Raw genomic sequence first — 72089 nt, 5'->3', positions numbered from 1 at the left:
CAGTAACACTCTTAATCTATCACTCGCAGTCCTAGGCTGGATGTTTCAAAACAACTAGTGTAGAAGTCACATTGGCCTCTGCGACTCCATCTTGAATTTAAGTAACATAGCTTAAATCCTATCAGTTTCACACAAGATGAGTAGGAATCACAACACAAAAGAAATCACATCATAACAAAGAAACTTGTCTCTGAAGAGCTCAAATACTTTATGCTCCATTAATCTTGCATAATGTCTCTAAAGCTGACAAAGGCAAGACCAAAATGTGGACAGTAATCCTCCTCTCAGTCCTAATGCCAACAGCCCATCCAGCCCTCAGCTCTCTGATTCCGTAGTCGCTCCATAGCTGGGCAACTTGGCCTGGGCTTTATTTGCCTTCAAGTCACAGAACAAAAAGTAAAAAGTTGAAAGCAACTTCCTTGTTTCCAAGGCTCTGGGGGAACTTGGCTATGTTTAGGAGTCACTTTAACGCTGCAAAAAGAGCAAAGTGGAGGCAAGATCACAGATGAGTAAGTGGATGAAGCGATCAATTGAGTTCTTCCCCTCACAAGTGGAGCAGCTCTGGGCAAATCTCTTGACCTCCTCTATGGCTCAGAGTCTTCATCTATTACAAAAGGGAGAAGGCGTCTAGGTCAGGTGTCCACAAACCAGTGCCTGAGAGTCAGATTCTTTCTAACGCCTGTTTTGTGGATCAGATTGATTGGAACACAGCCACATCCATCCATCACTTATCGTCTGTGGCTGCTTCTGTACTACAAAAGCAGAACGGAGTACTTGTGACAGATACCATCTGGTCTGCAAAGCCTCAAATACTTACTGCCTGGCCCTTTACAGCAGAAGTTTGGCAACCACTAAGCTAGTTCATGCTCCAGCCTTCTCCCTCCAATCCCAAATCTCTGGTAATGACACAATATGAAAAACATATTTGAATTCTGTAATAGTCCTGAAAAATGAGAAGGGGTATTCTTGGGCACATAAATTTCTGAGGACTCCCTGAAGGACAGAAGGCAAATGGGAGTAGAAGGAAATGGTACATACAAGAAAGAGACAGATGCAGAATGGCCAACATCAAAAAGTCTACAAATTATCAATGCTGGAGAAGGTGTGGAGATAAAAGAACACTCCAACACTGTTGGTGGGAATAAAGATTGGTGCAGCCACTATGGAGAACAGTATGGAGGTTCCTTAAAAAACTAAAAGTTGAGTTTACCATATAATCCAGCAATCCCACTCCTGGGCATATATCCAGGGAAAAGCATAATTCAAAAAGATACATGCACCCGTGTTCATAGCAGCACTATTTACAACAGCCAAGACATGGAAGCAACCTGAGGGTCCATCAACAGATGAATGTATAAAGAAGATGTGGTACATAGATAAAGTGGGATACTACTCAGCCATAAAAAAGAATAAAATAATGCAGCAGCATGGATGGACCTAGAGATAATCATACTAAGTGAAGTAAGCTAGAAAGAAAGACAAATATCCTATGATATGGCTTATAGGTAGAATCTAAAAAAATTGATACAAATGAACTTATTTACAAAACAGAAATAAACTCACAGACATAGAAAATAAACTTATGGTTACCAAAGGGGAGGGAGGGATAAATTAGGAGTTTGGGATTAAAATATAACTAACAAGTTCCTACTGTATAGCACAGGGAACTATACCCAATATCTTGTAATAACCTATAACAGAAGAGAATATAAAAAAAGAATATATATATTATATGTATAACTGAATCACTTTGCTATACACCTGAAACTAACACAACACTGTAAATCAACTGTATTTCAATCAAAATTTTAAAAAATAAACTAGAGAGACAGTAAAAATATCAGTGGTTGCTACAGGTTAGGGGAGGGAGAGTGAATAGAGAAGCACAGGGGATTTTTAGGGCAGTAAAACTATCCTGTATGACACTGTAATGGTGCATACATGACATTTTGCATTTGGAAAAACCAATAGAATATGTACAACACAAACAGTGAACCCTAATGTAAACTATGGGTTTTAGTTAATAACAATTATGTACCAATATTGGTTCATCAACTGTAACAAACGTACCACACTAATACAAGATGTAATAATAGAGGAAAATGTGTGGAGAGAGGAAGGGTGGGGGAGAGGTATATGGAAACTCTTTAATTTCTGCTCAGTTTTTCTGTAAACTAAAAACTATTCTAAAAAATAAAGTCTATTACTTAAAAATAAATAAATAAATAAATAAAAGAAGGGACAGCCGTGGGAGGCGGGAGTGACTCCAAGGAAGGCCCAGCTCACAGGAGCAGGACAGAGAGGACAGACAGAGGGCAGCCAGCAGTGTGGCTGGTTAGGAGCCTACCTCTCACAGACTCCACCATGCTGGGCTGAGGCAGCAAAGGCATCGGCCCCAGATGGAGCAGGAAGAGGGGTACATGAGTCAGGGCAGTAGAACAGCGTCCCAGAGAAAACAGGGGGATTGCGTTCCCAAGACAGTAGCTGCTGGCATAGTCTACCCACCAGTGTCACAAAGAGATGAAGCATTCACAGGGGAGTCAAGAGGGAATCTTACAAGATGAATTCAGCCAAACATTGACGAACTTTTGAGGAAAATCAGCACAATGACTAAGAGACCCCACGTATAAGCACCACCTAAGGCCTGACTAAACAGTGTTACTAAAGCAAACAGAACAAGACTTTAAAGTAAGAACAACTTAAAATAGATAAAGAACTCTTTGAAATAAATAAGACAATGACTCTATAAAAAATCAGCAAAGGATACAAACAAACAAGGTAATTCACAAAACGGGAAACACAAACAGCGATAAATACATCAAAAGGTTCTAATTCTTACCAGAGGTCAGCAAAATTCAAACTCAAACAACAATCACTGACTATGCCGGTCCCCAGCCTCCCTCTGCCCTGCATCAGATTGGTACACTTTGAGAGAATGACAATAACTATCACTGAGGGAAGAGGGGTAAGTACTCATACCCTATTTGTAGAAGTGTAATTTAGATCAGCCTATTTAACATTAAAAATGCCTATTTCCTTTAATCCAGCAATTCTACTTCTTAGTATCTACCAGAGAGAAGTATTATTACATGTAAAGAAAGATGCACAAACATCAATATTCATGAAGCACTGTTTAAATAAGGAAAAGTTAAAGTGGCATAAATTCCCATCAGTAACAAATCATTAACAAACTCACACATACAAGCTAAGAAATATTCTGCATTCTATGGAACACTGACTCCAATACTAATGGATGTGAGCTCCTGAAGGACAGTGGGCTTTTTTTTTTTTTACCTTATTCTCTTGCCCCTAGAACAACGTCTGTCATCTACAGGCACTGAAAATTTACAGAAGAGTTAAATCTGCATGAATGTGCCTGCTGTGCCTTGGGAAGCTGACATAGATGGGCTGCATCAACAACTCTCTAGCTCTCCAGATTCCCACTGGATTCAGCCAACAAGGACCTCTCTCCAAGATCAGAGGGGCTGCATAACAAAATGCCATGGATTGGGTGACTTAAACAACAGACATTTATTATCACACAGTTCTGGAAGCTGGAAAGTCCAAGATCAACGTCCAGCAGGGTTTGGTTTCTAGTGAGAGCTCTTTTCCTGGCTTGCAGATGGCCACCTTCTCACTGTGTGCTAGCATGGCCTTTTCGCAGTGCGTGTGTGTGGAGTGAGAATGAGCAAGCTCTTTCATCTTCTCTTATGAGGGCGCTAATCCCATCATGAGGACCTCACCCTTATGACTTCATCTAACACTGATTACCTCCCAAAGGCTCCATGTCGAAATACCGTCACATTGGGGGTTAGGGCTTCAACATATGAATTTGGGGATATACGATGTTTAATCCATAACAGAGAGGGAAGGATTCTTATTTCTCTGGCTCTCTTCCTATGGAATCCGTGCATAGTGACTGCCTCCCTCCACTGAAGATCTCTCGGTCCTGCCAAGCAGGCTATTCCATCTCTCTCTCTCTCCCTCTCTCTCTCCCTCTCTCTCTTCCTCCCTCCCTCTCTCTCTTCCTCCCTCCCTCTCCCTCTCCCTCTCCCTCTCTCCCACCATCCCCACACCCCATCTCAATCTCTGTCCCGGTCTACAGGTGACAACAATGCTCTCATTATTACTCATCTCAGGGTACTGCACTGTCCCCTATGGTCTCCCTATGAAGTTCAGGTTATCAAACTCTCCTGAAATTACTGAATTTTATTTGAGCCATTTATTTTCTGTCAGGATCCAGAGTGAAATGATAGATTGACATGGTTAGATGTCTAGAGCATATTACTAAGTGAAGAATGCAAGTTTCAGACCAATGCACAGATAATGACACAGTTAATGTAAATATATATGTAAGAAAAACTAAATATTTCTATATGTATATATAAATATAGGATACACATTAAATTGATAACAGCTATTATGTCTGAGGAGAAAACAGATTGGGGAGGTGAACAGGGAAAAGGAATCAAGGGGAAATTTCAATTTATCTACATTGTTAAAATTTTTAATGAGTATGCACTTATTTATTACATACTTAATTAAAATATCTTAAAAGAAAAACATACATGAAGGACATAAAATGTTCATACTTATATTTTTTAAAAGTATAACAATATTTATATTGTTATACTTAACAATAACAGGCATAACAATATTTCTTTTAAATGTGTACATCAAAATATCGGTAACAGCTATCATTGGACAGTAATATTACATGTGATCCTTGTTTTTGTTTTTTCCTTTCTGTCTTCAAAGTTTCCTGAACTGAAAATTATATGACTTTTGAAATTACAAAATGCTTTACATCATAAACTGGACAAATTAAATTGACAGGATTGGACTAGAGGACCTTGAATGTTGCTCCCAGTTCTAAGTTCTAAACTCAGATATTTCACTTAAAAAAACACAAAATTATCAAAATAGCATAAAGCTACAAGGAAATCCGAGGTTTGGCCGAGTCATGGAAGGTTTGAGGAGAATGAATAATAATGCATGAATATTCACAATAGGAAAACAGAGAGCAGGGCCACTGACAGGCATGGAAGACCCTCAGTCTAGTGTATGAGTGGGGCTGGGAGGAGTATTCCAGGTGGGGACCTGGATGAATAAAGACCATGGCCTCCTCTCTGTTGGTAAGGATTCAGGTACCAAGGCCTGGTGGACGTCATGTGGAAAGGGCACATGTATCAGCAGGGGCAGGAGGGAAAGAAGAATTTAAATAGTGTCCAAAGCCCATGTTTGGCTTGTGCATTGTTCAAAAGCAAATTGGTTTATCCTCCTAAGCCCAAAGTGTGTGCCAAAGCAAATGGGCAATGACAGCAATTGGCGAAAGAAGGACTTTCCTTCGCCTGATGGAGAGTCTATAAGACCATAATTTAAAATTTTTGATTTTATGGGAAAAGGAATTGGGGAATGACAGCTGTGTTCTGGAGATGCCCCAGCACACTGAAAAGATGACGTTGGCCCTCCCGTGCAAAAGGGAGTGAGCAGAGAGGGTGGCAGCAGTCCACTGAGAACTGATATAGGCCTTTGGCTGTAAGAATGGGGAAAAAAATGGATCAATGGCAATTAAACCAGCAAGACTGATGTGCTTGCATGAAGATGGCAGAAGCAGAATGATCATAATATGTAAGAGTACAGGTTTCCCTCAAACAACACAGGAGCTTAATTTCACTCACTTCTGTTCTGTTTGGGTTTAAATTCCTGTCTGGCTATTCACTAATCGTGTAACCTTGGGGCAAGTTCCTTAACCTGTCATTCTTCAGTTCACATATACAGTGTCTGGTACATGGAAGATTCTCAATAAATATTAGCAACCTTCCCCCACCTCTCATTTTTCTTTTTCCCTCTTCTATTTACAGATTTATGCACATACCAGATATATTTTTAGTGCTGCTTCCAACGCGCTATAATAAATTATGTTATAGGAAGTAATTTGTTTACAAAGCAGATTCATGGATATGAATGCTAAAGAGGAATTCCCTTCCCAAGTATAAAATTATATCACCTCTCTCATTTATTAGCAGGTAACCTACTAATACGCAAATTTGGAGATTTACTTAAATACAGTATGAATCTTTAACAATGCATACCTATCCTAAAACCCTACAGAAGACCAGTGGGCAATTTTTGTGGAAAAAGGAAGCAGGAATGGTGGTTAGAGGAAAGTCAGTAATGGAATGAATGGAAATAGAATGGAAACATTAAGAGTTATAATGCAACAATCCACCACTCTATGGCATTCCAATTCTAACTCCACACAGCAAGTGTCTGAGGTTGGGTTCCCTATAGGGAGACCCTGAGATGCAGATTCATGTGAAACTGATTTATTAGGAAGTATTCTGAAATAAGCAATAGGGATATGGGGAAAGGAGACAGGACAGGGAAGGGAGCTATCAAGGGTGAGATTTCAAGCCAAGTCTGAGAGGATGTAGCTTCCGTTCAATCCCACAGGGGAACTCTGGAGCTAGTGCAGCCTGCTGTCCCATCAAGGGCAAGGGAGATTGAGATTTATTACCTCACACCTGTCCATCACTGGTTAAGGGCTGGCTCTGGGGACTAAATTCCCAGGCACTCCCTGCTCTCTTTGCACAGAGGCAAAGCTATGTTCAGCAGCCTGAGGGCAGCCCTTGCAGAGAGAAATCACAAAGGAAACAGTACACAGGGAAATGGAATCTATTCTGAGGAGATGTGGGCAGAGCACTGACAGTACCCATGCAGGTGTTTGTACGTTTACTGATCTCTACCCTTACACCCGTCCTGGGATCTATCCCCAGGACCTTTCCAGCGAATTCATTTTAAGAGAAATAGAACATATACACTGGCATTTCTCAATAGCATAGATTTTGTTTCCATATGTAAACAGAAATTAATTAATATAATCAAATAAATAGATGCAGTTGCAAAATGGAAGCTAATCTTCAGCCTGGGTGTTAAAAAGAAATTCTACATTATTCTTTGTTACTGCCACATTTGCAAATCTTCAAAGGGGAACCTATTCAGAAGTTGTTTTAGAACAGTTCTTACTCTGTTCAGTAATATCAATCCCTTGAGAAGTAAGATTTATTAGGCTATTATGATGTTAGACCTCTTTTATAAAAGAAATATGTACTGAACATCTGATGCAGCATAATACTCAAATAGAAGGATCTCCACCAAATGGTGGTCACTGTGGGTGTCCAGTTGTCCATCTGCCTCCTAACCTCCTTGACTCCCGTTTCCACTAACCAACTTGGAAATTGTTATCTGCAGTAGCAAAGAAAAGATAATCAAATTTGGCGCTACTCAAAATCATCTACTGCTAATTATAGTACAGAATTAATAGGTTCTTGAGACAACATACGTCTCTGGAAGTTCAGGCTACTTCCCTGCATGATTCGCTTTCAACTCTTCAAGGAATTTGCAACTTTGGTGTCTTTCGACTGCTGTAGCACAGGAAGTGCAGAGAAGTTGTCCATCCAAAGATGGCTTCCCTATAATCCACAGCATTATACCCTTGCACTTTACCTATATTCTCCTACAGTAAAGCAAACAGAATCAGCTATTTAAATTACACAATCTGCTTTGTTACAACTCAGGAAACTCTCAGCTATAAACTACAGTTGGACAGATCTGTCATTCCTTATTGGTTCACTCTTTACTGCAAGGCAAGAATTGTATCTCTCTGCCCTTTGGATCCAGAGGAAGCTGAATCTTTTTCATACAGGTTTCCTACTAGGTTTTGGATGTTTTAGCTTTATCATTCCCTTTCTGTCCCCAGAGTGTCCTAAATGCCACATTTTTTCACAACTCAGTACCCCATTTCTCACTAGGGAGTCCTCTACCTCTACCAGTGCCTGGCTCTGCCTTTGTACTTTCCCATCTATAAAATATGCATAAGAATTCCTGGGACATAATGCCTTTGTCACTCTGTTGTGAGAATTTTAAGCATGGAAAGTGCTTTGAACTTGTTGAGGAAAATGTATAGACATACATCAGAGATATTTCGGGTTCCAGATCACTGCAATAAAGTGAGTACCGCAATAGAGCAAGCCATACAAATTTTTCGGTTTCCCAGTGCATACAGAAGTTATCTTTACCTTATACTATAGACTAAGTGTTCGATAGCACTATGTCTAAAAAGAACAATGTACATAGCTTAATTTTAAAAGTACGTTATTGCTAAAAAATGCTAACCATAATTCGAGCCTTCAGTGAGTTGAAATCTTTTTGTTAATGGAGCATCTTGCCTCGATGTTGCTGGCTGCTGACTGATCAGGGTGGTGGCGGCTGAAGGTTGGGGTGACTGGCAATTTCTTAGAATAAGACAACAATGAAGTTTGCTGCGTCAGTGGCCTCTTCCTTTCACAAGCAATTTCTCTGTAGCACGCAATGCTGTTTGAGAGCACTTTACCCACAGAACTTCTTTCAAAATTGGCGTCAATCCTCTCAAACCCTGCCATTGCTTTACCCACTAAGTTGATGTCATATTCTAAATCCTTTGTTGTCACTGCAACAATCTTCACAGCATCTTCACCAGGAGTAGATTCCATCTGGAGAAACCACTTTCTTTGCTCATCCAGAAGAAGTGACTCTTCATCCATTAAAATTTTATAATGAGACTGCAGCATTTCAGTCACATCTTCAGCCTCTGCTTCTAATTCTAGTTCTCCTGCTACTTCCACCTCATCGGCAGATATTTCCTCCACTGAAGTCTTGAACCCCTCAAAGTTGTCCATGAGGGTTAGAATCAACTTCTTCCAAACTTCTGTTAATGTTGATATTTGATCTCTTCTCGTGAATTAAAAATGATCCTAATGGCATCTAGAATGGTGAATCCTTTCCAGAAGCTTTTCAATTTACTTTGCCCAGATCCATTAGAGGAATCACTATTTATGACAGCTATAGCCTTAAAAAATGTACTTCTTAAAGACTTGAAAGTCCAAATGACTCCTTGATTTGTGAGCTAGAGAATGAATGAATGTTGTGCTAGCAAGCATGTAAACAACATTAATCTCACTGTACATCTCCATCACAGTTCTTGGGTGACCAGGTGCATTGTTAATGAGCAGTAATACTTTGAAAGGAATCTTTTTTTTTCTGAGCAGTAGATCTCAACAATGGGCTTAAAAGAGTCAGTAAACCATGTTGTAAACAGATGTGCTGTCATTCTGGCTTTGTTGTTCCATTTATAGAGCACAAGCAGAAAAGATCTGCATAATTCTTAAGGGCCCTAGGACTTCCAAAATGATCAGTGAGTACTGGCACTGACTTCAAGTCACCAGCTGCAAGGGAGTCAGACTGTCCTTTGAAGCACTGAAGTCAGGCATTGGGTTTCTTCTCTCTAGCTATCAAAGTCCTAGATAGCATCTTCTTCAAACAGAAAGCTGTTTCTTCTACATTGAAAATCTCTTGTTTAGTGTAGCCACCCTCATTACCTTAGCTAGCTTTTCTGGATAACTTGCTGCAACTTCTACATCAGCACTTGCTGCTTCACCTTGCATATTTATGTTATGGAGACAGCTTCTTTCCTTAAGCCTCATGGAACCAACCTCTGCTAGCTTCAAACCTTTCTTCTGCAGCTGCCTTACCTCTGTCAGCCTTCACAGAATTGAAGAGAGTTAACAGCCTTGCTCTGGATTAGGCTTTGGCTTGAGGGAATGTTATGGTTGGTTTGACCTTCTATGCAGACCACTAAAACTTTCACCATATGGGCAATAAGGCTGTTTTGCTTTCTTATCATTTGTGTGTTCACTGGAATAGCAATTTTCATTTCCTTTCAAGAACTAGTTTCCTTTGCATTCACAACTTGGTTAACTGTTTGGTGCAAGAGACCTAGCTTTGAGCCTGGATTTCAACATGCCTTCCTCATTAGACTTAATCATTTCTAGCTCTTGATTTAAATTGAGAGATGTGCAACTCTTCCTTTCACTTGAACACTTAGAGGCCATTGTAGTGTTATTAACTTGTCTAATTCCAATATTGTTGTGACTCAGGAATAGGGAGTCCCAAGGAGAAGGAGAGAGGTGGAGAATGGCTGGTTGGTGGAGCAGTCAGAACACACTCAACATTTATTGATTAAGTTCACCATCTTATATGGACATGGTTCGTGGTGCCCCAAAACAATTAGAGAGTAACATCAAAGATCACTGATCACAGATCACCATAACAAATATAATAATAATGAAAAAGTTTGAAATACTTTGAGAATTACCAAAATGTGACAGAGACACAAAGTGAGCAAACCAAACGTTGTTGGAAAAAAAGGCGCCAATAAATTTGTTTGATGCAGGGTTGCCACAAGACTTCAATTTGTAAAAAACACAATATGTGTGAAGTACAATTTTAAAAAATGAGGTGCAATAATACAAGGTATGCCTGTAATTTCAAAGCTACATCATTGTGTTGCCTGCAAGCAAGCAACTCATAAAACAAACGCTTTTAAGAATAAGTGTTTATATTGAACAACATATCTTTGTTGGAAAGGATTCCTTTTCCATTACTGTCATATAGTTGGATTGTATTATATTAACTAAATGTTATAGTATTACAATATATATGGCGATAACTAAATTAATTTTTAAAGAGGTCAAAGGTACACTGAAAGGATAAAATATAAGCTTAAGGTATATTTTACTCCTCAGCATTTATCAAATAATTCAACCCCATTCAACAAATATCTATTGACACTTACTATATTCCAAGGCACCATGGGGTTATGAAAATGAAAACCAGAGCTAAACATGGCTTGTGTTTTTTTTTTTTTGTTCAACTATTCAACTGTTGTTTCTTCAACTCCCCTAAGTGGCAGGCTCCATTCTAAGCATCTGGAAGATTTGTGAACAAAGTTCCTGGGCCCCTTGGCTCTGATATTCCAGTAGGAGACAATAAATACAACAAATAATTAAATTTAGAAGTTAGTAAGTAGTTTTTTCTTAAAAACCTATTTTCTTAGTTTCCTATGCACTATGCTTAACTTTTCTCTGTGCCCCATCGTATCTGCCAAATGCCTACAATTATTATTTTTCAAATGCTCAAACATTTCAGATAATTAGATTTTAAAAGAGATCTCTCCACCAGCAGAGAACTGGACATTTATTCAGGTGCTATCAAATATCAATATATCAAAACTTCCCATCTCCTCTCTGGCTACATCTGTCCTGAGAATCAGCCCATCCTGAGAAGGAAACTGGGAGCCCCATTCTCAGTACGCAGTCTTTTCTTTAAACCTATTGTATTCAACAATGAGCTTCACCTCTGCCTTCCACTGTGTATCGCGTGGGCTGGAATGCCAGCTCAGAGACAGTACTCTGTGACAATGGGTGTCATCCTTGAGGATGTAGACACACCAAATCAGAGACCTTTACTCCTCACTAAAAAGACTACATGGATCCAGGTCCAAAGCATAAAAGTAGTAATAGCCCCACTGGTCATCATTCCCAATGTCTCACTGGGACATTTTGTGCTTCCTGACCTCACAGCTCTGTGCAGGGTTAAAGTCCCAGTCCAAAAATGGGAGAGAGCACTCTTGTCAGGGAACACAATAAAGGGCTCATTGAACCACAAGCCAAGATTGTAACCTGGATACTTTGAAATCCTGTGTCCAGGGACCAAGAGACAAAAAGAATGGCCACCATCACAGCAGGGATAACTGACCCTGATTAGCAGGTGGAGGTGGAGACCAGGAGGAATTCAAGTGATCCACCTGGACATCTCTGGGCACTCCTTTGTCTAATTTTGACTTTAAACGGACAAGTGCAATAGCACTAACTGGAGAAGGGTAGAATTATCAGGGGCTCAAACCCCGCAGGAATGAGAGCTTGAGTCACACCACCAGGTAAGGCACCAAACCCAGCAGAAATGCTAACTGAAAGCAAAGGAATTTAGAATGGATAGTGTAGGAGGGAAACCACGAGAACCAGATGCAGCCCCAGAATCAACTGCAGCAGTGAGGGCTGTAGTTCATCCCTAACTTCCCTCTTTTAAGTTTCCCTTCATGAACAGAGGCCACTGAAACCTGGAAGAAGCTGCTCCCTGAACACGTGGATCAGAGGGCACAGGTGTGGACTGTGGCAGCAGTGGAAGTGTGCCACTCCAGTTTCCCTTCAAGAAAAACACTGGCTGTTCAGCTGCGAGGAGGGCATTCAGGTGACAGTGTCCACCTGTTAGTACCTTCAAGCTCTGCCTCAGCTTTTGAGTCAAGGCCACACTCTTCCCAGCTGCCCTCAGCCAATGACTAAGCATTTCTGCCCCAAGAGGGACTCTAGAGTGTTCCCCATTGAGTCTGTCAGATCTACATTGTGGTCTGTCTTGCTCTCCCCAAAGCTGCTTCCTCTCTTCCTTTTTCACAAATGTCAAATTGCATCACAGTCTGAAAGCTTTCCCTGCCCAGTTCTTGCCCCCTTAATCGTTTAAAGGTATTATAGCCACTTGCAGTACCCTCTTGCAGTCCTGCTGCAACTCGGCATCTGTTTCCTGGAGAACTCAAGTGGCCCTTTATTCCAGCAGCTTATGAATGATGTGGGATGAGGTATGATCAGTGGATTCCATGGCCGCATGCCTCCCACCCACAGTTTTTTCTGTAAAGTATGTCCCTGGTCCTATGTGATGTTATGCAGAATCCCATGTTGGTGAGTCAAACATTGGGGGTGAGCCCTTGGTTAGTGGTTCTGACTGGGCCTTGCGGTGGAAAGGACAAACACAGTCAGAATATGTATCTATCTCAGCCAAGATGAAGTATTGCTCTTTCCAGGGTAGAAGGGGTTCAATTTAGCCAATTTGCCACCAAGGGCCTGATTGTTCACCTTGAGGGATACTACCATAACAGGAGTTCAGCATCAGACTTGTTGACAGGTCAACCATTCAGCAGCAGCTAGATAAGCCCAAATGGAGAGACCCCATGCCAATGGGTCCATCATGGCCTTCATATCTCCCACCATAATTACTTCATTCAAAAGCCCATTGTAGGAGCACAGGGGTGGCCGAGAACAGAGGTTGGCTAACATCAACTGGCTGAGTCGTTCTGCCCATTTGGTTGGTTATTGACTCTTCCCCAGTAGACACTTTCTGTTTTCTATTATTATGTGATACAAAGATATTCACACTTCATCATTACTCCCATATGTCTATCTATATGCCTCTACACAAAATTTCTTGTCTCACACCTTTCGATCTTACTCATTCCAGACCCCTGACCAATCAACTAAGTCATCTGCCGCTGCTCATGAATCCATATATAGCCTTACCTTAGGCTACTTCTCCCTCCACACAGTGGGTGATCAAGTGCACTGCCCAACGCTCTGCCCGTAGGGAGTACTTCCCCACACCAGTCTTTCAAAACCACCCCTGAATGAGGATGAGGTACAGTATCAGTAAATTTTCACTCTCATCAGTATACCAGGTCTACCCATCCACGAACCAAGTTCAGGTTTTCCCACCTTGAGCAGCTCCCATGAAGTCACAGGTGTGAGCTAGGAAGGGGCATTACTGCAACTCCTCCATGGCTGGCCACGCCAGCACTGGCATTTCAACCCAATTTAATGGGGGCTATCATTTTTCCCAAGCTTCCAAGATACATCCCAGCAGAGTAATAGAACTAGCTTCAGGATCTTTGCCAGGGTGTTAAATCCTGCCTCAAAAGAAAGCATCTCATAGATTCAAAAACTCCCTTATTCAGCTTTAAATTCCATCACCTTCAATCCAGCACCTCAGCACACTCTCCTGGTTTCTGGCAGGTCCTACAGCTCCTTTTGCATATAGCACTTCTCCTTCATGACCTCCATGGGTCATGCTGACACTTGACCTTAGTTATGGGTCGGGTGGCTAGGAAGAGAGATGGGGGCAGATTCTGAGAAGGCCAGCATAGTCCTGTAGGCACTTCTATCATATAGGGCTCCTCTACAGTATTCCAGCAGGCAGGAGGAGAGTTCCAAGAGTTCAGAGGAATCTGGCAATTCCACATACTCAAGTATATCTACCCAGTTATCTCCAACCTAAATCTCAGAGTCCTACTCCCTGCCTAAGGGGAACTAACTTTGTCATAGAAGACTTGCCTGAGTTGAGAATTCAGCCTTCTCCAAAGTTCTGTCACTCTTACAATTAAGTCTGGTCTTTAACTCTGCCATACATTTAAGTGCTGCCAAGGTAGCCCTCTGTCACACTTTCTTTTGAGTTGGTGATTGATTGCCATGAGCATGAATGGCATTCAGCAACAGGCACCCAATTCAGTCCTTATTATACTTTTGCTTCTGAACCTCTCAAGTGCCAGAGACATTACACAAGCCAGTGCATCTCCTTCCTACCCCAGTTCACCATAAGTAAAAGGCTTAATAACTGCACTGCTGCTACATACCAGGAACCATCAGTACCTCACCTACCAGCAGTGATAGGGACTCATTGCCAGCCACCTGGGAACAGAATCCCTCAGAATCTCTTTCCCAGGACTCTTCTTCTGGTACCAACCATCATAGGTACCAACCATCATAGGTCAGTTTTTCTAGAAGCAGGTCTGAACCAGAGATTTAAATTCATGGAAAAAGGGGAGCTGAGCAGGGCATCAAAGGTGTCTACCAAATCCCCCATCCACTAAATGTTTCAAACATGAGCACTACTTTCCCATATTGATACTTACTGGATTTGAAATATCTTCTTCAAAATGAAGATACTGAAATGGGAGTTTTGCTCATTAGAATCAAAAAAAAATTATGGCCAACCATAAAAAGAAATATATCATTTTCACTCCATGGACTTAGAATGAGAAAACTGGACGGTGCTACAAACTCAAAAACAGTTAGCTCTCATAGATCATCAACATGGAATCAAGTCTAAAAACACAGGAATTGAAAATCAAGGAGAAGGTGTGGGAATACAGGTTTAAGAAGTCCCATTCCAATCAGTCTACCAATTCTGTAACAGAACGCAAATGATTAAAATAAATACATTTTAAAATAGGAATTCAAAATAAAGCACCCCTTCTATTAATTTGATATAAGGCTAAGCCTAAAACATCTCATAATTACTTATATCAGAAAATTAATGTACTCTGCAAATTCTAAAGAGAAAATGTGCAAAGGAGTGCTTTACAGACATTTTTAGCTCAAATTTCTCTGTTTGAATTCATAAAGCTCCCTTCTGGTTTCCAATCTGTCTCAAGAAAAAGTACCTAATTGACTGCAATTTCAGAACTGGTGGAAAACAGAAACAATCTGAAGGCCAATAATAGAGTTGAAATGCTTTTCTTCTTTACCCAAACCTAGGTTTGCATCCAAAGATACCGGCTTTGAGAAATGCATTATTTATTTAGCACTGAGAAGAAGGAAGCCAGGCTCTGTTCAGGAGTTTTCCTGCTTTCTGTTATCAAAATGACATTCTGCTCTACAACCACACTTCCCACATAATAGCCTTGCTATTTCCATTTTAAATGTTTTAGACCTTTTTCTTAGAGGGCAAAAGAGGAGTCACGTAGTAGAGCATTCTGAGCCTTTCAATATGGAAATTGTCCAAATAAGGTACAAATTCAGCACAGCTATTTGGGAAAAAAAGACCTTGAGCAAACACTGATATTTCCACATTTCAGTTTTCTTCTAAAGATCAGAAATTTCCTGCATTAATAAGAGTAAAAGAGTAAAGCTTGCACAACTCCAGCATATTCCCAGGGGCCCCACTATTATCAACATTTTGTCTGGTCATATATTAAAAAAGAAATGTAGCAGCTGAGCTAAAAAGAGAACAAAGATGGATGTGAGGGAAACTTTCGAGGCTCAAAACGCTAAAAACAAACACTAAGTCTTTAATGTTGACAAATGTTTTTCCAGAAAAAGAAATACCTAGAAACAGTTGAACTTAATCTCTAAAGCAAAAAATGTAGTATGGAAACGCAGAATATCTTAAATATCAGTATATGTGGGTAGAGTTCATTCAAAAATATATAAGAAAAGCTTTTAAAAAGCCCAAGCCTAGAATCATCAGATTTAGAGCTAAAGGGGCTAGAAAAATATTTTACAGATAAGGAGGTAGTTAACAGGTACTTAACTTGGACATTTCTTATAATGCTCACAAGACAGTGATAGTTGTTCACAAATAAATTCCTTTGGATAGTAGATGCCTGCATAAAATTAAAATTTCTTGGAGACAGAAGAATTTTCAACCAAATATAAACCTTGGCCACAATCCATAGGACTTGCTGGCCACCCTGTGAAATTTAGATCTGGGTTAAGTACACTCACCAATTCTTTCACAAGAAATGCCCGTACAAGCAGTCTAGGTGTCCACTACTGGCATTTCAAATTAGTGGAGAAAATAATTGCATATTAAATAAATGGTGCTAGAACAATTGGCTAAATTTTGGGGAGAAAATTAAGTTAAAACCTCTACTTCAGAACAGTTATAAAAACAAAATAGAGACCAATAAAAGAGCCAATCTTTTAATTAGGAATTCTGAATAAATATAGGTAATTCTGTTGATACTTATTACTATATTTGAGTGGATACTTGCATGATGAGACGGCAACACCCATGAAAAGATCTGAGGAAAGAACATCACTATAGAAGGAAAAACTAGTGCAAAGGCACCAGTACTGGAATGGGCTCAGCAATGCTCAAGGTCAAAGAAATCCAATGTGTCTATAGTGAAGAGACCAAGGAAGAAAGCAAAAGATGAGGTCCCAGAGCTAGAAGAGAACAAGATCATGAGAGACCTTCTAGGCCATGTCAAGGAGATTGGCTTTTATTCTAAGCATAATGGAAGTTTTAGAGTGCTTTCAGGAAGGGTGACATGATCTGATTTAATCTTTAGAAAGATTCGTCAGGAAGACTAAAGGAGGAATGAAAAGTAGAGCCAGGGACTGTAGAAATAATGCAAAGAGAGATTACGGGGACTTTCACTAATAGGGAATAAAAGTAAGAAAGCAATCCAGGATGAATCCTAGGCTGCAGCCTAGTATGGATGGTGTGCCATTTACTTAGGGTAGAATTGGAGGGGGGGACAACTTTGGAAAAGAGGAGTTAATGGTTCTATTTTGGGCATATTGCATCCCAGCTGCCTACTAGACATCCCTGTGGTAATGCCCACTAACCAGCTGAATATCTGAGTGAGGAGCCCAGGGAAGAGACGAGCTAGAAATATAAATTTGAGGATTCATCAACATATAGATATTATCTGAAGCTATGGGTCCAGGTCAGATCATGTCGGAAGAGAATATAGATAAAGAAAAGAATAGGACCAAAGACTGAGCCCTGGAGGACTCTTACTTTCAGGGATCTTGTAGAGGAAAGGACAGGAGAGGAGTGAGCAACAAGACTGAGAGAGGGGGCCCAAAAGGTGGGGGAAACCAGGCTTACCATGTCCCTGAAGCCTAAAGAAGAAACCTTTTCAAGGAGGGAGTTATCAACCATGTCAGCTGCTAGTGAGAGGTCGATTGGGACAAAGAGAGAGAACTGACAATTGACTCTGACATGGTATAAATCACTGGTGACCTTGATAAGTGTCATAAGATCTGCTTCACTGGCATGCGTTGGACAAAAACCCCATTCCAATGAGTTAAGAAGGAAAATGAGAGAAAGACAGCAAGCATAGGCAACTCTTTAGAGTAATTTAGAGTAATAAAAATGGGGAAGTAGCTGGAAGGTGACAAAAGCCCAAGGGATACTTGTTAATATATGATGATAAGGCATATTATATGTTGTTGCAAATAATTTTAAACAATCGGATAATTAACATTTGTTCAGCATTTACATCGTGCCAGGGACTGTTCCACATACTTTCTTGTATTGCTCTTTTAATTATCAAAGTATCACCGTTTTAGAGATAAAGTTACTGAGACACAGAGAAGTCAATTAATTTGCCCAAAAATACGCCGCTAGTAAGTTGCAAAGCTGATTTGAAAACTGGCAATATGAGCTCTTTACTGCTGCAGTAGAAGATGCAAGAAAGAAAGCAAATAATTATAGAAAAGTAGTCCCTGAAAAGGTGAGAGATGGTGGGCTCCAGAGGGATGGGTCTTAGCAGCGAAAGTAGATGGTACACAGAGTATATAACAAGTAGTTAGGATTTGTGGTAGGAATTGATAGTTCTCCTCGGATTGCATCTTTCATTCCTATAATTGAAAGCTAATAACTTAAAAGTATTATTAAGACATTCCCTGCCCATAAAGGGAGACAGATAAGTAATCAAGTAAGTGGTTTGTGTAAAGTGCTCAGAATGGAGCCCGGAACATAGTAGGGACCATGAAGAGCTAGAGTCTATTAAGCTCAATGGTGCTACCTAACATTCTTGAGAAGAATGTGCAGGGAAGAGTGGGGACTTAAAAGGGAGAGTGGTCAATTCTACTGCAGGGGAAGCAAAAGCAGGAAAGTCTTTAAGGCAAAAGATTATTGAGTTTACACTTAAGATGACTTCTGAAAACTGAGTAGGTGTATTTAAGGCATTACCACCAAGAGAGGGAAAGAGCATTGCCACCGAGAGAGGGAAAGCCTGAGCACCAGGGGCTCCAGAAAGATCAAATCAGCTATAAAACGAAAAGGATCCACAAATAATTCTTTGCGGCCGAATCAGAATTTTCAAAGAAGGTCAGTGCAAGAAAGAGGGTTGGAGAGAGAGAGACAGGAGGGTCTAGGGATAAAGGGCTTTGTATACTATACAGGGAGCCTCCTAATCAGATCTGCAATTCAGAAAGATTCCTTTTGCTATAAAATGTGGGGCGAGGGGGGTGCAAAACCCAAGCTAGGAAGACCAGTTATTAACAGCATAGGAAGAAGAGGATAAGAAGTTATGAGGTAGTCATAATGGAAAATAAAAGTAGAGGCAAATTAAACAAAATTATGGAGCATGCAGTATTTAACAAAGGAAAATAAGTGAGAAAATGGTGGACATTAAAGTAAAACATAAAAGAAAAACTAAACGTACCTCAGAAATGAGTAAATATAAACTCCCCTCAAAAGGGCCTCTGCCAAAAACATAAAACAAAAGCGTACGGAGTAGAAGGGAGGAGGGGAGGGGAAGGGGGATGGAGGATATAAGTGAGGAGGGGAGGGGGGAGGAGGAGGGGAGGTTGAAGAGGTAATAGTAGTACCGACAGAAGGAGGAGGGGAGGGGGGAGAGGAAGGGGCATGGAAGAGGGAGAGAAGGCAGGGAAGTGGGAAGAGGAAGAGAAAGAAGAAAAAGGAGAAGACAAAATGAAAAAAGACGGGTCAGTTGCAACCAACATTTGAGAAATATAATGAGAAGGAAGCATCCACTTCTTATACTTTTGGTCACAGCAGCAAACCATTTGGAAGGAAATCAGCTGGCCCTTTGGATTATCAGAGGTATGACCAAGGAATAGTTGGACAGGTGCTAAATGAAGATAAAGCCACACCCTCTGTGAAATACGAAACACAATTGCTGGAAGTAGAACCTCATACACAAGCAACTAACTCTGTTGGACCACCCAGTGGAAGGCCCCAGATGGGAACTGCCAACGTGTAAGACAAGTCTCAGGGCATTGGAGCTCTGTTCACTCTCCAAAGGATTCCAAGCCAGTCCACAGATAGTAAACCACATCCACAAGGCCAGGCTGTGTTTACCAGGTGCTTTCACTGCATGGAAGAAACCAAATAAGGGGCAAGAGGAATAGTCGTGCTCCTGAGGCCTTACTGGTTGGCCAGGTGTTGAAGCCGTCTAAGCAGCCTGGGTCAGAAGTAGAACAAAGGATTGGCAGTAGCGTCAGCAGAACTGAAGATGGGGGATAGGTCTAAAAGAGTTGTGGAGACAAAATCTACAGGATCTGGTGACTGAATGGGTTTGTTGGATGTGGGAGAGAGAAAAGTCAAAGTTGATACCCTTATTTCTACTGAAATGAGAGCAGATTTGAAGGTGGGGAGAATATGAATTCAATTTGGAAATACTGAGTCTGAGAGGCTAGGGAGGCATCAGTCATATTTGTGGATCAGGAGCTCAGGAGAAAGGTGTGGGCTGGGAAAGTGGTTTCTAGTCATCAGGACATAAGTGGTGTTAAACCATGCAGAGAGCGTGCAGGTCCAGCCATGCAGCAAGAACAGGCAGAGGAAGAAGATCCAGCAAAGGAGACACCACTCCAGGAAGTAGAAGGAGCACTGGACAGGTGTGAATATCAAGGAGACTAAGTAACCAGTAATGTAGGGTCAAAGCTGGTTTAGTGTTTCAGCTTATTTAGTCAATGAGCAGAAATTATTTTACTACATCACTGTTCACTTAACACAGCGGATACAAAGCAGGCATAAGGAGCATGGCTAACAAGAACACAGGCATATCTTGCTGTAACAATAGCACGACCTTCACGGGAGAACAACTTTTAGGGACAAATCTTTTCCCTGAACTCTCCCTTCTCTAGCAATTTTCTCCCCTGAACAATTTTAAGTCATTAAGAGATGCAGCTTCTAATTAACCTAGTAATACCTCCTAATTACTGCCTGCACTCAAGTCAAGACTTTGAAAACTCTCTAGATAGCACAGTCATGAGATTGCAAAACTCTGTGGTTAAATACAATATGATCTTTATTAAAAATTGACACCTTCCTTCTCTAAGCTTAAAATATAATAATAAAAAAAGATCCTCCTCATAATGTACTCCTCCAACACCTCATTTCATTGCTTTTGAAGGAAGTGGAGGAAGAAAGGTTAAGGATCCATGGGAAAAGCTAATTAACAAGTTAACCATTGACCACTTGCTCTTGCAAAAACAATTCTGTAGCTGAGTAACTACAAAGAGATGCACCGTATTTCTTTCCATTTTTAATAACCCGAAAAGCCTCATTTAGCTGCTGAAGACCCTAAAGTATGTGCTCTCGCTTCCTATAATTAAGCCAGATTTATAAGAAATGGGAAAATTTTTTACCCCAGTTGACATGATATTTAGACCACATATATTTGTTTCCACAGTTTCAAATGACCTCTAAACAGAGAAGCTCAAAATACTCTTCTCTACCTTATAAATAGTTTTCAAGGTGATCATTTCTGACACAAAAATTTTGTGATTTCTAAGAAATACTAGGCTCCCTAGAACATAGGTTCTCAAACTTCCCCAGTCCCCTCCTGACCATCCCTGAGGGATCTGAGCCACTTGCATCTGTGAAAAAGCACATGTGGAATCTATCCCCCAAGTGCTCCTTGTGTGCAGGTGAGGAGGGGACATCCACTCTTCATTTGCCTCACTGTTTTCTCCCTACTTCTAGGCACCTGTGGGACATAAATTTCTTAGGAAGGATAGAGAGTGTTTAAAAGGGTTCCTGAAAGATTTTGAGTTGAGCAATCTTTTTTCCATCAGGAAAGAGCTTTCTGAAATTCATCCAGTCACTAGCCCTCCCATTAGCATTTTTCTTCAGCATCCATCTCTATCCCATGCATACTTTGAACCAAGAGCTTGCTGAAGAAAGCAGACATGAAGGCGAACCAAACAAACATACAGTAAATACCTTTGCTTCTTCTTGGCTATGTGATTTTATTCCTAAACAAAAGTCTCACATGCCATCAAAACCAGAGACCGCTTTAAAAGCGGACAAGAAATTATAAATCACTACAGAGTAAATACCATTTTTGCAACTTAACAGCATAAACAATGCAATACATATAAATAAGACAAAAAACACTCCACGATATAAATCCTATTACTGCAGAACAGACAGACACAACCTTGAAAGCATCCTTGGGAGCCGCAGCATAGACGGATCTGACAGCCTGCACACAACATTTACATGCTGTGAAATTGTACATTCAGCTTCTGAGGAATTATGAATAAACTCTAAATAAAACCATTTCTCTGCTGATTTGAGCCCCAAAATGGGGAGGGGGTGCTTTGAATTGAACTGACAATGTACTCACCTTGGAATGAAAGTTATTCACCCTTTCTTTATTTTTTCTTTTATCTTTATTTTTTATTATTTTTGCTGATTAAAATATAATCTGTAATTGTAAAAATTACAAAGGAGACAGATGTGAAGATATATATTTTCCTAATAATAAATATTGAAAATTATCTATTTTATCTCTCAAACTCAGGCACAAATTATATTGACCTTTTTTCTTTCCATACCTTTGCACATTCTAGTTCCTTAGTGGGAATCCCCTCCCTCTCTTCTTTACCTGATGAACTTACTCTCATCCACTGACACTTCTAGACGATACTCAAAGCCTCCTTTTTTTTCCATTAGTGTACATTCCTTGGGGGGACTCTAGTTCCCTGGTTTCAATGGAATCCAGGCTCTGAAAGGGAATCAAGGAGAATGTAGGGGTGTCCATTCACGCTAAAAATGAGGTTTATACATGTGCTTACATATTCATATTTGTGCCCACAGACATATACACATACACACAAGTATATATAAACATACAGAAGTAACCGCAATTATCGCTCATCATCTCCTTTACCTGGAGGACTATGTGATATGGCCACCCCCACCTGAATACCATTTCAGAACATGTTTTACTTTTTGTGACATCTGTTTCCCATCTACATGACCCTTGATGCTCATCTTAGACAGATTTCATCTCTATAGAAATGCTGAGGAAGAAATAATATTTTGTAATATACTGTAATCTGTCCATATTAGAGCCATGAAATTGCAGTTCCCCACGAGTAATTTATAACTAATCCAAGAAGCAGCCCGAACACTAAAGGACCAAGGGCTAAAGGCATCTCAAAACACCCGGCCATTGGTGTTAGTTACTGTCTGTTAGCAGGCTTTGCTAATTCAACCAAGATTACTTGTACAGATGGTTATTAGAGACTTGGAGAATTCCACTGAACATTAAGCTACTGTGCCCTGCTCATTTCAGTCAACTCTTCTAAACGTCGGGGTTTTTCTGACAGAAAATGATCTCATTGATCCGTGAACAGTTAATTATCCAAAGTACTAAAGGCAGCTACTCAGAGCAAGGCTCATTTTGCTTTGGCCTTCATCCCATCAGAGCTTGGAAAAATGACTGAGCTTTTAAGGGACAAACTTCCCAGGCAGGCAGCATTAAAAGACAGTGGACTGAAGATCTCTTTCCAGCCCCACTCATTCTTAACAAGAAGAGCTGTAGAAACTTCTCTCTGTGACGTTCCCTAGAGTATTGTCTGCCCTATAGGAAAAATATTAGCATCACCTTCAACAGCTGGGCCTCATGCTGATCGCCATTCTAAAAGCAGAGTATTATCGTAAGCTTCCTGTCAGGTATCCTCAGAAAGGGATTATACAACTTACACACGATGGAACCACCACTGCACACCACACACACACACACACACACACACACACACACACACACACACACACACACACACACACACATCCAGCCACATACAACCCAAAGGCATAAACAGTATCCAAAGAGCTCATTTATAACCATACCTTGGGCTGCAGGCTTACTTAGCCTTTGCTCCATAAAATTTCAAAATCCATTCAGTTTGGCTGCTTTTCCGTCAAATGGGAAGAAAACCGCTTAACCTAAGACTTTAAGCTTTAAATCCCCATATTCCTTCTCTATAAGAGAGAAGTGAGAACTCTGTCCCTTTTGGTTTTACCACATTGCTAAATTGCCCATTAAAAAAGCTGATTTTTCTTTTGGAAAAGGACAGATTAAGAATAAATTTTTCAAAGAAAATAAAATCAAGCAGTTGGAGAGAATCTCCCTAACAAGTCTTGGGTGTTTTTGAGGGACAGGGAAATTCACAGCAAGGGGGCAGAAGAGCCCAAATCTTTGAAGCCGCGTGATTAATCCACTCGGGCTAGGATGGAGAAGCCCCTCCAGCCCCCAACTGGCAACCCAAACCCAGGGGCTGCCTCTGCTTGCATCCTAATGTCCTCCAGCCTGAAAGATGCAGTGGGAAGGGATTCCCTTTCTGTGCAGCCTCTTTATTCTCGTCCATTCATTCATCCTCACTTATTTGGTTTCCAAGTCAGTAACCCAGATGTCTACAGGCTGGAATACTTGTCTCTGCCGGGAAGGAAGCTTCCGCTAGGGAATTTACCAAAACACCTTTTAAAGTGAATAAATGTTTTGCAAACCCCTCTGGGAAAATTGTATTAAAAGGAAGAACAAGGAGGGGAGTTGGGGGGAGTATTGCAGTTCCTCCCCGTGGCTCTAGGAAATCTGCAGTGTCATGCCTATTTCATCCCAACCTCACTGCTTGAGGCTCCACTCAGGGAATTGGTTGATTCACCTATAATCAACTCAAATTGGCAACTGCCTGGAATAACAGTAAAAGATAAATACCTGCAGCCTTCCACACCTTTGCTTCAGCTTCTTTGAGGCTTCAGCTCCACGCCCACCCCAGGCCAAGCCCCTGTTACTTTTAGTTCCTTCTATTACCTGAACTACAAATAATATTCTAGGGTTGTTTCTGTTGTTGCTGCTTTGAGTTTGTGAGTTAAATAAATGATTTGGAGACTATCTAAGAACCACATGCTGAATTCTAAACTAGAAAAAAAATTGTAATAAACACTTCACTCTTGTCAGAAGAAAAAGGCTACATTATCTCCTTAGGTTTTTAGACTAAGTATCAGTGGTTTTTACAGTGATTCTGTTCACCCCCAACTAATCCAAATAGGTTTATTTGCTCATTATCTTTTAAAAATTTAATTATTCCAGAGCCTTACCCATTGTACTGTTCATTTGTATTTCAATCAGTGGCCTTAAAATTTCAATGAAAATCAAATCTTAATTTTTTTTTCTAATTTGTCAGGATCTTTGTTGAAAATTTTCACGAAGGATGGGGAAGTTATAGGTATTACAATATAGAAAGAAAAGTTAATTCCCTGTAAACTTTATTTGTTCAACAAAAAAAGACTGAGAAACTAGAATACATGACTATGCTAAAATGTGTGTGTGTGTGTGTGTGTGTGTGTGTGCGTGTCTGAGGTACAAAGATAAACACAACAACAAAGTTCTCAAAGAACTTAAATTCTAAAAAGAAAGATGTTATGTATACGTTTTACTGTTACACAAGAAAAATATGCTAAGGACCTAAAGAAACATAAGCAATGTGCTATGAGAGCCTTTTGAGTTAGTTATTTCCATCTGTGGTGACAGAAAAAGCCAAGAAGGCTTCAGGGAGAAAATGGCATTTGATGCAGGTCAACGGATGGGTAGAATTTTGATAGAGATGGAAAGGGAAATCAAGATGGAAGAAATGGAGTGACCAATGGCATAGGGGACAAGAAGGTTCTGGTAACATCCAGGAATTGGTCAATGGTCCAGTGTAGTCAATGCACAGGACACAGGGCTCTCAATTTTAAATGTGGAATACCAATTAATATATAATGATGCCTTCCACAATTCATTCCCTCATTCATTTCAGCAAATATTTACGAGGTGCCCACTCTTCTTGGCAGGGACTTGAAAGGATATTAAAAAACAATATTACACAAGTGATTCTGCTATAATTTTTGACAAGGCCCTTCCCCAGAGTTGTTGATCAAAAATCACCATTCCTGCCTTGAGATTACAATAATATCATAGTTGATGTTGCTAAAACATTCTATGTTTAATATAATGTTTGTGAAGACATTTCATCATTCCAAGGGAGCAACAGAACAGCCTGTTGTAAGAAACTGATTCAAAGCACAAATTATCACTGCATAAAGCATTCATACCATCACAACCATCCTGGCTACATGCAGTTGTACCTCCTAAAGTATCGTCTAAGGAGTTGGAAGTTTAAAGTGTGAAGCTTAGCCATTTAACTTTGAACTAGCCACCACATAGATTCACTTAAAAGCCAGAAATGCCCATTTCATCTGAAGGGAAAATAAATAATGTCCTCAAACAGTAGTGTTCAACTTTGTAGATAAAAGATAGATAAAAATACATGGGGTTAATGTAAGGATAAATGAGGCAATATATGAGAAGTAATCTGTAACCCACAAAGCATAAACAAATATTAGCTGATTTTTACCACAGAAGTCAGTCTTTGCTGCTGAGTCAGTGCCACTAGAACCCTTTTGTTGAAAAAGGCCCCAGCATGCACCATAGGGCATGCGTCATATTAAGCCAAGTTGGAAGCCTCTCAAAAGTTATTTCTTGGATTTCAGAAGATCATCACCAATAAGTCCAAGTAAGTAGTAGCAACTGCAGCAGCAGTGAAACTGAGACAATAGCTTTGAGAAGCTGCGAACATCTGCAGGTTGGTAGGGAGCTTCATCAAGATGCATCCTTGCCTCTAATATTGAGATCATGTCATGTGGCCTCCATTATGAACATTAACCCAAGTTAAGGTATAGCTGCAAATGGTCACTTCCATCCAAGCACCTTGACAACAGGCTTGTCATTTGAGGTATTATCTTTGGTTTAAAGCATTCTCACATTCATATTTTGGCTATATTATCTGAGCCACCAAATAAAGCAAGGACATTAGGTCAGCATAACTCATTACAACATCATAATGGCTGAAACTGAGTTACCTAATATTTTCCTAAACCATCTTTGCTGGTCGAAAGTTATTAAAAACCAACAGTTATTAACTGCTTGTTCTGTGCCAAGCACTCTAATTGGTATTTACACATTAATTATCTCATGTCACATCCAAAAGACAGATGTATACCAAGGGGTATATAATTAAATGTAATACTTTTATTTAAGTTGTTATAAATGTAAATGTCTGGCTGAGACTAGCCCAACATCTCTTGACCTCTTTCCCCAGCATTTTCCAGGACTTTTAGGGGTTATCTGTTGAGAGACCAGAGCAGAAGTGAGGCTGAAGCAGAGTTGCAGAGATTTCAGACTGCTCCTCTGGGAGACTCAAGAAGGAGGGTCAGCAAAAATGATTACCGAGGGCAAATAGAAAGGATTTATATGACCAACCTGACATCACGGCTTCTTCCAGGATGAGGATAATAAAGGACACAGCATCAGGATTCTCATGCCTTCCTCTCTGCAAGAAGAAAGAGAGAGCTGAAACAATCACAACGAACATATTACATAGCATTCAAATTCAAAGGGTGCAGCTCCCTATGGCACGTGGCACATTCTCCAAATCCACATGGATGTGGAAGGACACAGACGGACATGCGATGGACACAAAGTTTTAATTCACTTTATGAAAGAGCTTGATTTTCCTTGAAAAATCCACATCAATGGAATTCCATTGGTTGGCATTACTAGAATAAGGAGGGATATCTCCTGGTTTGTAGATATTGACAAATAGGTCTGAGGATTTTAAATTATTATTAACTAATTTCTCTTTTATTATTCCTCACAAAAGACTTTCTCTTTCATCTTCAAGCCAACACTAAAATTTCAACTCCCCTATGAAGACCTGCCTCAAAAGTCATAAAGCCAAAAACTATATGATAATACCCCAGAACCCAAAGTATGTAACGCTACTATCATAACAAGGGATTTCCTTATTATTTGAACATTTTAAGTATTTAGCCTAATTAGAGAATAGATTTGAACAAATGAGATCATGCATGTGAAAACATTCTGTAACTGCAGAACATAACGCAAACCTAAGAGATTAGCTCCCTTCCTATCCCCCACGTTCTTCAGATAAGACAGACTCACAGTAAACAGGGATAAAATCTGTCTGCCCCTCTTGTAAATAACATAATGTCCCAATTGCTGTCACAGTCACTACTACTCCATGCTAAAGCTTTATGGTCGCATTCAAACTAGGTATGCAGTCCACTAACATAATTAGACAGAATTACACAAAATCGTCAACATTCAATCATTTTTAACCTACAAGAACAGCCATTTCGTGGTTCAACCAAATACAAAGCATTAGTTTTACTTTTAAGATCCTGAAATTACAGACATCACAAATAATTTGTTAGTATTCTGATAAGATTTACATTTATAGAAGATCAATAAGAGCTGTACCAGGACTGAGGGTCCTCCATAAGAATTCAGAAGAATTCAGAAGGAGATAGGAAAGGGGCAGTTTTTCTGGTTGAGACGGACTGAAACCTACATACCAGGAGGGGACGAGCTGTGTTAAGGAAACCCCAGATATAATGCATCTTATACTGTGATTAGGAGACATGCTGCTATCATCCTGTAAAAGGGTAGTGCCTCTTCCTCTCTTGTCTCAGAATTTCAATGAAAGCCCAAAGCTGAGGATAATAGGTGCTAAGAACCCCGACATTCTGAAGTGAACTGCCAGGCATGTTTCTGCAGAACTTATCAGTCACGCAGCTATTACCTGCTACTCCCACCAGCCTGTGTAATAGGTTAGAAATTGTAGAATTCCTACGGGTTACTGAGCTGCTGGCCTAGCAATGGTTCTCCAACCAAGTGGAGGTTGGAAAGGTGAGGAGGCATTCTGGGGAGTGTTATTGGCATACAATAGGCAGGATCCAAGGATGTTAAAGATCCTGCAGTGTAAGGGAGAGCCCTGCACAGCACAGAATTTTCCCACCCAAAATAGCAATAGTGCTCCCATTAAGAAATATTGGCATCAGGAATTCCCTGGTGGTCCAGTGGTTAGGACTCCGAACTTCCAATACCCGGGTTCGATCAGGGAACTAAGATCCCACAAGCCGCATAGTGCAGCCTGAAAAAAAAAAAACAATATTGGTATAAATTTTAAAAGGTGAATCTTGCCATTTGTGACAATATGGATGGACTTTGAGGGTATTATGCTAAGTGAAATAAGCCAGACAGAGAAAGACAAATACCGTATGATTTCACTCGCTTGTGGAATAATAATTAATAAACAAAATGAACACACAGATACAGAGAACAGAGTAGTGGTTACCAGACAGGAAATGGGGTGGAGGGAGGGAGAGAGTAAAGGGGGTCGACTGTACGTTAATGGATGGAAACTAAACTTCTGGTCGTGAGCCCACTGTGGTGTATACAGAGGCCAAAATATAAGGTTGTACAGTTGAAACTTATATAATATTATAAACCAATGTTACCTCAATAAAAAATACATACATACATAACATAAATAAGGGGCTTTAAAACATGAAATAAAAAAAAAGAAATACTGGCATAAGGTGAAAGTCCTGTGGCTTCTCCACTCCCCTCTGAGGACGAGGCTATTCTCCTACCCCAAATCCAAATGATACGGGATTTAAGAAATTAGCAGTGGCTACAAAAGGGCACCTGACATCCATCCCCCAGGTGGACTCTACCGCCTGATCTGCCTCTGTGCCCTTTTGAGCAGAGAATACAACGAATTAGTTGTGGGAAGAGGCTGGCTGAGGAAAGGGGCAGCCTTGTAGTTGTCTGCCTTCCCACCTATAGATGTACCTGCTCTGGGCCAAATGGACACCATGGAAGTTAGCCAGGCTTAAGCTCTGAGGCCAGAGGGCTGCCCACTGGGCAATAAATGCATTGTCATTTGATGTCAGCCATACAGAGGACATGGCCAGCCAAGGATGAAACACAGCCCTCTCATATAGAAGACGTGTGCCCCTTCCTCCATCCTTCCTCCCAAACCTGTGGAAAAGAGGAGCCCCAGGAGAGGGAAGGAAAGTAGGTACAGGAGTCAAGGAGGTGAAGGCACTGTGCAATTTTGGCAGTAGATACAATGCCACCACCACTGGATGCTGCCACCACTGCAGATGGGCACTGATAGGGCTGTGACCACCAACAGATTCTAACCATCCCTTCATTTTTGTCTCCCCTATTGATTCTGTCCCATTGCTCCTAGCAGAACATCTATGTGGCTGAAGGAAACCAGAATATGCCAGCCCAAAATATACCTCTTTGATATAAAAAAAAAATATATTTAAAACTGAAGGCAGTTGAGCAGCAGCAAATGCAAGACAATCTCGCTCTGTCCTCCCCCATTTCTGCCTAAAAGCAGGATATAAATTCTGCTTTTACTGGAGATAAAATCTATCAGCCCAGAGACCCCACCAGAGGAACCTGCAAACAAACCTCATTCGTTAGTTCCCTCTCAGATATTTACCTTCCCACTGTTTGCAGCCCTTCCCACAGTTTTAGCTCTTGGAAGCCTAAAATCACTTTCCTCTGTTCCTGTCTTGTCACTTCTCCGCAAATGTACTGTTCTTTGCTGAAGACGCTACGTAAGCCAGAATTCTAAGCCACCATCTGAGTTACTCTTTATAAAAGATACGCGCTGCACACGTTAGTCAACTGTTTGCCTCTTGTTAATCCATCTCTTTTTAAAGAGCCCCAGCTGAAAACCTAAGAGTTCTGCCCCCCACATGTCGCCAAGCCAGGTTATGTGAACCCTGCCCTGGTTCCAGGGGTGGACAGAAGGAAGACAGGCTGCAGTTACGTTCACTGGGGTTCCCTCTGCTTTGGAAAGATGAATGTCTACCACACTGTTGTTTTTGAGAACCTACTCGGCATCTTTAAAGAGGTTAAATGGCTTGCTCTGGCACTGTGAGGTGGAGCAGGAATCCAGACTCATGTCTCAGCCAACTCCAAAGCCTGTGGCCCTAATTACAGTAAGAACTACTTCCCCGTGTGAGCAATTACTTGCCTTCCTGCCAGTATGAAATGGGAGGGAGTGAAGGGAGTGACTGTCTCCAAGGTCGCTGTCAACCATGGGCTCCTTAAGAAAGTATTTCATATCAAGTCCCAGGACCCTCACTCTCATTTTAGGTGTTTCTTCCAGCTTTCCTCACCTCCTATTTTCCCTGCGTGCAGCCAGTTCCTAATCAAACCAGGTAGTGGTTTGACCCTCCAGGTCAGTGTTTCTCAAAATGTGGTTCTCAGAACAGCTGAGCCTCATCCAGGACCTCATTAGAGATGCCAAATCTCAGACCCCACAGCCAGACCTACTTAAACAGAAACTGGGGGTGGGGGAACAATCTTCGCTTTAACAAGCCCTCCACATGATTCTGATGGAGGCTTAAATTGGAGAACCACTGCTATAGGTCTCACAGCTGTTCTAGATGCCCCACCTTCTCATTGTAGGTCCTCGCATTGGAGCAGCCATTTGTCTTCCTCTCATTAAACCCCACTCCTCTCTCAGACAGCCACTCACCTGCTTCACGAAGCACCCCCAGCCTGCACACGGGAAATCTCTACCCTAAAAAGGCTGTATGAATTTGTTCTTACCTATAAAGTCTACATCAAGCCACAAAACCTTCAGAGATTTAAAGCGAACATTCCTCTAAAGAAAATGTGCGCGTGTGTACAATACTGTATTTTGACAATCAAAGGTGGGATAGATGCCAGGATATACCTTGAATTATGAGGCCATGGAGAAAAACTATGTGTTTTCTATATAGTACTGAAGACATCAGCAGTGCTTGACAAACATGTTTTAAATGCTCATCTACTTATCAGAATAGTTGAATCCTGACTATATTGTTGAGTAACTGCCTATCATAGGCTTTCCATGGGTACAGATTTCACTCACATTACGATGAAATCCATGGAAAGGTGAGATGATAAAAAACAGAATGAAATTTTTATAGCTTTCTATAAATGCAGATTCATACCCCTAGGCAAAGCTTCACACAGTTCTTTTTTACCAAAGCAAAATGAGACTCCTCAGTTTCCATGGATTTATGATTCTCATGAGTCTTGAGGAAAACATTCCAGTATTCTTCCCCAATGAAATTTTACTTCATAATACCTCAAAAAATGACTTTTTTCCTACTTCTAAATAGCTTGCACACACCTTTTGGTAGGTTAATTTCTTTATTAATAACATTTAATTGTTCTTATTACTGAAACTATATATATTCACTGTAAAAATGATAATTTCCTTAAGTCAGTATTTTGTGTTTATCTTTTCTTTTTATAATTCAGTTTTACAATTAGTAGAATTTATCAGGTGATGGAACGATTTGAGAGAGATTAATGCAAGAAAGCAATCTTGGATTCTCTTTCTCTAATGCCAGAAGGCCAACCTCTATCCTTATTTTTTTTAAAGATGCTGGTTACCAATATTTAATAAAATGCTCACTGTATTTCAGTGAAAATTTATGGTCAAATTAAGTAAAATATAGTTATTTAATATGCATTTAATATCTCCCTGCATAATAGAGTCAAATTTTTGTCCAAACTTAAGTCAGTGAGAACAAAACTACCTGCCCCTCTGCCATTTTTCCAAGGACTGAAGTCTGTTTCATGGACGATCTAAGAGCAAGGAAAGAGAGAGGGTGCAGAAGATTTAGTGTCTAGTCATGAGTGATCCAGTATAGCTACATGATAACTCCTCCCTGCTGTTCACCATTTATATTACTGCAATCTATCTTTGATACAAAGAGAGCATCACCCCACTCCCTATGTTAGCACTAAATAGACTAGAAATTCAAATTCGATAAGAACAGGGTTAAACTATAAAGTTTCTCATAGGTAATTTTTTATATTTGTGATAAGAAAATGTATGTGATGTATTAGGTCCCATAATCTAGATATATCTAATCATTCTTTGCTAGACATAACATGTTATTATTGATTCAAAGGTAATAATTCATTAGATCACAAATATAACAAAACTTCCAAAAAATAAACATAAAATAATTAAGCCTAATACTCACGGGGGGGAATGTATTTTCGAATCTTTATTTTTTAGCAAACGCAGAGCTTCTGCAGCAAAAAGCCTAAAGCAAAACCAACTCTGCCAGATTAGGGGGCTGGCAACAGTAGCCCCTCAGAGGGCTACAGAGAGCAGCTCAGGCTGAAGGGTTTTATTGCTTCATTGCTTCATTGCTCTGAGGTCACACCAGGAGCACAGTTGAGTGGCTTTTCAGTAAACTCTATAGCTCTTGGTGGAGATTACAGGTGAGGAAAAGAGAGTTAGTCTAAAATATAGCTGAGGTGGCAAACAGGACTCGGGACTCTTATGGAAAATAAAGAGCACTCCCATTTCTGCTACCTGATACAGCAGGCAGATCTTAATAATTCCCACTTTCTAATGTTAATGCCTTTGTGAAATCTCTTCCTCTTGAGTGTAAGACCCATGAGTTGCTCCTAACCTATTATATATAGCAAAGGTGATGGGCTGTCACTCCCATGATCATGTTACATGATTCCATCTTAGCAAACAGAGAGATTCTCTTGCTGGCCTCAAAGAAGCAAGCAGCCACATTAGAAACGAGCTATGAAGAAAGTCACATGGCTGATGATAACTGCAGGTGGTCTCTAGAACCCAAGAGGGCCTCCAGGCAGGAGCCACCAAGAAGCAGGGGTCTTCAGTCATTCAGACACACAAAATGAATTCTACGAACAACTTGAATGAGTTTGGAGCAGATTACTCCCAGTCAAGCCTCCAGCTGAGAGTACAGGCTGGCCAACACCCTGACTGCAGCCTTGTGAGGGCCTGAGCGGAGGGCCCAGCTAACCTGTGCACAGCTTCCTCACCCACAGTAACTGTGAGATAATACCTGTGTGTTATTTTAAGCCACTGAGTTTGTGGTAACTTGTTATGCAGTGTAGAAAACTGATACACGGAGTCAACATGGAATCTTTCTACTTTGAATCAACCAAGTTTAGCTGACCTCCTTCCCTCATTTATTCGTAATGATCCCAACCCTCACTAAAGGGGGCCTGGTACTTAATCTCTGTGAGGTTTTCTTCAGAGAGGTCTCAAGTTTTAAGTGAACAACCACAGATACTTCTCTTTTTTCTTTTCTTTTTTTGCCACTGAACTGTATACTTAACTTTTTCTCTATTTTTACATTTTTCACTCAATATTTTTTTTATTAGAGTATAATTGCTTTATAATGTTGTATTAGTTTCTGCTGTACAGTGAAGCGAATCAGCTATATGTGTACATATATCCCCTCCCTCTTGGACCTCCCTCCCCCCCATCCCACCCATCTAGGTCATCACAGCATCCCAGGGCATCCCTGTGAGTGTGCTCAGTTCCCTGGGGTGTCCCAGCACACAGGTTAAGAACTGTGGTGTTAACACATACCTAAACCTCTTCCTTTCTCTTACATCAAGCTACTTCGAGCCTCAGCAATAGCTTCTCTGGCTTCCTTTCTAGAATTTCTCCTCCACGATTTCTTTTCTGAGTAGCCCCAGATTGCCTCAATAAGACATAAATATATATACAACCATGCATCCCATAGTAATACAATCATTCAGAGGCCTTTATTCTGGTGAAGAACTCATTTCCTTTGTCCTCTAGGTTCTTTAAAGGATTTAACTCCTTTTGAATATTTTAAACACCAAACTGAACATAACATAATTAACAAATTAAAACACATCTCCTCACAACACCTGTAAACAATGGGAAGCTCAAGGAATAGTCTCTGTTCCCACAAAAATAATTCTGTTTACTGTGGAAGCCAGTAATCTCTTCTGCTAGCATTTTGCTCTTAGACAGTACCTTAAGGCTTAACTGTTCAATTGTTTTTAAAATCATATTAACAGTCTGAATCATTACAAACTGTTTTTTAAAGGGCAACATTTTAGCCCATTATGGGAATTTCAAAGGACTATGACAAAAACCAATACTTTTATTCTAATGAAAATTAAATAGTCATTAGCTTTCAGAGGACAGACTAGAAAGCACTTTCTCATTGTGAGAATCAATCGTGCACCTCCATTTCTCCAAATCTCCAGTCACCTTCTGACTGCTCATGTGACACAGAGTTAGCTAGCAGCAGGAGGGATGCTGTCATAGCCCATTACCAACACCACACACACAGCGAAACAGAGCCGGCTGCAGCCTGGCATTCCATCCCTCAAAGTGAGAATTAAATCAGATTGAATTTGCTTTATGCAGAGGTAAAATAATACAGTAAGTCTCTGGCCACCCCCTCTCCTCCAAAATAAAAAGGTCAGGGTTTCTTATCAATGACTTAAACTAAACCTCTGCTTATCTACATTCTTAGCTAATTACAAAATTAGAGATCCCACCCCTGCCACCACCAACCCCGAGGCCCGTCTTCTATGGTGACATAGCACCATCTAGTGCTAATATCATCTTAGGGGTATTTAAAAGCACACGAATACGGGGCTTCTAAAAAGCAATGGTAAAATAAAATAAAATCGACAAGTATTCACTGAGCACCTACTATGAAGGTATCATGTGCTGTTTTTTTCTTCACGACTCTGCAAAAGCTTTCAGAGGCTTGAGTCGCCCTAAGTTTTGTGGAAATGGTTTCTACTGTGGTAGGAGGGAAAAAAGAGATGCTCTGTTGGAAGTTTTGCAGAGGATTCTATCAACATTAACTGTAAGCGTGGAGGTGGCCTTCAGGCTGCTCAGCTTGAGCAGATCCATGATTACATTTGCTGCACCTCTTCCCAGAAAAATATGTGGCTACTTAGCATTTATATTGCACTTTCCATCTCCAAACCACTCTACAGAACCTGTCTGATTAATTCCCCCGCGCCCTGGCAAAGTAGTTATTACCCTACACTATTAGCTTCTTTATGAAAGCTTTTGATGGCCATTTCCACTGCGTGTTAGTGAACTGCATTTGCCAAAGAGAATTTCTCCAAAGACTCATGTCCAGAATCAAAGAACAATTACCATCTGAAACCTTAATGTTTCCCCTTTTTTTTTCCAGGGGGAAAAAAAACACATAATTAAGGAGTGAACATATTGTCCCTTTCCCATTCAAGATAAGACTGTCAGAATAAAGGAAAGCATCAATGTGAGACTTCTCCCTAATCTCCCATCACTACTACCACGCCAGAGACCTCTCCTCTAAAACAATAACATCGTTGTGTCCTAAAATAAAGAAAACCCAGGAGACAACAGGAGGCCTTTGTAAATTAGTATTCTGTGATAAATTAAAAACCTGACCTTTTTAATCTAAATTCTAAGCATCTGTCACTCTTAATCACATTTCATAAACCGGCTATTCCTTACAACATTTCAATTAGTGGTATAATTTACTGCAAAAAAAAATGGTTAAGAAGTTGTGTTTTAATTAGTAAGTCCACTACCCAGAAGTTCAGGACCTGCAGGCCAAACCTGCCTTGGTTAATGTTCCTTAGCTGGTGACAGGGCCCTACAACTGGGACGATGACCTTCGAGGTTATAAGCTCAGTGCCAACCCTGACTTCTGACCTGGGCCCCAGAGTGGGTTGGAATGGCAGTGACCCCACAGTTCCGCCCACTGTCCGGCACCCAGTCTGCTTCGTATCCATAGGCAGTTGGAGACCCTCCTGTCTCTGACCTGCTCTGACCCTCGCCCGACCGCGCTGCTGCAATGAACTCAACTCGACCCCTGGTGCATTCGTCAAGACCAGGTGCAGCTCCAGCAGCGCGAGGTCATAAAGGTGAGCGTCACCTGCACCCTCAGCCCTTATAGACTCCCTGGGGACAGAGGCCACCAGGTGGGTGACTCAGACAATCCTGGGCTGCCGCCAAGATGACGTGGACCCTGCAGCACTGACCATGGGCCAGGCCTGTGGGGCCTCCTCCTGGCTCCGTGGAGGGAGGGCTGTTGCCAGAGGTGCCCGTGTCCATAGGCAGAGCCCGAGGAGGTCAGAGCTTGTCCACCTGGCACAGAGGAGGTAGAGGGATAGGAGGAGGAAGGGGAGAGGATGCAGGAGGAGGAGGAAGTCAAGGTGGTTGGAAGTAGAGGCGGAGGATAGAGGGCTCCAGGAGGAGAGATGGACAGAGGAGGAGGAGGTCAAGGGGCAAGAGGAGGAGGAGAGGCAGGAAGAGAAGATGAAGGGAGTTGGAGGAGTGGGAGTGGCCAGAGCTGGGAGCAAGATGAAGAGGACATGACGGAGGAGGGGAGGAGGGTGACCAGGGGATGGAGCAGGCAGGGCTGATGGATGGAAGGAAGAGGTGGAGGGAGGTGGAGGGAGATGGAGGAGGGGAGAAGGTGGAGGACCAGGGGATCCAGGCCAGCCCAGAGCAGCTGTATCAGCATCAGGTTGAGGGTCCACGGAAAGGCTGTACCCAAGTGAGCCCCTGGCTTGGCCATCAGACCCAGAGAACCTCACAGAAGCTGGGTGAGGCCTACCATGGGGAAATGGCTTCAAACTACAAAGGCTTCGGGTTAGCATATGAAACCTCCTGGCACTGCTAACTAGCAGGGGGAGGGGAGGGGGGAGGGCCGGTCGGGGTTTGGGAACCGGCTGGTCCTGAGGGTTCGGTGTCAGGGCCCGGCGCCTGCCAGGCTACATCTGCCTCTGGTCACCTTCCCCTGCCTGGTGACAGGACCATCCCCTTGGGCACCTGACCTTCGGGGTTACAGGCTCAGTGCTGACCCAGACTTCTGGCCCAGGCCCCATTGTGGCTTGCAATGGTGGTGACCCCACAGTTCCCTCCGCTGCTGAGTACCCACTCTGCCTCATGTCTGTAAGTGTTCAGAGGCCCTCGTGGGCTCTGACCTGCTCTGACGTTTGCCTGCCCTGTTCCATCTCTCCTGCCCCATCCCTGGGTGCACTTCCATCGAAGAGGCTCAGCTCCACCAGCGAGAGGTCGTATAGGTGAGCATCACCTCGTCTCTTATGGCCACGTTTGGGACATAGGCCACCAGGTGTTGACTCCATCCTTCCTGGGATGCGGCAGAGGTGACGCTGAGCTCCCAGTATTGAAGGACAGCCAGGCCCGTGCAGCCCCCTCCTGGCTCCGTGGCGGAGAGGGCTGCTGCCAGAGGTGCCCCGTGTCCATGTGAGGAGCCCAAGGTCAGAGCTTAGCTACCTGGCGCAGTGGAGGAGGAGAGAGAAAGGATGCAGGAGGAGGGGAAGGAGGGGATGGATGGAAGACGCAGAGAACAGATGGCTCCAGGGGGAAAGCTGGACACAGGAGGATGGAGGCAGGAGGGGAGGTGAGACAGGGAAAGGACAAGGAGCAGGAAAGGTAAATGGCAGAGGAAGTGGAGGACAGCATGAAGGAGGAGTGGGGGGAGAAGGAAGCGTGGCTGAGGTGGAAGGAGGAGTAGGTCTGGGAGTGGGGCAGACGTGGAGGGTGGAGGATGGAGGGGTAGGAGGGTGGAGGCGAGGGGCTGGGCGAGGACAGTGTAGCAGCTGAGGGAGGAAGAGGTAGGATGGAGAAGTGATGGAAGATGACAGTAGGAGAGGAGGATGCAGGGGATGAGGTGTGTGGGTGGAGGAGGGAGACCAGCAGAACAGAGGAGAGCGGGGGGAGGACGTCAGAGCGTCGGCAACGCCAGAGCCCAGTGCTCACTCCAAGCCCTGTGCTTGTGCCCTGGATCCTAGAGGTGTCCTGTCCGTCTGGCCCCAGATCAGAGAGACTAGCCACATGCGGACGTTTGGCCTGTGGGCTGGGGTGGGGACACAGGGCCTCACTCGGTGCAGCGCTTTGCCCCCAGTGCTCTCGATGAGTCACCAGCCCCACACACGCCACCTGTGTGCCCTGTGGGTTGGGCCTTCTGTGCCTGTCCAGGAACAAGTGGGTGCCTCTGTGTCAGCGGGGGAAATGAGGCCCTTGTGCAGAACTGTGGACCGAGAGATGGTCTCAGCAGCACAAAGGCTGCCTGGCGTCAAACATGTCATCCTTTTCCCAAACCACCACGCTCCTGATCAGCTGGTGTGCTGTCTGAGCTGATTCACCAGCTAGAATCAGCTGCAAGTTAAGTCGAATGGAGTAGGTATGAGCATCTTGTCCTAGAGGCCCCTGGTCCCCAGTCCCTGCTCTGCCTCCCGAGTGGGGCCATTCTGGGTGGGTGAGTGGTCCTGGGAAGAGCCTAGCGGGCAGGAGCCCGGCGCCACCCTGGCAGTATTTTAATCTACGTGCAGTTTCTCAGCTGCCACCTTCAGGGTCTCCTAGGGCTGAGACGGTGGGGAATCTGGCTTAGAGAGCTCTTTTTCTTAAACTCAACACATCATCAAATTTAGCTGTTAAAGTATACCATTCAGGGCAACCATCAGCACTATTTCCACATCTCACTACCTCGTAAAAAATCTCTTATTCATCAGCAGATACCCACCACCCCTTCCCCAGCCCTGGGGACCAATGATCCAGTTTCTGTCTCGGATCTGGCGATGCTGGACATTTCAGATCAATGGAATCATACAACATGCGGTCTCTTGGGTCCTATTTCTTTCCCTGAGCGTCATTTCCATCCGTGTTGTAGCCCAGATCGTTATTTCCTGCCCGCGGTACAGGAGGGTTCCAATCTCTCCGCATCCTCGTGTTACTGGTAATAGCCATTCCGTGGGCGAGAAAGTGGTGTGTCCTGTATTCTTGGTTTGCATCTCCCTGACGGCTGGTGAGGTTGGGCAGCTTCTCCTACACCTGTTGGCTTTATTCTCTAAAGCTGGGTAGACTTTGGAGAAAGGCCTATTCATGTCTTCTGCCCATTTTCTAATTGGGCTGCTACTTTTTATTGTTGAGTTAGGAGTTTTTATATATTCTGTATAGTAGGCCCCTTATCAGATAGGTGATTTACAAATATTTTTATTGTATGGGCTATCTTCTCATTTTCTTGATGGTGTCATTTGAAGCACAGAAGTTTTTCACTTTGATAAAGTCCAGTTTATCAATTATTTTCTGTTGCTCGTACTTTTTTTTTTTGGCCACGCCACAGGACATTTGGGATCTTAGTTTCCCCACCAGGGAATCGAACCAGTGCCCCCTGCCATGGAAGCGCAGAGTCCTAACCACCAGACCGCCAGGGAATTCCGCTGTGGCTCGTACTCCTGATGCCTGAGCGAAACGTGATTCCCGGAAGCTGCAGGAGCCCCTCCCCAGCCAGCAGCTGCCCTCTCCTTTCCTCAACGCCCGAGACCAGGAGCACGCCCCGCTGCGCTGAGGCTCAGCACCTCACCTGGGCCTCCTGGCCCCCTTCTTGTTCCTCATCATCTCCTTGTGACAGAATTTCTCAGGCAGCTGGGAGAGGGGAGTCTGGAAGTGGAAGTGTTAGGAGGTGTGGGTGCAAACCATGACCAGCCAACTGGGATGCCACCCGCCTTGGTGGCACAGTTTTCTCCCCCTCTGATCAGACAGACCAGAGAGCTGCCAAAAGGGAGCCAACTTCAACTTGCTGGTTCCCTGAAGTTCTTTAGTGCACTGGAATATACGGACTTTTTTGTCTTGTAACATCGGACATGGAGAAGCTGGAGACCCTGCTGGCCTTGGAACGAGCTGAAATAACATCAAAATACGAGCAGGCGAGGCTGCGGCAGAGATCGTAGACACTGAGAGCAGGTGCAGCCCAGGAAAGTGAGGCCTGGTGGGGATCACAGCCAGGTAGAACAGGTAAGGCCCAAGTGGGTATCGTCACCAGTCAGAGCAGGTACATCCCCCAAGCAGGACTCATAGCAGCCCAGTTGAGGATCGTGGCCCCTGGGAGCAGGTATGTCCCAGGAGGAATCAGAGTCAAGCATGAGCAGGGGAGGCCCAGGCCGGGATCACAGTCATCAGTAGCAGGTGAGGCCCAGGTGGGGAATGACAGCCAGCACAGCCAGCAGGAGCAGGTATGTCCCTGGTGAGATCGTAGCCAAGGAGGAGCAGGTGAGGCCCAGGTGGGGCCCATCGCCAGGTATGTGTAGGTACAGCCCAGTGGGAAGCATAGGCAGCAGGAGCAGTTATGTTCCAGGCGGGGATCACAGCCAAGGCTGAGCAGGCAGAGCCAGGGAGGATATCCTCACCAGGAGGAGCAGGTATGCCCGGGTCGGGGTCACAGCAAGCAGCACCAGGTGGCCCAGGCAGGATCCTAGCCAGGTGCCAGCAGGGGAGGCCCAAGCAGCTCCCACTCAAGCAGGCGGGTCTGGTGCTGAGCCCCTGAGACACAGGGCAGGGGAGCCATCCTGCCCCTCCTTTCCCCACATCTCTGGCCCTGGTTGCGCCCTCATCATGGGCCCATCTGGGTTTCAGGGACTCCAGGCAAGGGCTCCAGTGGATCCAGGGGAAGACACTGACCTCTCATTGTACAAAGTCACCGACAGGCTAGGATTTTTGCCGTTAGACATCGGCATGCCCTTCCTTCCCACCTCGGGGCGGGTTTCCATTTGCAGAAAGACCTCTCTGGAGGCGGGACCCATCGCCCTAGCTCAGAGCCTCGACCCCTGGTGGCCACAGCGGGTCGGAGTCTGCACCAGGCTGGAGATAAGAGGACTCGGGGAGGCGGTAGGGGCAGGGCTGGGCGCCAGTCCAGGCCTGGGCCTCAGCCGCGAGGCCTCCACGCCCAGCCCTGGCCTCTGCCTCCGGGGTCAGAGGGAGGCCTCAGCCTGGTCAGCAGGCTCCGCAGAGCGTGGCCACAGCGTGAGGGGCGCCTGGGCCACAGGTCTCTGAGAATCCGGTGGGCCCAGCCAAGCAGCCACATGGGACGGTCCCGGAGGGTAGTGCAAGGTATGGCCTCAGGCGTTGTAGGGATGGGCAGGGGGAGAGGGCAGGCAGGACCCGGCCTCAGAAGCTCACGGGAAGGTGACAGAGGCAGGAGAGTTTGCAGCGGAAAACGACCTGACCCCTCAGCCTGGGAGGACACTCGGGGAAGAAGGCCAGGCCCGGCCACGGTGTGGGGAGAAAGGAGGAGACGCGCGTGTACCTGGATGGAGCTGGCCCGAGGCAGGCTGCGGGTGCTGGGCTCCTGAAGGGCGGCATCCTCTCTGCAGGAGGGCGGCCTCGAACAGGGCGAGGCCCTGGGCAGCGACTCACCCGAAACAGCTGAGCCAGGGCCTCCGCTCTCCAGCAGGGCAGGGGCCGCGAGGGCACGCAGCCCACCCCCGAGCCAGCACACTCCTGGGGTCAGCCCCCACCTCCAGAGTCTGCTGGGCTAAGACCTGGGGGTTGATGGGGGTGGGTGGGGCCTTCCGGGCACCCAGCCTGGTGCAGGTCCTCACACTCTGCTTCTCTTGCCTTCCAGTCAGGAGGCACTGCCTAGCCTCAGCACCCAGGGCCTCAGTGTTGGTGGCCTCAGCACCCACTTGGCAAGGGTAAGAGCCCGTCCGTGCTGTACTGGCTAGAGGAGGTCATGGGCGCAGCTGCGGTTCCCTGCCACCCCTGACCCCAGAGCCGTCTAGGTGTCCTCGGGCTGGGAGGGGTCTGTGCCTCTCCTGGACCTTTTGAGTTCACACCCATCAGGGCCACCCTAGGAAGCTGGCAGCTGGGCCAACACCACCATTTCCCATTTTCCATCCAAAAAAGCCCAGGAGATTGAGCAAGCCGACAAGTGGGTGAAGATGCTGTGGAACTGGAGTAAATACCAGGGCAGTGAGAAGGTAGAAGGCTGAGCATCCTGACCCTGAAAGGCGCTGGCCTGGGTGCCCCACAAGGCCTGGGGAGAATCCGATGCCAGAGCCGCAGCCAGCCCAGCCCAGGACCCGCAGGAAGGGAGCAGCTGGGGCCACGGTCCACTCTTAGTCTTGAGAGGCCAGGCCCAGGTCTAGGCAGACCCGGCTCCTCCCGAGCATCTTCCAGATGCTTCTCGCTCCGTCTCCTCCTCGGAGTCCTCCCCACCTGTCTCAGGGCTGGCTTCTCTCCCGTAGATGCAGTGGCGGGTCTACAAAGGAATCCCCCCCACACGTTTGAGGTCAGGTATGGTCTCTCCTGTTGGATGTGGAGAAGGTGAAAGCAGACACAAAGGGAAATACCACGTACAGCCTGTCCACCTGCTCAGGGGCAGCACTGACAGGCCAGGCCATCAGAAGCTTGCGGGGAGGGCTGCACCTCGGGGACCCCTTGCCCATCTCCAGTGCTTTCCTAGCACCTCCCAGGCTCACAGTCCCCAGGCCCGCCTGGCAGGAAAGCCCTGCACAACCCCCCTGCTGCCCATCCCATCTGGCCCAGTGCAGACACTGGATCCAGAGATGGATAGATGCCACCTGGAATCAAAATAAGCCCTCCCAGACAGCTGAGGGGGGGGAGGGGCAGAGTCACACAGCAAGGGATAGAAACCAGGGGGGAAAGAGCAAGGAGACACCCACAGAAACCATGAAAGGAGAAGGCAAAGCCAAACCTAATCAGGACAAGAAACAGGTCTTTTCCCATCGCCCCAGAGAGGTCCCTGCACCCAGCCTGTTCCCACCGCTCAGCCCCGCCTCTCCACCGAGGGTACCCCCAGGTCACATAGCCAGGGGAGGCTGCTCTGTGTGCCCAGACCATGTAGGAGCAGCAGGGTAAATGCAGCAGAGTGGGTGTGACGGTGGTGGTCACGCTTCTACAAGCAGCCCGAAAACACGTTAACCTAAGAAGCTAAGAATGTGGTGAACACCCACTGATAATTGTGGGACCACACCCAGAATCAAGCTCAGTCCCAAAGCTCTTAAATGGTCCCCCGAAAACCAGGCAGATACATACAGAGATCAAGATAATATGCGGAGGTCAAGATGTCCCTCTATACGAACAAAAAAAGCTCTGAAACTGGAAACATGCTTGTCTGTTAGGCCTAAGGGGAGCCCCAAGGATACTTTTCGCCTTCTTAACCAGGGGTCTGAGAGGAGGGTGTCAGGGCTGTGGAGCTCCGCACTCCTCCTGGGCTGTTTCAGCGTCAAGGTGATGGGAGCCCGAGCCCCCGCCTTCCCCGGGGCCCTGAGCCTGGCTGGTGCCAGATTCACGCTTGGCAAACGCGGAGCAAGAGACTATCAGAGGCGAAGGTAGTGAGCCCTCGCCCCGCCTAGCCTGTTCCCGCCTGTTCGCTGTGCCACTCCGGCGAGTGTCAGGGAACAGAGGCCCAGCCGCCCTCCCTCCCCCCTCCAACCCGTACCTGGGAGCAGCCTGGGGGGCAAGCTCAGGGCCGGCGGGCCCTGTCATCCTGGAAGGCCCCATGCTGGGGAAGGAGGAGGGGTCCAGCTGGCCTGGACGGTGCCTTCTTAACTGGCAGGGGTCTGGGCCTTGCACGTGGGCGTCACTCGTAACCCGCCCTGGCTTCAGAAACAAGCAAAATGAGCTTTCTACAGAAACAGCTCACGTTCGGCGGTCCGCCCAGCACCCGCTCTCTCGCGGTACTTGTGGCTGTCGGTACGGGCTCTGCCTGACGCTGGCCCCGCCCACAGGGAATGAAGGAGCAGGCCAGGCTGTACGCCCCCGTTATAAGACAGACAGAGCTGGATGTGACCCGCCCTTTCTGAAATCACATCATGTTCCGGGAGCGCTACGGCATCAAGTGGGTTCCCAGGGCCCCCAGGGGCAAGGGCGAGGCCGTGGACCTGGGGTGGCGGGATGCCCGACCCCTGGCCTGGCTGAACCTTGAGGGGGCGCTAGTGGGCACGTGAGGAGCAATGGCAGAGGTGTGGGGCACGGGGCAGGGGGCGGGAGGCCGAGGGGAGAGTGGGGGCCGGCCGGACAGGCTCAACGGGCCCCAGAGGGCCCCGTGGGAGAGGAGGGGCGCCAGGCAGCAGACAGGCTGGACCGGAGCCCAGATGGACTGAATGCGGGTGGGAGGGGTCAAAATGATGCCGCATCTTGATGTTTTCAGTTATATATTTCTGCTCTTTTAGACCGTTTCCATCGTTTATAAAAATAAAGTGTGGGGCTTCCCTGGTGGTGCAGTGGTTGAGAGTCCGCCTGCCGATGCAGGGGACGCGGGTTCGTGCCCCGGTCCGGGAAGATCCCACATGTCACGGAGCGGCTGGGCCCGTGAGCCATGGCCGCTGAGCCTGCGCGTCCGGAGCCTGTGCTCCGCAACGGGAGAGGCCACAAGAGTGAGAGGCCCACGTACCGCAAAAAAAAAAAAACAAGGATTCTTTTATTACACATGATCTGGACCCCGTTGCTACACCTGAAGCATTTACTGTACTCCCCTAATACACAGCCAGGGAGCGGCTCTCCCAATCCCTCACTGCTTTCTGAACAATCTGTTCCAACACAGGTAACTGTGTGTGGGGTGAAAAGCCTGACTGCCGAGGAGACCGTATGGGCGGGCAGGAGAACAGGTTCTGCCAGCAGATTCGGGGCACCCATGATTAGCCAGCAGGTCAAGCTCACTCTGGACCAAGAGATGCTCATCAGAGCCCTGACCCCAGAGAGAAGAGGGGTCTGGCCACAGCGGTGCTGAGATCAGCAAGGCCAACGTGGGCTGTGCTGCCCAATTGGTCACCCCGGACCCTTCACTCTCCTCTCACAATGAAATATGTCTACCAAGGGGGCTCCATGGGCACCGAAGTGGGGTGGCCCCATGTCTGCCTTGGCCAGGAGAGTATGTCTGTGTCTCTGCTGACCTCCAAGGCCAGGCCCAGGTCGAGTCAGACGCCACTGGCCCTTGGCACATCCATCATCCCACGGCCACCAGGCTGCAGGCCTCACGGAGATAGGAGCCCAGGGTGTGTGGGATGAGCCTGGTGGACCCCGACGTGCCCGCCACCCCTGCCCATCTACAGACCTGGGGACAAAATCTGGGAATTTTCGTGTAATGGGCCAGATGGTAAATATGTTCGACTTCAGGCCCAGGCACTGTCGTCCAAGAACGCAGCCTACTGGATACACAAACGAGTGGATGTGGCCATGTCCCAACTTGGGACCCTATCTTACACCTCTGGCTTGTTTGCAGGGTGGGGGGACTTGCTTGTGGCATTAGAAAACCAGACAGTCAGGACGGGGTAAGGCCATGGACACTGGGGAAGAGGCCAGCCAGGTGAGAGAGAGGACACCTATGAGAGAAAGAACTGACAAGTACAACTGAATCTAAATGTAAAACTTTCATTCTGCAAAAGACACTGTTAAGAGAATGAAAAAGAAAGCTACAGAGTGGGAGAAAAGATTTGCCAATTGTATATCCACTAAAGGACTCACATGGAATCAGACGCAAAGTGCTGGCGAGGACGTGGAGCATCAGGAACTCTCGTCCAGCACCGGTGGGGATGCATATGGTGCAGCCACTGTGGGAGACAGCTTGGCAGTTTCTTACAAAACTGCACATACTCGCACCATGTGCTCAGCAGTCACGCTCCTTCGTATTTACCCAAAGGAGTGGAAAATTTGCAACCACATAAAACCTGCATGCAATCTTCACTGCTTTGTTCATGATCGTTAAAAACTGGAAACAACCAAGATGATCTTCAACGAGGGAATGGATAAACCGTGGAATTCCATGAAATGGACTACGATTCAGGGACACAAAGGAACAAGCTATTGCTTCACTCGAGCATGGATGACTCAGACGCATTTTGCTAAGAGAAAGAATCCAGACCCATGTATGATTCCATTCATAGGACATTCTGGAAAAGGCACAGCCCCAGGAGGATAAGGATCAGCGGCTGCTGGGGCTGATGGTCTGGGAGCTTGAGCTGGAGCGCAGATGCGGTGGCCCCTCCTGTGGATGAAAACCCACAGGGCTGTACGTCCCAGAGACTCAACTATAATGTGTGCAAGCTGCAAAAATAAAGAAAATAACTCGTCAAGCTGTATACCTGGGATATTTGCGTTTCATTGCATGTAGACTTTACTCCTGAAAAATATTTAACACCGAGGTGCCCTGAAGACTTCACTGCTTTTTTGGCTTATTTCTTAAACACACCTGTTTTGTCATGAGGGTTTGTCAGACAACATGAAACTAAGATCCTCAGCATGAAACAAGCACCCCTGTGTCCCCTTCCCCAGGCAGCAAGCCCTGTTCCATGTGCTGGCGGCCTACTCTATGTAGACACTGTGAGTGTACCCAAGCTCAGGCCCTGCCCCTTCCAGGGGGTCTTCACCCTGGTCAGTACACAGGCACACAGGGTCACAGAGATGATACAGGGGGCTCCCCAGTCTCAGACTGAGACGGAAAGGCTGGGGTGCAGACCTCTGCTTTTCAGGACAGAAACGGCCCCCGACTCCTGGGTTGCGCGAGCCCCGCGCTTGGCAGGGCTGCCAGGTGCTGGCCTCAGCAGAAAGTTTTTGTAACAAGTTAGCTCGAGGCCTAATAAGCATCGCTATGGTCATGAAACTTGAGTTTTGATCCTGAAGATGCCATATTATTAATCGGAAACTTAGCAGGGATGGACGTTCCCAGTAACCTAGATGCCTGTGGGCCCCCACGGAGGTAGCTCTCACCCCACCTGCTCTTTCCAGAACATTCCCTCCAGGAACACCAGCTGAGAGGACCCCACAGGCTGCCCACAGTGGGGTCTTGGGCCAGTCTCCTGGCCTTGTGCCCTCCGAGGCCCGCACGGGCCACAGTCAGGCCCCCTGCCTGCTCTCACGGCAGGACCTCCAGACCCCATCACCCTGCATGCCTCGTCTGAGAAAGTAGACTTCAGGACAGCGCCCAGAGCCTCAGGCACGGAGCTCTCCCAGCCCGGAGGGCATCTCAGGTGGCCCCCTCCAGGGCGGTGTGAGCTCAGCCGGGTGGGAGCCGTCTAGGAGATGAGGTGGGAGTGTGATGAGGGTGCAGAGGAGGGCTCCATGTGCGTCTGACTCTTGCAGGAGGTGGGCACTGCCAGGGCATGAAACAGGTTGTGGCCGTCCTGCTGATGTTCCTGAGCGAGGAGGACACCTTCTGGGCGCTGGTCCAGCTGATGACTGACGAGAAGCACGCCACGCATGGTAGGTGCCTGATGTGGACTGCTGGGTGTGCCTCAGGGCCAGGGGTCTCCCTGCAGAGTTCCCCTGGCAGCAGGGCTGGCGGAGACCCCAGCCCAGTCCATCTCCCCATCAGCGAAGGGCCCTGGCTCCCCACGCTGCCCTCTGGGTCCTGGAGCCACGGCCCTCAGTCCCGGCCACATCTAGACAACTCTCCCTTCCCTGCTGGTACTTCTGCCTCATGCCTGCCATCCCCCAATGCCCTCCAAGCCCATGGCCAGACAAAGCCCCGCAGCACCCCCTCCTGTGCCCCCAGCCTGGATGCCAAGCCCAGGAAACAACCAGGCACACCCCTGTCCCCCACCCCGTGGGCCGCACGCCCTGTCCCTTACTACCGGGACTCCCATCCCACACTGTGGCTGCTCTGGGGAGGGCGAGTGCCAGGACCGGATGCCTGCCCGGCCCTTGGCCCAGGGCACCAGCTGAGCTGGGCTTCCGGGAGCGGGGCCTGTGCCCCGGCCACCCCGGCCTCACAGGCTGTCCTGCCCGGGAAGGGCATGTCCAGCCAGGGCTCGGGAGGGCCCCACACGCTGGGGTCACTGCCAGGGACACCTGCGGTACTCGACCCCCCTGGGCATGGCTCTGACTTGTGGGGGTCCGGGGGCTCCTCAGTCTTCTTCATTCCGGGGTTCCCAAAACTGCTGAGATTCCAGGCCTATCACGAGCACGTTCTAGGCAGCGTCCTCCCCCAGTGGAAGCAACACCTGGTGAGTGGAAGTGTCATCCCCCACCACAGAGGCGCTGTCCCACATCCACTTCGGGGGCCTGGCCCTCCTGCAGTCTTCATTCTCCTTCTCCTGGGGGGCCAGGGGCGAGCTCAGGCCGAGCAGGCCCATGGGCAGCACGTCCCCCCGGGCCCTGGGGGCGGCTGCACAGGGCCCTGAAACAGGGAGGTTTCTGGCCCAGCGGGCAGGCCCTGAGCCCCTGTGTCCGCCATTAGGACAAGGGGCAGGTGTCCACGGGGATTTACACCACCAAATGGTTCCTTCAGTGCTTCATCGACCAGGTAAGGCTGCCCAGGGACGCTGGGTCCCCAAGGCGCTCCCTGCCCCCCACTCCTGATGCGTGGGGAGGGTCCAGCCCCACCCCCCGACATGCCAGGCCTCTCCTGAGGGGCGTCTGAGGGGCAGCCCAGAGCCTTCCTGGTGGGCGCGGAGCACCTCAAAGTCCCAGGGACCAGCCATTTCCACCTTGGCTCCCATCCAGCAGGCTGGGTCAGCCCTGCGTGCAGGCAAACCAGTGTCGTGCTCCGCTGAGGTGTTCCCACCGAGTGTGGGACAGCCTCTGTTGCCCCCAGGTTAGTAGTCATGCTGGCCAGGCCCTTAGGACCCTGAGTGGCCTAGCAGGAACATCTTCGTCCAGGAGCCACGACCCCACCAGGGGGAGCCCACCCAGATGAGGAGCTGTAGGACTTTGTCTGATGCAGCCTGGGGGGTTTGTAGGGACCAGAGGCAGATGCGAGGTGGGGGGGGGTTCTTAGCCTGTGCTGGGACCCCCACTGCGCCCTGCTCAAGCTGACCCTCCGTGCCTACTGTCCCCACAGACCCCCTTTTTGCTCACCCTGAAGCTCTGGGACACCTACATCCTATGGGGCAAGCGTGTGCTCACGGCCATGGCATACACAGTCCTCGAGGTACACAAAAGTAAGTGGGCCTGAGCATGGAGCACGCAGGCTGCGGTGGAAGGAGGGCCAGACGGCACTCAAGCTGAGCAGTGTGCCCTCCGGAGAACGCCCTTTGCTATGGCCCTGCCCATGGCTCTCCCAGGCACAGCTGGACCCCCAGGTGTGGCGCACAGTGGAACACAGCCGCAGCCCACTGGAGGTGCCCCAGGATGCGGGGGGCTGAGCCTTCCCAGTGGGGCCCCCACTGCCCTGACAGCATCCGCAGCCCTAGAACGCTTCCTGAAGCTGCCCCTGGAAGGCCTGCAGGACACGCTGTCCCGGGCCTGGGCCCTGGAAGATGACACAGTGCTCAGCTGCAGGCCTCAATGGCTGAGCTATGCAGGATGAAGTGTGACTTGCTCCCCCGCAGATGGGCTCAGCTGCGGTCTCCTCCCGAGTCACCCTCTGGGGCAGTGAGCAGTGGGGTGAGCCCCAGGCCTTCCTCCTCACCCCCATCCATCTGCTCTTCTGCTCTAACACTCGGCCGATCACACCAGGGCTGGGCATCAGGGCAGCCACCACACCAGAGGCAGCCATCGGACCTCTGGCAGATACCAGAGGTCAAAGGCCTGGAAGGCTGCTCTCAGTGTTGGGCTGGGGCGGCCACGCAGGGCCCCATGGGCCCACTCTGCGCAGGCTGAACGGCCGGGTGGAGAAGCTGACCCAGTCTGTTCATTTCCAGCAAAACCTGAGGAGCTCCCCACGAGGCCCCTGGGCCTCTCCCTACCCCTCCCAGCATCAGGATGCTTCCCGGAGAGGACGGACTGGCCCTCCCTGGCCCACCTGCCCAGCACAAGTAGCCCGGACCCTCACCCAGCCCAGCCGTCCGAAAGGCCAAGGAGCAGCAGCAGCATGAGGGGACCATGGGTGCAGGCCTCCCTCTGGGGGCCTCGGAGGCTCCAAGTCTGGCCTGTCCACCCCCAGCCCAGGAGAGCCCTCAGGATCGGCTGTGGCCACGGCGATGGAATTCCTTCCCGAACCTCCCAGTGAACCATGAGGCCACAGGCAAGTGGCCCGCGGACATCAGCTTTGAGCCAGAAGGCTGGGTCCCTTCCCCTGCAGCGCCTGGCTGGGCCACCCCCAGGGCCGCATGACAGGCCTGGCCCTGCAAGGCCACTGAGGCCCCAGCCACCAGCTCTGCCCAGCCTGCTGAAGACAGCGCCGCCAGGCCCAGGATGCTCCTGCTGCCCTGTGGCACCTGCAGCCAGCGCCCCTTCCAGGGCAGTGACCAGCATGGCCACGACGGAGTCAGGGCAGTGCCCCAAGAGCTGCCCCAAGGCCCCGCATGTCCCCACGAACCCCTGACCTCTACATCCACAGGGAAGCTGGACGCTCAGGGGCCTCCAGAAGACAAGGTGACTGTGAGCACAGTGACCCCGAGGCCCCAGGAAGCCAGCGACGCACCCTGCTTCTTCACGCTGGCCTTCCTGGAGGACGGTGCCCCCCTCGCACAGCACAAGTCCCTGACCTGGAAGGGCCTGGCCTGGCCTGCATTTGGGCCCCAGGAGGGCAGGGCGCCGTGAGCCTACCCGCAGCCAGGATGATGACTAAAGGGGCTGCCCTGGCCAGTCCAGAATTCTGGCCCAAGGCAAAGCGAGCCTTCTCGGAGCTGTATGTGGCCAGCTGGGGTGTAGACGTGCCCCACAAGGCCACTTCGGTGACCTGAGGTGTCTCTGGGAGCAACAGGTCACCTCCACCAAGGGGTGGCAGAGGCAGGTGGACTGACCTTACCCTCAAACACGTAAGGAGGTACGGCTGGCCAGATGCCAGAGCCCACGCAGCCACCTGGGCCCCGCGAGGCAGAGCAGAGGACGCTGCTGGGCAGGCTGGACCCAACAGGCTGCCTCCCTTCCTCTGCCAAAGTCAGTTACTTCCTTTCAGGAAATACAACCCCATCCAGAGGCCAAATGAGCTCCCCACCTCCCAGCCATTCCTTATGAAGGCCTCCCTCCCAGGGGAAGGGACAGCCTTTGGTCCCAATTTCCCCCCTTGCTGGTTAAATGTTAATAAAGTTTCATGTGTTAAGTGCTAGACTGGCGGGTTCTTGCAGCACACAGAGGTCTCTGCAGGATGCCCCCGGGGTCCCAAGAGGCAGAGGAGCTGCCGGCTGGACAAAGCTGAGGTTCCCGCACGCCTCCTGGGGGGCCACACATACCGCAGCCTCTCAGTCTCAGCCAAACACAGGGGACAAGACCATCAGATAATTTACTGCGATTCAGCCTGTGCCCAGCGGCCGCGAGCAGAACCCCAGTCCCTCCCCCACCCTGCCCTACAAACGGGGAGCTGGGCCCTGCTCGTCTCGGGCCCCAGGGCCACTCCGTTGGGAGGCCTGTCCTCAGCAGCTCCCCCACGGCCCACTGACACTTGCAGGGTGCTCTGGGGGCACAGGGGCTGCGGCTCCAGGGTCACTGCTCCGGCCTGGCTCAGGGCAGCTCTCTCCGGGGACCTCCACCTCCCCCAGGAGCTGTGTCGGCCCAGACCCAGGCCCTGGCCTCCCTCGCTGCCCTGCCGTCCAGGGAGACTTACAGCACGAGGGGCTGCTAGGTCACGGGGGTCCCAGAGAGTCCCAGATAGTCCCGGAGCTGGAGCCAGAGCGTCTGCCCTGCATCGAGGGAGAGGGGGCAGTGAGCCCTCTGCTCACTCAGCATGGCCAGACCAGGCAGGGCCCCCCCGCTGAGCCCCCTGGGCCAGCCTGCCCTCTGGGCCCAGATACCCAGGTAATAGGGGTGGCAGGCAGAATGGTGGCCCAGCCACTCACCTGTGGCACCTCCAGCCCAGAGGTGGGAGGGGGGTCCTGCCTCCAGCTGCACTTAATGACTGCATGAGAGAAGCAGGGAGCTGGCCCCCCAAAGGCAGGGCTGACAGCTGAGAGCATCTCCCAAGCACGCACCTGAATTAGAAGCTGCTGGGTAGGCAAAAAGGCTGAACAGGAGGCGCCGCGGGCTGAGGTTACTAGCACCCCCATGAGAAAAGGGGGTGCCACAGTGGCAGGCACAGCAGCGTGCTGGCACAGGCCGGTGGCAGCCAACAAACAGGTCCAGGGCCCCGCCCACCGGCCATGCTGGTGCACTTGACAAGTATTCACTGAGCACCTATTGCATGCCAGATGCTGCTCCAGGCACAGGGTGACAGGCAGACAGAAAGAACCCCTGCCCTGGCAGGCTCGGGCTATGCCTCAAGAAAAAAGTCCACATAAAGGGAAAATAAAGAGAAACCCACGGGGCCCCAATACCAGAAGAACTTTGGAGACCATAAGACAGGTGAGGAGGTGGGCAGGTAGGGGACCAAGGCTCCAGGAAGCAGAAGCTTATCACAGGAAAAGACCCAAAGGATGTGTGGGAACAAGGGGACAGGCGAGAAAGGAAAAGGGCCTCGGGCCAAGGACCCTAGCAGGGGTATCCCCAATTTGTGATGCTTAAAGAAGGGGTTCCATTGCGGGGACAGTGGGCAGTGACTTCCTAAACCCCAGAGTCACCTGGTGTGTGTGATGGGGGTTCCTTGGAGCTCTGGAGGGTGGGACCCTGCCTAGTGCCATGGTCACGGGCAGGTCTCCACTCCGGGGCACACAGCCTACTTGTGGGGCCCCGGAAGACAGGGCCCAGGACACGGAGCCAGAGGGGCTGACCTGGGCAAGGTAGAGTGGACCAGCCGCTGCCCGCGGTCCCCACCGCCGTGCCCCGCCCACTGCTCCTGAGGACAAACTAGAGGCCAACTCCTGGACTGGCCTGGAAAGCTGAAGGGATTCAAGCTAATTAAGAATAAATCTTAACAACTGGAAAATGTTCCTTTACAGCCAAGTGCCTTTTGGCTCTGAGAGACAAGCACAGGCACGCCCAGGCTCGAGGCTCTGTACTCCTCCATTTACTGAGCACTTCCAGCGGCGGCCCTGCGGGGCTGCAGGTGAGGTTGGGGAGCTGTGGTCCCTTCCCAGGCCGGCAGGCAGGGTGTGGATTCGGAGCCACGATCCTCCCCACTCAGCCCTGCTGAGCACTGCGAGGGCCTACTAGGTACCAGGTGCTTTCTGGTGCTTTCTGATTTTGCTAACAACCCCGAGCAGATTGTGCTCCTGTTTACAGAGAAGGAAACTGAGGTGTGGAGAAGGCACTTCACCTGTTCCAGGTCAGTCCCAAAGCTACTGAGTGTGAAAGCTGAGATTCAAACACTTCTTTATCATTAACTATAGTCACCATGCTGTACATTACATTCCCGTGACTGCTTTTATAACAGGAAGTTTGTACCTTTTGGCCCACTTCACCCATTTTTACCCAACCTCCAATGCCTGGCCCCTGGCAACCACTAATTTGTTCTCTATACCTATGAGCTAGACTTTTTTCCACATATAAGTGAGATTGTATGCTATTTGTCTTTCTCTGACTTATTTCCTTAGCATAATACCCCCAAGGTCCACCCATGTTGTCACAAATGGCAAGATTTCCTTCTTTTTAAATGGCTGAATTATATTCCATTATATATATGAGTGTATATATGTATATATATGTATGTGTGTATATATATGTATGTGTATATATATATGTATGTGTATATATATATGTATGTGTGTGTGTGTATATATATATATATGTATATATATATATATATATATATATATGGCACATCTTCTTTATCCATTCTTCTATCAATGAGCACTTAGTTTGCTTCCATATCTTGGCTCTTGTAAATAATGCTGCAATGAACATAAGGGTACATGTATCTTTTCAAATTAGTGTTTTCCTTTTCTTCATGTAAATACCCAGAAGTGAACTGGTAGTAGTAATCCACCCAGTAGTTTTAATTAGACCTCTTTACCAAATTTTCAGTTTTTCAGACTTTGCTCCCTCACTTCCAACTTCCCTGAGATGGCCACTGTATAGATAAAAGGGACTTACTATACCCTCCTGGCAGCAGCAAGGAGGGGTCCCCAGACCACCATGGCATCCTCTGAATCCAGTGATCCTTGCTGCTGAGTGGCTGGATTGCCTGACCCCAAAGGCGCAACTGTAACCATCACAGACCAGTTCAAACTGGCCCTATCATATCAATAACAGAATGTCAAAGTTATCTTGCAGGGGCACTGAGTCTAAACTGTGAGTCATGTAACTAGAACGTGTGCAGAAGAGTATATTTTGACCTGAAATAACACCTGGCACCAAAGTTTTTCCCCACCGTGGAATCAAAGGACTGGGACACGGCCAGAACTTGAAAGCCAGAACTTCTTCACAAGAAGGGTCCATTGTTCAGGAAGATCTGGTGTTAAAGCCCTTTTTCAGACCTTACCATAAATGGTCTTGTTTAAAGTCGTTCCGATCAAAATCTGTCCTGCCAGTGCTTCCTCATACCAACCCATCCTTCTCTAACTCATAAAAGTTTGACCAAACCACAGATCAGGGAGATGGATTTGCCCTTGCCTCCTGTCTCCTTGCTGGTGGACCTCACCATAAAGCTCTTTCTCTTCTCAAAGGCCAGTGCCAATGTATTGGCTTCTATGTGCATCAGGCAACAAGTCCTTGCTTCCTAACACAACTGGCCATGTCTGGCTGTTTGGAGGTGATGTGAGAACATCCATCTCTAGGCCTGCGGTCCCAACTGTTTGTCCCCAGTCTAGATGGCCCCACAGATGGTAACCTCGATGTTCTTACTCTGGGCCTCTACCAGGTCCCATCACAGATGGCACCTCCATATCTCCTCCTTGGGGCAAAAAGGAATTCCTGCATCCCTTGCTCATGACTCCAAGTCCATAGGAAACCAGAAGGGCTACTACAGGCCTGTTCATTTCCACCACTGCTGCTGGGACACCATCTGCACTTTCCATGTTAGTAGTGGCCAGCTGCAAGGCTGCTTTTAAATCTTGCAGTGTCCCATAGCATAATTGAGAAGGTTTATTAGTAGAACTAGTATCTTGGGCTCCCACATACCTGTCTGGATAGTTCTGTAATCCTTGATGCCTGACCTCCTTGGTTTCCCTTCTCCCCTAAGCCTTATAGAGGGGACAGAGGGACCTCAGACTTTCTTCCTCTTTGTCAATACTTCTAGTCCTTTTTCATAACAAACATAAAAGTTCACAATAATTGTTCAGTACACTGGAGTAAACTGGAGGAGATTTGGGGACATCTATATGTGGTCTGCTGAAAAAAAAATCATTACATTGTAATTATGATAAATAAAAAGACAAGAATCAAGAAAGTTATTAAATTTTGAATTTGTATAAAATACACAAATATTTTCCAGTCTTTTAAGAGAAACCTGAACGTGACTCTAAATGCATAAATTTTATGTCAGCTTGTATCCCTAAAATAGGCACAAGTAATTTCTGAGCAAGTTTTTTATGATGAGCTCTTTAAATTCAGAAAGTTGACACTGATGAGAAAATTTAGTCTCACAAAGGTGTGATAAATTTAAAACCATTTTTTGCATCAAATATTTTGCAACCATTCAAAATTTGGGGATTGTATAAAAGTTCAAAAACTTACAACAGTAGAAATAATGACATTTAAAGAATCTACTAGGGCTTCCCTGGTGGCGCAGTGGTTGAGAGTCCGCCTGCCGATGCAGGGGATACGGGTTCGTGCCCCGGTCCGGGAAGATCCCACATGCCGCGGAGCGGCTGGGCCCGTGAGCCATGGCCACTGAGCCTGCGCGTCCGGAGCCTGTGCTCCGCAACAGGAGAGGCCACAACAGTGAGAGGCCCATGTACCGCAGAAAAAAAAAAAAAAAAGAATCTACTAGCTGTTTCTTTCCTTTCATGGATAAATGTAATATTGAAATCTTGGGTGATTATGGAAAAGCACCTCAAGTGCAATCAAACTTTTTCCCACGTCAAGTATTTAAACTAATGGTAAAGTTAATTTGTAGAAGGCACATGCATTGTTAGAGCAGTCACTCCACCTACAGCTTGGGCACCATAAAAGGGTGCATCTCCTGTACCTGGGCAAAAATATATCATATATGGAAAAACAGCCATAACTGGGTCTACCAGGAGCCTGCACCAGGCCTCCCAACCTCTGAACTCTGACCACAGGCCCTCAGGTGATACCCAGGCTCCCCAGCACCTAGAAGATGAGGTCCCCCACACCCCTGCAATCCTCTGCAGCATAAGAGGCCATGTGTCCACAATGGGCAGCAACACATCTGCCTGATCCACTGGCTGATGAAGTCCGCGCTCAAGTGCAGGGCATCTCCTAAGCCAAGCATAGGGAGAGTGCCTGATTCCATTTTGCTCAAGCCACAGACAAAATTGTTCATGTCTAGAAGCCACGAGCCAGGAGCCACAGCTACTAGCCAAGGGGAATGGCTACCTCAGATCATGTCAAGCTTTCCTGAAAACTAAGAGTCAGGAGGTACCTCTAACCCACTGGCAGTACACAGGTTGGGAAGCCCAGTTCTGCCTTATTCTTGATTCCTACTTGGACATCAAGCCTCCAGGCCTAGATAACAAAAGGGACAGGGGAATCCTTTAAACACTTTAGCAGAATCCTATCATCTGAAGCCTCTGGGTTCTTTTCTCAGCCTGATAAAGGAATTCAAAAAGCAGTCCTACTTTTAAGAAAAAACTTGGCTTCCAAGCTTATTGTCTTGCTGCTAAATCCTATTTTGAATTTCATAGGCTAAATATTAACACTTGCTTTTCATCTGCATTTCAACTTTAAGAATTCTAGTGTCTTTGCTCCCAGGGAAGTTGTATGCTTTGGCTGATGATGGAGCAAATCAAGTACATAGAAATAAAAAAGAGAAAAGCTCGTTACTATTTTTCGATACACTGACCCTAATACATGGACATTCGATGCCTCCTAATAAGTAGCCTCAGCCTAACTCTCCAGCTTCACCTCTCCCTACTCTGCTCCACGTAGGAATGTTGCAATCTAGACAACACAGAATTTCTTGAACAGATACCATGCATTCCCCTTTGCTCATGCTATTCATTCTGCTTGGAAAGTCTTCCCTTCCTGTCTCCATCATTTAAAATATCTATTCTTTTCCTTTAAGATCCATCTTTTGCTGAGTCTCTCACCACATTTGCTCATTGATAAACTTGATGCATCTTTCTCCTCTGAACCCCTACAGCATTCTGCAATCTTTTCTGCACCTCTCCTACTTTACCTTGTGCCAGAGTGAGTTGTACAGGTTTCTGCCCCTCATGCCAACGTATGAGCTCCCTGAGAATAGTGATGGTGTCCTGTTACTTTTGTGTCTACTCAATACTCACAGACTCAGGTTTGAAATGATTAGGGTAGCAGTATTGATTAGAAGTAGGTTTAGCTATGTATAAAGAAAAAATAATAGTAGCTTCAACACAATGGGTGTATTCTCTCACCTAAGAGCTTCCAGGTATAGGACTATTTGACTGGGGTTAGGCAATCTAGGGCTGGGATCAGGCTCCTCTTAGTTTCCTGCTCTGCCATCCTCAGAATGTGACTTACATGCTCAAGGACACCTTGTGGCTCCTTCAGGTGTCATACATGAATTATAGGCAGCCAAAGGGAGAAAACAGAAAAAAGAACGCAAAGGGCACACTGATGTCTCAAAAAATAAAATCTTTTTAAAAATAAGGAAAACAAGCCTCCCCACCACTACCACACACACCCACACCCCCCTACACACACACACACACACACACACAGAATGCCTGACAGAAAGAGAAGTCACAATTTGTGCCCAGTTTTTCAAGGGGTGAAGAGACACAAGAGGGACTGCCACAGGCAACCCGGGGAACAAAGTATTCAAATCCTTTGGTACTTCTAAGTCAGGATAGGAAACACGTAGAAGACTATTTGCAGCACAATTTTCCACACACAGAGGAGGCTCCCTCGGCTGCCTGAGCAGTCAGAAGGCAGGCAAGAGAGTCAGAGACTAGTGAGCATGCCCAGTAACTGCCCCTGCCCTCTCTCAGCTGAAAGAACCCACCATAATTTGAGGGATGTGACAATAGATAAAATCTGGACCTTGCTTCCTAAATGAAGTCCTAGAAATTACCAACATGCTGCAGTGGTGGAGTAGAAATAGTGACCAGACAGAGGGTGTTTCAGACAACCCCACTGAGTTCTCATGGCCCAGTGTGGCTTGGAAGAGCATCAAAAATTTTCCTTCTACCAAACTCTACAGAGGTTCAGTGTAGCAGAGAAAGCCCAAGGACGTGAAGAAGCTTGGAACTGAGTCAGACTGAGGGAACACAGAATAGAATGAAAAGAAATGAGAACAGTCTAAGGGACCTATGGAACAACATCAAGCATACCAACATTCACATTATAGGGATCCCAGAAGGAGCAGAGAGAGAAAAAGTGTTGAAAATGTATTTGATGAAAGTATGGCTGAAAACTTCCCAAACCTGAAGAAGGAAACAGATATTCAGGTACAGAAAGCACAGAGGGTCTCAAACAAGATGAACCCAGAAAGACCCACATCAAGATATATTATAATTAAAATGGCAAAATACAAAGATAAGAAGTGATTTCTAAAAGCAGCAAGAGTTTAAAAAAAAAAAAGACTCATATACAAGGCTATCATAATAAGGCTATCAGCTGATTTTTCTACAAAAACTTTGCAGGGCAGAAAGGAGTAGCATGATATGTTTACAGTGCGGAAAGGGAAAGGCCTGAAACCTAAGACACTCTACCCAGCAAGATTATCATTTAGAATTAAAGGAGAGATACAGAATTGCTCAGGCAAGCAAAATCTAAAAGAGTTCCTCAAAACTAAACTGACCCTAAAAGAAATGTTGAAAGGCCTTCTCTAAGTAGAAAAGAAAAGGCTGTAGGGCTTCCCTGGTGGCTCAGTGGTTGAGAGTCCGCCTGCCGATGCAGGGGACACGGGTTCGTGCCCCGGTCCAGGAAGATCCCACATGCCGGGGAGCAGCTGGGCCCGTGAGCCATGGCCACTGAGCCTGCGCGTCCGGAGCCTGTGCTCTGCAACGGGAGAGGCCACAACAGTGAGAGGCCCGCGTACTGCCAAAAAAAAAAAAGAAAAAGAAAAAGAAAAGGCTGTAACAAGAAGAACCTATAGGAAAGGAAAAATCCCACTAGTAAAGGCAAATATATAGTAAAGGCTGTGGATCAACCACTTAAATCAGTGAGTATGAAGATTAAAAGACAAAAAGTATAAAATCAACTGTAACTACAATAAACAGTAAAAGGATAAATATGAAGATGTAAATTATGATATCAAAAACACAGAATGTCATAGAGGGGAATAAATCATGTAGATCTTTTAGAATGTGTTTGAACTTAAGTGACTATCAGTTTTTTAAAAAGTAGACATAGTTATAGGTCAATATATATGAACCCCAAGGTAACCACAAATCAAAAACCTACAACAGATACACAAAAACTAGAAAGAAAGTAACACAAGCACATCACTAAAGAAAATCATCAAACCACAAGGGAAGAAACTGAAAGAAGAAGGAAAGAACAGAAGAACTACAAAAACAACCAGAAAACAAGTAGTAAAATGGCAATAAGTACATACCTAGCAATAATTACTTTAAATGCCAATGGACTAAATGCTCCAATCAAAAGATATGGGGTGACTGATTGGATTTTTTAAAAAAAGACCTGTCTATATGCTGCTTACAAGAGACTAACTTCAAAGCTAAGTACACAAAAAGACTGAAAGTGAGGAGGTAGAAAAAGATATTTCATGCAAATGGAAATGACAAGAAAGCATGGGTAGTGACACTCATATCAGGCAAAGTAGATTTTAAAACAAAGTCTATAGCAAACAATAAAGAAGGACATTTTATAATGATAAGGGGATCAATATAACAGGAGAATATAACATACATTAACATATATATACCCAATATAGGAGCACCTAAATATATAAAGCAAGTATTTACAGACATAAAGGGAGAAATTGACAATAACACAATAATAGTAGGAGATTTTAGCACCCCACTTACATCATTGGACCAATCACCCGGTAGAAAATCAATAAGGAAACAATGGTCTTAAATGATACAATAGACCAGTTGGACTTAATTGATATTTAGAGAACATTCCATCCAACAGAATACATATTCTTTTCAAGTGCACGTGGAATGTTCTCCAGGATAGCTCACATGCTAGGCCACAAAACAAGTCTCAACAAATTTAAGAGACTAGAAATTATAGGGGACTTCCCTGGTGGCTCAGTGGTTAAGAATCCACCTGCCAATGCAGGGGACATGGGTTTGAGCCCTGGTCCAGGAAGATCCCACATGCCATGGAGCAACTAAGCCCATATGCCACAACTACTGAAGCCCACACATCTAGAGCCCAGGCTCCGCAACAAGAGAAGCCACCACAATGAGAAGCCTGTGCACTGTAACAAAGAGTAGCCCCACCTCGCCGCAACTAGAGGAAGCCCACATGTAGCAACAAAGACCCAATGCAGCCAAAATTAATTAATTAATTAATTAATTAATAATAAATAAATTTATTTAAAAAAATAAATTATATCAAGCATTTTTTCTGACCATATCAGTATGAAACCAGAAATCAATTATAGGAAGAAAAATGGGAAAAACACGACACAAACACATGGAGAGTAAACAACATGTTACTAAAAGACCCGTGGGTCAAAAATAAATCAAAAAGGAAATCAGAAAATACTTCGAAACAGATAAAAATGGAAACACAACTTTCCAAAACCTATACAGTGCAGCAAAACCAGATTTACGAGGGAACTTTATAGCCATATAGGCCTACCTGTACACTAGTACACAGCTGGAGGCAATGTAAATTGGTACAGCCACTATGGCAAATAGTATGGTGGTTCCTCAAAAAACTAAAAATAGAAATATCACATGATCCAGCAGCTCCACTACTGGGTATATATCTGAAGAAAACAAAAACACTAATGCAAAAAGATACATGCACCACAATGTTCATAGCAGCATTACTTACAACAGCCAAGATATGGAAGTAATCTAAGTGTCCATTAACAGATGAATGGATAAAGAAGAAGTGGTTTGTACACACACACACACACACACACACACACACACACACACAATGGAATATTACTCAGCCATAAAAAATGAAATTCTGCCATTTGCAAACATGGATGGGCTTAGAGGATATTATGCTTTGCAAAATAAATCAGACAAAGAAAGACAAATACTCTATGTTTTCACTTATAGGAGGAATCTAAAAAATAAAACAAATGAATGAAAATAATAAAATAGAAAGAGATTCACAGATATAGAAAACAAAAACAAACTAGTGGTTACCAGTGGGGATAGGGTAGAAGGAAGGGACAAGGTTAGGATAGGGAATTAAGAGATACAAACAACTATGTATGAAATAAACAAGCAACAAGGATATATTGTGCAGCACAGGAAAATACAGCCATTCTGTAATAATTTTAAATGGAATATAATCTATAAAAATATTAATCACTATATTGTACACCTAAAACATTTATTATTATAAATTAGTTATACTTCAATCAATCAATCAATAAAAAATGATTTACAAAAATATTTTAAAATGCTACTCTTCTCACTAAACTATTTGCTTTGGAAAGTTTAGCTATTTTTCATAAATATGTGTTGTTTATATTTAAATGCAATGAGTTTGTTATTGTTTTAAAAAAATTTCTAACATGGTAAATATCAATTGATATAACCAACATAAACAAAAGCTCTTTGGAAGTTTCAATAATGTTTAAGGTCCTGTAGAGAGTTTTTGAAACCAAAGAGTTTGAGAATCAGTGCACTGGAGAATTGAACCTGAAAGACTCCAGATCTGGGGACATCTTGAACAGCAGAAGGCAAAGATAAGGCATGAAACAAGGAAAGGATTAAGAGTCTACATACTGATCTATAAAACCTTTCTAACCCTTACTCCCATTGAGCACCCAGGAATCTAGGAACAAGGATTATACCACCTCACCCCAGGCAAAAGATAGGAGAATTCTATTCTGGAGAAACTAACCGACTAAGGGGAAAGTCTAATAAATGACTCCATACTCCCAGGTTCATCCTACAGTGAAGTCACCAAACGACAGGCCCTGGCCATGCACACAGCCAAACCAGCTTGTTAATGTCTCATTTAAAGATGAATTGACAGCCCAGGATCACCAACCATTTGGGGGAAACTTCTAATGTGAAAGATAAGACCAAAACAAGCAAATAAGACAAGAGAAAGGCCATGAAGCAAAAGAAAACTTCAAAAGAAAATTATCATTGCCATCCTAAGTAATTGACATTACTTCAGGAAACAATGAAAGAATACCTAAAGTAACAGAAGACTTGGAAATTAAAAACAAGATAGCCAAAATTAAAAAGATCAGTGGAGGTTTGGAAAACCTAGTTGAGGAAATGTCCTAGAAAACAGAGCAAAAATATAAAAAGACAGGAACTAGGAGAGAAAAGGCAATTAAAGGACTGGTGAAACCAAGTCCAGTCCATTAACTAGTATTAACTTTTGATTTTAAAGCTTTTTTTTCTCTTCATTTTCTTCTTACCCCTCTGACTTCTCTCACACTTGAGCAGTAATAATTAACCAGTACAGGATGCCTTAAGAATGCAACCTGTGATAATATCACTGATGCACAAATCTAAGTTGTTTTCCAGGGCAAGATGACCTTTGCAGATCATGTTAACTCAGACCACCAGATCACGGACCACCGGACCAGAGACACATAAACCGCAGACATCCTGCCTCCTTGTAATATGACTAAGAAATGTCACAAGATGATTAACCACAAGCTCCCGTTTCTTTCCCCTTTAAAAATCCCTAGCTTGAAGACCAAGCTGGAGTGGATCCCAGACTTGCCTCCCACTTCCTTGCTTGGTGCCCTGCAATAAAATCCTTACTTTGTTGCAAACTCTCACTGTCAGTTGGGCTTTCTGCGCTGTAGGCACATGAACCCTTTGCTTGGTTTCACTGGTTTAGAATGTGCCGCATCTGACTTAAAGTAGTTTCACTAAAAAAGGAGAAGAAAACTAAAACACAAGAGAGGAAATTATTAAAGAAATAATTCAAAAAAATTTCCCAGAGCTAAATGATATGAATTTCCATATAGAATGGGCTCACACAAGTATAAGCCTCCAGAGAGGAAAAATGTCATATTCAAAGGATGGGGAATCAAATCTTTGTCATAACTTCACAGGAGCACTGGAAGCTCGATGACAAATGACACTTCAAAATATTAAGGAGACTGTTATTCAGCCATAAAAAAGAAGGAAATCCTGCCATTTTCAAGAACATGGATGGACTTTGAGGGCATTATGCTAAGGGAAATAAGTCAGAAAAAGGCAAATCTCACTTATATGTGGAATCTTTAAAATCAAACAAAAACAAACAAAACTCATGTCCAAAAACCAGTTTTTGAATACTATTTGATGAAGACCAGCAAGACTAAAATACAAGTATTCTACTTATAAGAATAAATTACAATGAATCAGAACCCCTAATCATTAACAGTTAGCTTTGAGATGGAATCACACATTCAGGAACATCAGCACATATCTATATACATGTATTCTTCACACTAGCCTAAGCCTATCAGGGATTAGCATCTCACCTGATAACTGCAATGAAGCACCAGGAGAGGTTTGCTAATACTTCTGAGACAGAGGCAGTTGCAGCTGTGAGGACATAAATCTTCAGCTACTCCTATCTGCCCCCAAAGGACTGAGTTTGTCTGAGAATGGAGCCCAAGTGGAAGGGACAGAGCTGGCGGATATAAAGAAATTCTGTCCCATTTTCATTATTTAATCCCCTAAGTAAGCCGCTGAGCATTCCACTAGCACCTCTCAGTTAATCATCTATTTACCAGTTTGGAGGAGGCCAGTTGGACTTTCTGCCCAAAATGAAAAATTCCTAAATGATACAAATATAAAAGATATTTGAGGCAGAGGAGGTTTTTCTTTAGCTAACGATGGTCTGCCAGGCTGTAACTCCAGCCCAGCTCCCCATAATGGGGACATTTGAACCTGAATTACAAAGCTGCCCTGTGGCTATGATTCATGTGCAGCAACAAGCTAGCATTCATCAACTGCGTCCCTCATTTTAGCATCTGTTCTCCTACTACAGCACCATTAGGTAATATATTTGTTTCCTAGAGCTGTCATAACAAATCACCAAAAACTTAGTGTCTTAAAACAATGTAAATTTATCCTCTCATAGTTCTGGACTCCAGAAATCCAAAATCAAAATGTTGGTAGGCCACACTCCGTCCAGAGGCTCTAGGGGAACTTCCTTTCCTTGCCTCTCCCAGCTTCTGGTGACCACGGGCATTCCTGGGATTGTTGGCACATCATTGCAATCTCTGCCTCCATGGTCACATGGCCTTCTCCCCTTCTCTCTGTCTAATCTCCCTCTGCCTACCTCTCATAAGGTTACTTGTCATTGAATTTAGGGGCCACCCAGATAATCCAAGATGATCTCCTCACTCAAGATCCTTAATTTAATTTCACTTGCAAAGACCCTTTTTTCCAAATAAGGTAACATAGGACATGGACATATGTTTTGGGGCGCCATCACTGAGCACACTACAGGTCACTAATGTCTTTAAAACCTGTCACAGATCATGAAGCATCTTCTTGAGGAAATACTCTTTGACATGGTGGTTCCCAGACTCTGCTTACACACTAGAATCACATGGGAAACTCCTAATGCCCTGCTGACACTCCATGCCAACTAAATTGCAATATTGAAGAACGAGAACTAGGCATCAGTAGTTTTTAAAGATGTCCCAGGTCATTCCAGTGAGCAACAAAATTTGGGAACCATTACTTTCATAGCAGTTCTTTGTTTCTATATATTTTCAGTAATCTTCAAGTTCAAAACTCTCCAGTTTACTTTTTCTGTTTGTTTATTAAAACTCTCAAACTTTTCCCTTGTGGTATCTGTTATTAAAATGAAGTCATTTTATAAAAATAAGACAAAAGAATATCTTACCAGATATGTAGTTATGTTTTCCCGTTGATTGTGCTCTGAGATCTTAGGACCTGCTCTCACCCCAGAGATCCACAAATTTGCCAGTCTTTGCCTCAGTTACATATCTCTGCCAAAGGCAAAAGCAAATTGCTTTGGATGTAATTCCTTTGAGTAGATCTTGTACCCACTGGAATTACATATCATTTTCAAAGAACTGCTCTAAAATGAATGATTAAACATTTAGAGCTTTTAGGTCTATGAAGTATTAACATCAGAGAAGAAATGAAGAGATCGAGTTTTGAAGGAATCTTGATATGGGTATGGAAAAGAGATGCTCATATTTCTTATATTTTAAGAGAAATGGTTTGTAATATTTTCAAATGAGATCCATGATCTTAGAATCTTAGGGCATGGCATTAGTCCTGAGACATAGTGCTTTCAGGAAGATGCTAAGTTTATCTTTACAAAGAGAAGTTCAACTTGAGCCACACATGTAGTTAAACTAGCTCTTAGATATTGAAATCATGAGCCATCTTTCCATTTTTCTTATTAACTTTTTATCAAATTTGCCAACATTCCACTGAAATATTTTAGGTAAAAATATTTCCCAGTATATATCCCTCCTCACACTAAATCTTAAAGCTCTCCACAAGGATACAGCCAAAAGTTATTAAATAATCCAAAAGCCCAGAACAGATGAGAACACAGCTTATACGTACTAAAAGAAGGAGTTTACACCTATTTAATATCCATTTCATATTACTGCAAGTGATTTATTTCCTATAATGTAAGTTTGACCCCTGGAATAAGCTATTTATCAATTATGGCTAATTTTAATATGTATTTACTAGATTAATAAGACTCTTTTTACTTTATACACTAATATTTGCTAAAGACTTTAGTAAATCCCAGATACTATACTCTCTGTCTTCCAAGATCTTATAGCCTGAAGACTCAGGAGGACACAGATCAAAATCATCAAGAGCAAATATTTATCAAATGCCTACTTTATGAAATGTGTTTTTCTAAGAATGAGATACCAAGAGGTTTGATGCCATTCCTGGGCTGGAGAGATTTCCTTGGCCTTAGTTGAAGACTAGGACTTGGACAAGGAGAGCTGCTAAGCAAGATAATCAGTTGGAAGAAAGGACCACTGATACGAAAGTACTTGTTGTGGTAGCAGGTATCTGGTCATTGTTTGCCCAGCATCCTTTTTTCCTTTTCAGGTAATTGCACCCCAACTTTCTTTTGGACATCTATTCTTCTTTCATTCTCAGTCAGCCAGTTTACAGATCCTGACAGAAGACACAAAACTCCTGGATCGGAGTCAAAACACATGGTTACTCACAGCAATAGCAGTTGCCAGAGTATTTGCATTTTCTTGTGTCAGTTACCTGAGCCCTGGTTCCCAGAAGGCAATGCAAAGAGAGTGAAGGGACATCTGTACACACAGAGGGGTGTGTTGCAAGAACCCAAGCTTTTACAAGGATGGTAAGCATGCCTCCCATTTGTTCCAGAGGGAGACACCATCTCTATCTTCCAAGGCTGTTTGCTATATAAATGTGAACAAAGAAGAACAAAGAGTGTTGCTCACCACCTAGTTCTGCTAGGGTTAAGTCGTAACCCACTGCTGATCCACAGTGCACCCTAACAGGGAACTGAGACAATAACAGGATGAGGCCCTCTGCTTTGGACAAGCAGTCCCCTTAGATAGTTAGATGTATATCTCAGGCAGAATTTTAATGACCCCAGATTCTTGCATCTTCCCATACACAGAAAAGCACTAAAATCATTCACTTGAGATATCTGTCCTTTGTGATTAGCAGTAATCTTTTGCCAAGATGTATGCTTGACTGTATGTATTCCCTAGCCAAAAATCAGATATAAACTGGTTTCTCCCCTACTTTTTCAGAGCATTTTCCTCAGAGCTGAGTGATTGTCTGTTGGGCTATAGTCTTCAGCAAGACCCTGAATAAAACTTAAACTCACAACTCTTAAACTGTGTGTTTTCCTTTAGGTTGACACAAACATCATTGAAAACAAAACAGTCACTCAGTGCCTCTGCTTACAAGACATGCAGAAACACATGAGACACAAGGAGAATTGTCTGCCAATGGGTACAGTTTTTGTTTTTCAGTCCATTCTTCCCAGGAAGTATACTGAGTATGCAACCACTCAATTAAAAACCGCTAGTCATCTGGTAGTTTGTTTCCTTAATTCCCCAGCGAAAAGTAAGGACGAGAATAACCACCTTGGATGCTGTACTTAACCATGCCTCAGAAATGCATAGAAGCCTTGCTGAGAAATTTTGTCCAAGACAACAATCCCCAAACTTTAACTCTTGGGAGAGGGCTTTGGATGTCACAGTGATAGACAGTACACAGCAATTTTAAGAAATCATCTGTTTTTTACTCGAGTGTAAAGAACAGTGTCTTCTGCATTTTGGTGAATAATCTAGTTCATTTGCCAGGTCACTTTCAAACTATTCCATTTTAAAGATTAGTATGCAACATGAAAGTAAAAATAGCATTTTCCTCATTCCTTTTTTTCTGAAAAACTAACAAAGAAAAACATTTGTGTCTGAGAATGGTGGTTTTATTACAAATAAAAGGAATTTCTGCACAGTGTGGGTAAAAACTGAAGGAACCCATCCCCTTTAAGAAATTATGCCAGTGAATTTTTTCAAAGATTTAGAAAAGTTCATGAGTAAGAAATGCAAAATAAGTTATAGGGAACACTTAAATATTAAAGGAAATAATACCTAACCATGAAGTGAGCTCTAATGTGACATTACAAATATACATACTTAATAAGATAGATAACTAGTGAGAACAGACTGTATATGCAGGGTGCTCACTCAGTGCTCTGTGGTGACCTAAATGGGAAGGAAATCCAAGGAGGGGGGATATATGTATATGAATAGCTGATTCACCTTGCTGTACAGCAGAAACTAACACAACATTGTAAATCAACTATACTCCAATAAAAATAAATAAATAAATAAATATACATACTAAGCTAATTCATAACTGGTTTATTGTCTTATGATCTTATTCTGATTTCTGAAAGTGGCATTTAATATGATGAAACACAGTGGAATTCTTGTTAATGAGCTATCCATATCATAGTCTTTTTCTGCTCTTTTCTAACCAGGTGAAATGATGATTCACCATTTCAACTACATAATCTGCAGATATAGTTTCTGGCCTTACATTTAGGCCTTTAATCCATTTTGAGCTTATTTTTGTGTATGGTGTTAGGGAGTGATCTAATCTCATACTTTTACATGTACCTGTCCAGTTTTCCCAGCACCACTTATCGAAGAGGCTGTCCTTTCTCCACTGTACATTCCTGCCTCCTTTATCAAAGATAAGGTGACCATATGTGCGTGGGTTTATCTCTGGGCTTTCTATCCTGTTCCATTGATCTATCTTTCTGTTTTTGTGCCAGTACCATACTGTATTGATTACTGTAGCTTTGTAGTATAGTCTGCAGTCAGGGAGCCTGATTCCTCCAGCTCCGTTTTTCGTTCTCAAGATTGCTTTGGCTATTTGGGGTCTTTTTGGTCAACATACAAATTGTGAAATTTTTTGTTCTAGTTCTATGAAAAATGCCAGTGATAGGGATTGCATTGAATCTGTAGATTGCTTTGGGTAGTAGAGTCATTTTCACAATGTTGATTCTTCCATTCCAAGAACATGGTATATCTCTCCATCTATTTGTATTATCTTTAATTTCTTTCATCAGTGTCTTATAATTTTCTGCATACAGGTCTTTTGTCTCCTTAGGTAGGTTTATTCCTAGATACTTTATTCTTTTTGTTGCAGTGGTAAATGGGAGTGTTTTCTTTATTTCACTTTCAGATTTTTCATCATTAGTGTACAGGAATGCCAGAGATTTCTGTGCATTAATTTTGTATCCTGCTACTTTACCAAATTCATTGATTAGCTCTAGTAGTTTTCTGGTAGCATCTTTAGGATTCTCTATGTATAGTATCATGTCATCTGCAAACAGTGACAGCTTTGCTTCTTCTCTTCCTATTTGGATTCCTTTTATTTCCTTTTCTTCTCTGATTGCTGTGGCTAAAACTTCCAAAACTATGTTGAATAAGAGTGGTGAGAGTGGGCAACCTTGTCTTGTTCCTGATCTTAGTGGAAATGCTTTCAGTTTTTCACCATTGAGGACGATGTTGGCTGTGGGTTTGTCATATATGGCCTTTATTATGTTGAGGAAAGTTCCCTCTATGCCTACTTTCTGCAGGGTTTTTATCATAAATGGGTGTTGAATTTTGTCAAAAGCTTTCCTCTTAGAGGAAAACATAGGCAGAACACTCTATGACATAAATCACAGAAAGATCCTTTTTGACCCACCTCCTAGAGAAATGGAAATAAAAACAAAAATAAACAAATGGGACCTAATGAAACTTCAAAGCTTTTGCACAGCAAAGGAAACCATAAACAAGACAAAAAGACAACCCTCAGAATGGGAGAAAATATTTGCAAATGAAGCAACTGACAAAGGATTAATCTCCAAAATTTACAAGCAGCTCAATAACAAAAAAACAAACAACCCAATCCAAAAATGGGCAGAAGACCTAAATAGACATTTCTCCAAAGAAGATAGACAGACTGTCAACAAACACATGAAAGAATGCTCAACGTCATTAATCATTAGAGAAATGCAAATCAAAACTACAATGAGATATCATCTCATACCAGTCAGAATGGCCATCATCAAAAAATCTAGAAACAATCAATGCTGGAGAGGGTGTGGAGAAAATGGAACACTCTTGCACTGTTGGTGGGAATGTGAATTGGTACAGCCACTATGGAGAACAGTATGGAGGTTCCTTAAAAAACTACAAATAGAACTACCATATGACCCAACAATCCCACTACTGGGCATATACCCTGAGAAAACCATAATTCAAAAATAGTCATGTACCAAAATGTTCATTGCAGCTCTATTTACAATAGCCAGGAGATGGAAACAACCTAAGTGTCCAACATCGGATGAATGGATAAAGAAGATGTGGCACATATATACAATGGAATATTACTCAGCCATAAAAAGAAACGAAATTGAGCTATTTGTAGTGAGGTGGATGGACCTCGAGTCTGTCATACAGAGTGAAGTAAGTCAGAAAGAGAAAGACAAATACCATATGCTAACACATATATATGGAATTTAAGAAAAAAAATGTCATGAAGAACCTGGGGGTAAAACAGGAGTAAAGACACAGCCCTACTAGAGAATGGACTTGAGGATATGGGGAGGGGCAAGGGTAAGCTGTGACAAAGTGAGAGAGTGGCATGGACATATATACACTACCAAATGTAAAATAGATAGCTAGTGGGAAGCAGCCGCATAGCACAGGGAGATCAGCTCGGTGCTTTTTGACCACCTAGCGGGGTGGGATAGGGAGGGTGGGAAGGAGGGAGACGCGAGAGGGAGGAGATATGGGAACATGTGTATATGTATAACTGATTCACTTTGTTATAAAGCAGAAACTAGCACACCATTGTAAAGCAATTATACTCCAATAAAGATGTAAAAAAAAAAAAAAAGAATCTGTAGATTTAGAATAAAGCTGCTGCCAAATATATAGACTCAGGACACTCAAAATGCATCCCTAACAAGACCCCTTTGATTTATTTACTCTCAAGTTTGTTTTCACACAAGGCAATATAGTCCACATTTTTAATGAAAGTGAATGTTTATGAGCACTTATTAAATATTACACATATTAACCCATGTGTCTGAAAGCCACTCTCTGAAGACATTTGATTCTTCCCATCTTCAGATGAGGCCACTGATGCAACTTGGCCAAGCTCCAGTGCAGGGAATGGTGGAGCCTGGATTCGAGCCCAGAGCCTGTGCTCTCACCTCTACATCCACTAGCCTTAGGAACAGTAGCTAGTTTTCCCTACTTAGTGGATAGCAATCAGAATCAACCCCCAAGGTATATGGCATTTCCTCAATACATTTCTAGAATTTAAAAATATCACAATGGTTTTCTCATCTTAATTTGTTTTGGCTGTCATTTGTCATACTATGTAGTTTGTTTTAAGAGTTTTATTGATTTATTAGAACTGTAAATTTCTCACCCTTTGCTCAGATGGGCAGAGGAAATGTAAATTTTTAAAATCTTGCCTATAACTCTTCTGATAAGTGCTCACAAGCACCCACCAGCTAGTAGCAGGAGGAAGACATTTACATTTCAGTCCAATCTAGTAATCTGTCTGTCTGAGAACATTCTTTGAAGTAACTCATTGATCCCTCCTGGGATCATACAGGAGATACAGCCAGACTTCCACTGGGGACACCCAGGCTGGGACCAAGGCCAGGCTTTCAGAAATTCTCCCTTCTACCACCCCTGCCCTCAGATGCGGTGCATGCTCATGGCAGTGGACAAAGGGATCTAATGATCTCAGTGGTAACTTCTTGCTTCTCTGACCTCTGCGTATCACCCTAGTCAGACTGCTCACTTATCCCTCTGACAGCATTTACAGCACAAATCCGTGCATGGTGTAATTTGTGGTTTGGTCTCTTTGGCTTGTTCTGGGCCTAGCATTACTCATTGGCTTACTTGGCTTACTTGGAAGTATGTGTCTCTTGTATGATCCCAGCCACAGGCTCTGCCTTGCAGCCTTCAGCTACATGGTAACTTCCCCCCACGCTCCCCCACTCCAACCTAGAGCAAATTCCTCATCTAAACCTTTAGCAGGGACTTCCCTGGCTGTCAAGTGGTTAGGACCCTGCGCTTCCACTGCAGGGGGCGTGGGTTCGATCCCTGGTCAGGGTACTAAAGTCCTGCATGCCGTGCCACATGGCCAAAAAATAAAAAATAATTTTTTTAATTAAAAAAAATTTTTTAATTAAAAAAATCCTTAGCCAAATGCTTTGTCATTCCTAAAGAATATTAGAAGCTTCTGGACTTGTCTAGGCCATGAACCAAACGTGAGTGGGAAAACTAAGCTTAGCCCCCCTTTTACGCCTAAAACCACTGTCAACAAGTTTAATTTGATGTGGTTTCTCCCACAAATTAGGGTGTAACTTACAAAAATAACCCCCAACACCAAAATGCCAATCAAGGACACAGCTCCCTGACTGTGGCATTCCCTTCAGATTATTTAACATATTTTAGCCCAGAGAGGAGTGGTTGGGATGCCTCTCACCCCCTACCTACTCTGCCTCTCTCTTCCCTCTTTATCCCACAATCCCTCATGACAAGGGGATTTCATTTCATGCTTAGGGCAGTATGCCTCATGGAATAACTGTCATAGAGAGATGGGAATTTACTTTTGTTTACCTTTATCGAAGAAACCCTGATACTCTGAT

The 72089-nt window shown here is 44.9% G+C and overlaps 1 pseudogene; it reads left to right on the top strand.

Moving 5' to 3' along the window:
- The first annotated feature begins 39636 nt into the window (after positions 1-39636).
- On the top strand, positions 39637-50414 carry LOC149749613 (uncharacterized; annotated as a pseudogene).
- Positions 50415-72089: the final 21675 nt, after the last annotated feature.

This window comes from Delphinapterus leucas, chromosome 3, assembly GCF_059928025.1.
Source record: "Delphinapterus leucas isolate spDelLeu-1000000601 "Yukka" chromosome 3, BTC_Dleu_Yukka2, whole genome shotgun sequence".
Classification (NCBI taxonomy): Eukaryota; Metazoa; Chordata; class Mammalia; order Artiodactyla; family Monodontidae; genus Delphinapterus; species Delphinapterus leucas.
The sequence above is the reverse complement of the archived record's forward strand: the minus strand, read 5'-3'. Positions and strand labels throughout refer to the sequence as shown.